This window comes from Varroa destructor, unplaced genomic scaffold (assembly GCF_002443255.2).
Source record: "Varroa destructor unplaced genomic scaffold, Vdes_3.0 BEIS01000005.1, whole genome shotgun sequence".
Taxonomy (NCBI): Eukaryota; Metazoa; Arthropoda; class Arachnida; order Mesostigmata; family Varroidae; genus Varroa; species Varroa destructor.
The window spans coordinates 28,467,990-28,540,078 of NW_019211458.1; the positions used below are offsets into that span (position 1 = coordinate 28,467,990).

A 72,089-nucleotide genomic window follows, 5' to 3' on the forward strand; every position below is an offset into this window, starting at 1 on the left:
CTGCCTTTATATATAACAACAGAGGACTAAAAGCGACAACAACAGCCGTATAGCAGTGACATTTTGTTTATAGCGGTGACAGCAACAGATAACTCATCCTTGTTGTATCATCCTCTGGCGTGGTTGGCGATATGAAATGTTCAAGAATTCGCGCCGTTCGCTCCGCCTAACTTCGCAACTGACGGACGCGCGACGTTCAAACAAATTGCAGACTACTACTGTATATAGCGCTGTGTATGGCAATGCAGATAGCGTTTGTTGCCGACAGCTGCAGGTGATGACAGCTACGGTCATGGGCTGTGGTTCACATACTGAGCTATGTGTGACTATGGGTGTGTGCGTGTATTTGATAAATCGATTTAAATACTGATTATGCTGATTGAGTGTATTTCGGTCAAGTCAAGCGGGTACTTAAGATGTGAAATATTACGTTCTGTACTACAGTACCGTAGTACAGTAAACAAACAGACATGAAAATTGCCGAGGACCCTCATAATACTCTCTTGCAATGGTGGTTGCTGATGTGGCCGTGACGCTTATGCTGTCTGTCTCTTACTAACAAAATGTTTACGTTCAATACTACTGTCATAGGTAAGCACCACTTGAAACGAGCTTTATGTGGCTTTACGCCCAGCTTCGAACTTCGGCCACCCCCATCAAGTGTTTGTAGGTTTCGCAGACAGGCAAACATGCCACTGCACTATTTCGAAAACCTCCCTAAGGCTTATCAGTAGACCATCCTCGCGACTGCAGTTCTGAAGCAGTTGAGCAACCTTAGCTTACTTAACTAGGCAAGTTAAAAATGAGGGTGTAACCTACTGGCCGATTCAGCAAACGGGTAGCCGGCTTCAACCAGGTCTCGCCGCTCTATTCTGGAACTACTTACGTTACATTGGCAGCACGTAATCTGAGTTGCTACTGCAAAATATGACAATGGCAGTGTTATCTTGTTGAAGTTGGTGTCTAATAAATAAACTTGGCCACAACAATTTCTACACAGTGTTGGCTTGTAGTGGTTTCATAAGTATTTTAACTTGGATCTTTCCCGTAGTTTCGGTACTAAAGAACAAGCGCATGAGACGCTGAATGAGGTGAATCGGAAAAGAGACGACAAGAAACTGGTAATACATCACATAGCAGCTGCTTAATACGCTGATTTATTCGAACGTACCAGGCAACGCTTTTGAATTTGTTTATCCAGTTATATATCCCGTCAGTCCGGTCTGACAGCTTAGGGATTCATTGGAACTGATCGAATATGACATTTATATCGGCTCAACAATTAAAGTCACGTACTTTTAAGTGTCTGTATTTTGTAACATGTCCCATTGTAAAAATCGTAGCCAGATCGCATTCAGCGGACTAAGGGACAATTTAAGGCTCTATTTGTAACGTGAGATAGTCAGCAGAGCAATGCAGATCCTAATGCATATAAAGAACACAAGGTTACGCCTAGCTCTATCTTTGAATACAGCGACAAGGATATATGCATTTATTAGAGATAAGTTGGTTAGCGCTCGAAGTTATTTAGTTAATTTTTTCCGTCGCTCTATATATGTACACATAGCACAAATTAGTCGTTCACCGAAGGTCACCTTTTGCTTGTTAAAAACGTACATTCGGATGGAACCAAAACAATCCTTCACCACTCGAAACACGTTCTAATAAAAAAATATGACCCCGCGCACCGTCTGCGTGCCTAAGCTGTTTTGCCTCGTATAATAGATATCTTGAGTCATGAGGTGCGCGTAACTTAACTTGGATTCGATTGGGATATTTTGGATAAATGGCTGTTAAATCTATCACCATTTATTTTTCGTAGCCATAAGTTGTGAATCAGACAAAAAATGTTGACAAGAGATATCATCCGGATTGTCTCGTTGAGCGCTGCAAGGGCACAACATGGTCTAATAAATTCTCCTCAGAAAGCCATCAACTGCTAACAGCTTCGAAAAAATATTACGAGATGCGCTACCCCAAATCCTTATTATAAGAATATATAGCTTCTGTTAATTAGCAATTAACCGTGATTTTCTATGTAATCAGGAATAACCTCTAATACAACGGTTAAATAATCGCACAAAAAAAGCCTAACAGAACCCACCGTATCGCTGCAATTCGTATTTGAACGTAAAGTTTGTCTCGAAGAAAATTAAAATTTCTTTGTGACTGAGCACTGTTTACTCGTTTATGGCTTTACTTAATGCAATTTAATTAATTGTATAAGAAAAACAAATCCTTCGAAAATAGTGCAATTCGACAAGATGTACTTATTGACCCTCCGCCACTCGGCATGCCTTCTAGAAAATGATTTGATCTTGTATCAATAGCCAATCAGCCCATAAGCATCAGCAGCAAAAAAACTGTGCTGAGTGTTTATATATGAGTTTACAGACACACCAGGAAAACCTGCCCAAAAGAAGTTCAGCTTTACATAAATATCGCCAATTGCCCCTATTCCCTGCAGGTTGAAACATTTGTCATTTGCTTTGAGCAGTGACTTTTCGTTATCGATAGAACTATGTCCATTAAGTATATAGACTAGACCAATATAAATTTCCGGCTTATAAAAAGTGCTTCATGAATAAACTTACCGATTTGTCACTCAATAAAACGCTCCGTTGCTCTGTAATTTTTGCAAAAATAAATACCGATGACAAGCGTCTACATATGTTCAATTCTGTTGCATCGGTACGATCTATTTGTATACGTCTTCGGGTGTGCACTTTGATAGTATCGATAAATATCGGGATGAAATAGGCTCATACGTTCACCTAAACTCATTAGGTTTTTATGTAATATCTACAGGTTAAGCATCATACCGCTTCCCTTTAATGTTAGTTAGACAACGCTCTACAAAAATGAAAGGTTAGTTGAATACATTCCTACCACAGCATCCGCGCATTGCCCTAAAATATATAGTTGGGTCAATGCCTTTGCCGCTCTAATGAGCGTCTCTTCAAAGGGCCCTATATCATTCAAGGCTATCTTTCACAAAGCATCGTGCCAATAGCAGAGAGAAAAGTATGGGAATACTCTGGAGCTGGCCAAACTTGTGGAATCCACTGGCTTACTAAGGATGGCAACAAAATAATCGTGAAAACATCGTCTGCTAGCTCTTCATTTCTGTAAAAGAAATAGAGATGGTTTTGTTTAGGAAGATAGCTTCTCAACAACTTTCCATAATGTCTACTTAATAGAGTTCAACTCCTACACGCGCTAACATATAATCGATATTAGTTAGTATCGATTATGAGTTAATCGATATATAAGTTATTATTACCTTCTGCATAATATCGATAAATCGAATTTTGTATTAAAAAAATGTTCGTATACCCCTGAAGTTTTCAGTGGTGCTAAGAGTTATTTATATATCACAATACAAACACGTGTTTATCGTATAGATTTTTGTAGTAGACAAGTTTCGTGGTAGCTTTCTTCCCCAAACTATGCTTCAGCGGCCGTTCAGTACGCAGAATACCCTATTTATTTTTAGCGGCTTCGGGCGGGTTCAGACCCCCATTTACCCCTCTCTATTCCGCGCATCCGCGACAGATTTTTACTCCCCAGGATTCGCTTATTCGTCATTTCAATTATTCGAACTTCTCTTTCCGATGCTTTTTTTAAAGTAGAATAAATAAATAAGGCGGCTGTCTGTACGTTCACTAGTCTACAGACGACCACGGACGCCAGGTCTATTAATGCGTGTAATTGAATCAAAGATGTACCGGTTATGACGCAGACTTCTCAAAAGCGCGCTTCTCTACGTCGTCAACGGGGCTAGGTTGTATAAACTCTGAATAAACTGAAATTAGAGAAGTAAATTACGACCTGTTAACAATGAGTCCCTAAACGATTTCATATTTGTTTAAGAGGCTCGTATATGTTAGATTTCAGGCAGCTTACGAAGATCTTTTCGTGACTACACTGCGCACTATTTCCTCAAATATGGCCATCTCTTCAAAGGTCTCTCATTTGTATGATCTGGGTAGGCGCAGGAGTATTAGCTCGAAGAACATGTCAAGTTTCAGGGACAGGCCTTGTAGCCTGCTACGGCTCGGACCGAATACGGTGCAACGAAAATTAGAAGTCGTAAGTAACCAAATGCTCGCGATTGTCCACATAATATTTACAATTGAGGATGCTTACTTCGTCGACATAGTAATGGACATCTGTTCAGCTATATAAACACGATTTTACATGTACGAATAAACCAGTATAATTTTCTATTTCAGTTTGTTAAATCACGCGTGTTATGCAAGGCACACTTATGGCTGGAACAACAAGCATATGAGATACTACTTTTTGCCCTACCAGAAAAAAGGCGCAAAATGTCCATACAGCTTGGGTCGATTGGACAGCAAGAAATACAGTAACAGGCAATACTGCTTGTTGCACCGATAATGTTTTCGTTACGATCTACGATAGGCAAGCCCTCAAAGTGTTTACCCCCTATAAACTAGATTATTATGAAAAAAAAAAAATAGAAATTGTAGATTTCCGCTTTCTACCGATTCATGTGGTCCGGCTTGGCTCCTTATTTAGGTTATTTATAACGTTAGCAAAGGTCTGACGTTTCTCTCGGTCTATCCTAGTCATTATCCCCGATGTCTGCTTGTAGAGTGTTTCCTTACATGTAATGAAAAACGCTGAAATGTAGGTGTTTCAGCATTACAGACGGGGCACATGGCCGTAAAAGCTGCGCTTTGCTAGCTAGCGGATACGCCAACAGGAACGGGGAATCTGTCACGCCGTTATGGGCATTAGACCACCCTGTACGTAGACTATCGCCACAGAGCCCAGCAAATAAGCCCGTCTGAGAAAGCCACAAAGATAAGGGCTAAAAGGAGCCCCCCATCCATAAGAACGACATCATTCGTTCGGTAGCGTCAACATTGCTCCGGGGCTTCTCACTCTTCAAACTGATGTTGAAGGAAAGTTAGCTTAGTTTAATGCCATGACGAGCCAACAGGAAGCAGTGCGAAGATGTGATAGCCCATTTGTAACGAAGAATAGAATCGTTGCTATGCCAATGGTCAAGAAAATTATCTGCAGAAAACCACTGATATATTAAAAGAAATACGTGTGTAATGAAGAAAGCACACTACATAGTGATTACTATTAACAAGATTCTGTTTTGCTTAAAAACCCTGCTAGCTCTATCAGTGGCTCGGCAGATTTCAAAATTATACATTTCTAGCGTAGTTTGACTGTAGCAGAAGCAAAAGTCTGCAGAAAAAATAAATCTTTCTTCATATATGTTTTGGTCCAAGAGTGTTAGAATCTTTCAGTAGCTCGGTAAAGGTTAGGGGAATGAACAAAAAATATCGTTGCAAAGAATCGTATTTTCCTGTGTCCCATCCATTTCGTATGCATTCATTTTACAGTACCCTATGCATATGTCTTCGTATGTACTAATCACTTAGCAATCACAAAATTGCTTAGAAACACTGCTAGTAAAGCCCCAGAGAATGGTTAAATTAATAGAACCACAATATAAATAACGGTACATTTTTTTACATAGAACATATTCGACAAGCTCGACAAGGAAATTTTTGTACCATATTCTAACGTTTTGTAGAATTTTGTAATCAATTTTGTTGTTCTGATGATTGCGACCGATGCTACATCGACAAGAAACGCTGAAACGGCGCGTATAAGCCACCAATTCTATATTGTATCTATGTGCAAAGGCTAAACACTGACCAATTCAATCTTTCTACACATATTTGTAGTACGCGATATAAACGAATTACATCACTCGAGACGTCACTTAATCCGCCAGACAGAGCACATAACCACTGCTCTGTTTTTGTCGAATCAGTTTTGGCCATCAAGTTAGCCCTAGATAAAGAAATAAAGATACCTTGCATAGATCTAACGTAAATATATATTTTTATTACAAAACACAATGGTCAAATGTTCTAGATAGACCGTGAAACACACTAGCGGGAGTTATCGAACGGATCTTTATATTTATTCAACTAAACACCTATTTGTTTTCTGCACTCGGACAGAATAAGGAATGCAAATGCAGGCCGAATCCGTTATTTGTTCATTGTCGTTCTCTCGCTCCCTTTACGCGTCCTAGGAAACATAAAAGGGCTTACTTGGAGTAGCATAGTAAAATTGTTCAACTGAGGCGCATACAGCGGGTACAAAGAATGCCTTAGTTAAGATTTTACTTTGAACTATCATTTGGGAAATTTTACGGCATCCAAGTTCTCCCTCTGTTGTTTCGTTCTTGTTCTTTGTGCCTGTTTACCAGGAAGAATGAATAACACCTCTTCGGGAGTAAATAAACGCGAGTTCCGTAAAAAAAGGTCGAATGTGTGATGTTTTAAGAACTATTGGTTTTCAGACGATGCTCACTACGACGAAGTACGCAAGTTGAAAACCTACATTGGACACAAGAACGGTTATTACTGATCAAGTCTTCCGATGTTTACAAAGTAGCCCCAAGCAGACATAATCTACTACGGTTATATATCCTCGTTGTACAATTTTAGTGGTTTTCGTAACGTACCAAAGCTGAACAGAATTTTCATATTTATTATAAACAAGCTACGTATGTGCATATAAAAAATTTTACGTGAAAGGAAAATGAATAAAGGTTTGAAAAATTTAATTATCACTATTATTTGTGCGAGCGCTTGCGCCGTGTATTTAGCAAATTCGAGATCCCTAAAAGATTTTGTTGACGATGCCCCCATGTGAGAGCATGCGATACACTTTTTTTTTTTGTACTCGCAAGAAACTATACTCAAAAGATGCTATTTTCTACTATCGCCAGAACCGTCAATCTTCTTAAGCAACTTAATTTTCAAATGAACGTTCGGCTAATTTGTGGTTAACTAGTAGTTTTGATAATTCACTATCTTGTTTGTACAATTAAGGAAAACAGCGTTTTTGATCTTCATTATGTTGCTTTGCAGCAAAGGTGCATTGTTTCGCTCGATGAGAAAAGTAAGGTACACATACTTCGTTAAATCTAGCCCCTTGATGCTCAGGGAATTCAAATGATCAAACACTGTAGATACAGAATTAGCTACCTAAAATTTAGCTTATTATTGAGAAAACTGTAAACATGACGTTTTAGTGACTCAGTCAACAAAAAATACCATCCTTTACAACTTCAACCAGTAGCAAAGGCAAATTCAATTAGTTTTTTTTTTAGCTAAAATAGATATCGACGGTTATTCATCTTCAGCTGGCCACTCAAAAAAGAAAGAACAACAAATTCGACCACGTAACGATAGATTTTCAGATGAAACCCCACGTCTGAAACTGCTACAGTGTCTAAAAATACAGTTTCTTGTTGCGTTGCGTTTAATAAACGGTTTTAGAAAGTAGAGCGGATCAGGGTGTCGATAACGTCTGCCGATGCAACGTTTTCTACTGAACATGGGATTCGGTGCCCAAGTGCGTCTCGTCGCCCGCACTGTTTTCGTAAGGAATTGGTTTGGGTAGCGTTGCTGGATTCCTTTCCAAACTCAGATGCCTACAGCCGGACCCACATTGCACACTATGAACAAGCCTCGTGATTGGGCTGGAGTTCCTGTCGCTAGATCATTGCATCCGAACAGATTCATGACGAAAACTCCGTCCAGTGGCAGGTCGTAATAGCCTGTAGGTCGTAATGCAGGAACGGTAGCTATTGATAAATTAAAATGCCGTCTGCACATTAACCGTAACGCACACACGTAATAGAATTGAATTGTATTATCAAGCGTAGCAAATGGAAGCTACCTTTAATCTCGATCACATTCTACTAAGATAAATAAGTAAAATCTTTTGATCAATATTTTCATAAACTTGGTTTCAGTAAGGCGCTATGGCTATTCAGCCGTTCGGCACATTGAAGATCAAATCAAAAGTGATATTTTCTACAGCCAAAGATATCTTCGCTGTTTTTGTATGAATTTGTTTCAGGAGCGCCAGATTGAGATGAATGTCATGTCTCACTCTATGATGAATGGTCTAAATTTCAATTACAACTGGGACAGTATGTGTAATTTTTTTGCGTGCCTCCGATCGGAAGAAAACCAGGGATTGCTCCCTCAGGTCTTGTCCGCGAGGCACACTTTTTAAACATAAAAAATAATATATATATATACATACATAAAAACGTTATCCTCTGCTTAGTAGCATAGTGATGACATGCCGTGTTAACTGAGACTGCGTAACCGATTTCTACACTTTCTTAGAAAATGCTGCGTCATATGCTTTTGCCAGCGAGAAGGTCTGTTGTTCTGATCATTTGGAGAATCCGACATCGTTTAGAGCCCTTCGGCACATTCTAAAATAGTTAGACAGGATTGAAAATTTAGACGGATCAGAAAACATAGGGTAGTGCCTGTCCCTCCTTACGTTGTTGAGGTGCCTATTATAGTTAGTTTCGATTATGTCGGTTAGCGATATCAGTGCCATCCATACATGACAAACAGAAGTAGATAAAGAAGCTATACAGGCGTAGGTATATGGTGCAACGTTACCATCCAGCGTAATTAGCAAAACCTTTCAAAAATCATCCGTAACTTGCTATCTGTTATTAACTCAACGAGTATATATATAGATATATATATTACGTTTCGATGAAATTCTTCTTCTAAAAAAGGCACTTCTTAAAGTAAGACGAGAAATTTCTTAATGTGTCATACTCTATACATTATAAACAATTAAATCGATAAGCTAGATAGGAAAGTGCCCATAAGTACCTTCACTGCACTTCCTTTATAATCGAAGATTTACTGTGCACCCATTAATTGTGCACGATTTGTTTTATATTTTTACATCATAATCAACGATTTTTTTTACCTTATCAGACAGGCGATAACTTCAATCATACACAAATTTTCTGTACTCAGACATTTATAGTATTGTATTATTATGCGTATTTCTAAATCGTGTAGACTTTTCTCTTACAAATCCTCACACCTTAGTAACGACATGGTCGAAAATAGGTTAATTTACCTTAGCGTTTGTGCCGTGTGCGTGCGTCCAGCCAAATTGGAACTGGAAAGCTTCCTGTTTTAGATTCCCGACGCTACCTTGTGGCCATCATGTCTCCATTAATGTCGTAACCATCATACACGCAAGCAAACGTCCCAAGTAGTGCCTATCTCTGAATTCAATTGAACGGTGACAGAGAGGCAATATTTCTTTAGAATGATTCGTTGCATTCTTGACTTTTCGCCATTTTTATACATCTTTTAGCATTTTTTTTAAAAATCTAATTCTATTGTAGATGTACTGGTTTGCCTTGTAAAAATCCTTTGCGGATTCTTGACACACCGCATAGGGACAGGAAGCAGGGAAGGATTGGCTCGAAGACATAGGACAACAAGTGATCATAGTCTAAAGGCTAGCATTTTCCCCTAGCATTCTCTATGATTCACGTTCCATTTGAAAATGGCTTTCAAACAATCCCAGTAACGTAATATGAACACATCTCGTAGAATGAGAGACATAGTGTAAAAAAAAAGTTACCGTATGTATATGAAACATATTTGTAAATATGTGTCATCCGTAACCGAAACTCACGAAGCTCCCATAGTTGCTTTCAACTCGTAAGAAGCCTCTCCTTTCTTTATATGCCACATTATGGAGTATTTGGTAACAAGTCAATAGGTGACGTGGACGTTTAACCTGACATCAAAAGTGCGTAACTTTCCAAAATTCATCTCGTAGTAAAACTATTACTGACTGCTTTGAGAAAGACTGGGCTTTACCCGAGATATTCTCTCATTAATTCTCCAGAAAAGTAATGAACATGTTTCGTAGGCTAAATTATGGACGACTGCAATGATATGCAATCTACTCTGATAGATGATGACACGCACTGCAGAGCCGAGGTTAAGTTGATTCCGCTTAGAAATGATTTAATATGTTTTTCAATGACAGGCCCGTTTTTATAAAAAAAAAAAAAAAAATGTATTTCAGCGTTGGTAGAAGAAAATAATAAATATATTATTTGACAAAATATTTATACTAAAGAAAGTTGAACTTTTCCGAAAACTTAGCTGATATAGGAACATCATCAGTTACGATACGACAATACGCAAGCTTCATTTTGCACATTACCTTAAATGCAGCAAAAAGGTAGCAGAAAAGGCTGGCAGGCCGAAGTATGAGTCAGGCCGTCGACTAGGCGCACGAAAAAGGGCACTGATAATCTACCAAGGAGTGAGTCAACCTGTGGCACGACATGGCATGGACTGCTGGTTTCTAACTCAGTTAGGTGCTGGGTTCATATTTTTTACGTAAAATACATTCTTTCTGCTGGGTCTTTCTTTTTGACAGTTGTTTTTTTGGTTGTTTATTCAAGCTGCACGTATTCAAAACTACTACGATTTCCGCTTGTACGTATTGTCGCAGCGTAGCACATCATCGTATTCGTATTATCTTTATGGGTATTGTTATTAGTATTATAGGACTGACGACTATATATGTTCTCTATAATCGTCATTCCGTGCATAATTTCAATGTTCGTTATCTAGCACTACGTTTATCTGTTTATTACTATTCGACGACCCTATTCGTATGTGTACTTGTTTCTCACGCAGCAACTTGTCTTGTTCATTGTTTCGGTTCCTTTCCGGACGAAACATTCGCTTCGGCCGCACTCGTTCCCTGTCCTGTGTCTTGCGCGCATCCTAAGGCTGTGATTTGCTCTTCATCCTGCTTCTAATAATTGTACGTCTGCATCGGCACACGCCAATTTCCAGCCACCGAATGGCGGCGCCGACCAGTACGCCGGAAGCAAAAAGAACCGACTGAGCAATATCGTAATGCTTGGATTTGGTTTAAAATCGTAACGCCAGCTCATTTGAAGCCATCACTAACGCCCATCACCGGAAGTGCTCCACCGTCAGAGGAACTCGGCTCGACCGATTTCGAGCCGGAGCAACAGCAGCGGCAAATGAGGGGCCAAGTATTTTCTGACACCGGTTCGGAGCGTCTACCACGACCGGAGCAAATGGCCGCAGTGAGTGAGTGAGCTTTACTTGCTGGCTTGTTTCGTTGGCGTATTACGGCCGCTTCAATACGAACGATAGCGGCTTCTAATAATAGCAGTTCATCAGACCCAATTCCACTCATTGCAAACCAGGAAGAGCAACGCTGTTTACCAAAACAATACAAACGGTAACGCTGACAACAACAGCAGCAGCAGCAGCAGCAGCAGCAGATGCAAAACCAACAACATAGCTCCGACCCCCCTAACATTAAGCTGAGTCTGCACTCTCGCTACTTTTTGCCTCGGGGCACTGCATTCAACGTTTAAGCACTATCCACAGCGTAAAAATAGCTATAGATTTATTACTATCATTGTTGTTAAAATGCCTTCTAAGTGGAGTGTTGCAACCGCGGAAATTCAAATATGTCAAAAATTATGGTAAGTATTGACTATAACTGGTATCGTTGGTAAATTGTGAAATGAATTAGTTCGTAATTTAGCTAAAGTAACGATGATAATATACAATAGTGCCTGAACGTGTTTACTATGTTCGGCCATTGACAAGTGATTTTGATCGCTTGTCGACCTAACGAACTTAGAGCATTTACATGGTACGGGCGAGCTCTGAATTCAGATTCGCAAGGAGGCACGCGGGTGAAAAGGTTGACATTTTTATTTGTAGTTAGCGACAGTTCAAGGACATAGGCTTATATAATAGTAAGGAACATATGGTAAGTTCAGCGAGGTGTCAGAATTACTCTGAATATACACGACCATGCAGAAAAACTCACGTAATTGCAGTAAACTTTCGGCTAAAAGAATATAGAAATTAAACAGCAGCAGGTGCTGAGAAATTCACTGGAAAGGAACATCGGTTTTTGTAAGCTTTTGTCCTTGCTTGCCGTTACCTGATTTAGGTGGCCACCCGGTCCGTCTCGTCTCAAGTGGGGGCAAGAGGAGAGGGATAACATATACGCTACTTGCAAAACGGCAAGGAACGCCCATTCGTTTCAATGTACAACGGGCGGACGGACGCAGCGTGTGGGAGAGAATAAGGTGAATCTTTCACCTCTCGGTGGAGGGGGACGAGTAATCGAAGAACTCAATCTTCGACTACTATTTTTACATTAAGGGCCGTGTCCAGCGCTGTTAAACGGGAGAAGAGCATGCTGGCGCTGAAAGTTAGGGACGTTACACATCGCTATACATTTCACTAATGGTAGTACTAGTATAATGTATCTCCTTTAGGAATACAACTCCCTACTTTCTCTGTTCGTTTCTGCACTGCCGTTATTACATTATGTTTACATAGGTAAAACATTTTAAAAAAAAAACATTTTTTTAAAAAAAAAAACTGTAAAAACATTTTTTACACGTCGCACGCCACGTGTTAACGTAGACGTAGTTTCGGTGGGAGTATAATATAACTTTGTTATTTTAGTTTAAGTGCGACTAGACATACGTATTGATTCGGAGCCGGGAAAAAATCGCAGATGTTTCACAGAAATACATGAATCACAATTCTTCTTGTACACTTCATTATTATTATTACTAATGTGTAATGATAATGTATATGAAGAAAAGTCTTAAGAAACAATTAGCTTTCTCCGGTAGCAGTTTCGAAATCCTTGTTACTGGTTCCGTCTGTATCGCGAATTATTTCCGTAACGCCCTCTGTCTTCTGGATCTCGATGGGTGGGTTTACCGTTTCGTGGCCTACCACGTCGCAGCGTCGTGAGTCTACCAAACTATCGACGAAATGAAAGGCGGTTCCGTGCGACGAGCTCTTAAGAAGTTGACGTTCCTATTCAAGTAACCGACAGATCTTGCTATAGCTGCTGCGTAACCAATCGCTCTGCATTTCCATTGCTTGTGGCGAGAGCGAGAGAGCGAGAGAGAGAGAGAGAGAGGTCCTTCATAAAACGAAGGAATCGCGTATCAGGCGACATCCTCTACTTGATAGATTCTACAACAAGGTATTATAGAGGAACACCTCTCGCACCTACTTCGACGTTGAATAATTGCTATTTTGAAAAATACTACAGGTACATTGTCCAAAATAACTCTAATAATATTAAAATCTTAAAGTGTCCTGCCAAGGAAATGAACACGGAGTAATAACGGTAACTAAATTACGGTGGTGACAGTTCCATTAAGTATACCTATGCAAACATATGATAGAGAACAACGAGTTCATTTGCAGTCTCCTACGTATGACCAAACATTGTTGTAATAGTAGCGACAAAAGTCGAGTGATTACGAAATAAGTTAGTGGTTAAGTGTAAGTATAAAATTCAGTTACTGATTTGGATTATATCATTTGAATCTTAAACATAAAAATGCTCTGTTTTGACAATACAAAGCTTTTACAAAATAAGCTAGTACAAAATCCTAGCAGGTAACGGTGATAAATGCTTTTGCACAAAGGGCATTTTATAGTTGATGAAATAGTTAGATTTTACGATAAGTTGTGCATATGTACTTCCACAGAATCTTCATGTAAAAATCAGTCGCAGTTACAAACAACACGGTTTCAACAATAAGTATATCTCATATTGTTGGTCATTCTTGTTTGTCCAGCATAACACCGTTTAGATCGTTAGTTGATATGCCGCCTTTGTCAGTTACTCGGTAAAATTTTAAAGCTTTTTCTATGTATACTGCCTCGTTTTAGTAAAGTATTAATTCACTACTAAGTTGGCTAGAGCTTTTTTTTTTTAGTAACTTAGAATTATCCTAATTGTAAATTGTATCTGTAAAGGTGAATGGTTCACAAGCTGAATGTAGGCAAGGTAAAGTCTAAGTTGAAAGACACGTGCTCCAATCTTTGCCGACCACAAATACGAAACATAAATTGCACATGTCATTCTACGTAAAAACTAAGAAACACAGCTGTTCCGTAAGGATCCTAAATACATTATGATACTGGACAAATCAAGTATGAAAGGTCTAAGCGTAAAAATAAAAAAAACTTAATTCGTTTTTACCATTGGTGTAAACAGCTGGGGAGTTCTGATGTTCTCGTATCCAGTGCAGAGAGGTATCTAGCCAGCAAAAACTTCCTGATGAAACACGTGCCTTGCCGATGTAGCGACGAGGCCCGATGCCATACTAGTTTTTCGGATAAAAAAGACAAAGCTGCTCCATTAGTGAATCGTATTGCCCCAATTGCAAGTGGCACAAAGTGGGGTGCTAACGATCATCGGTAGAACAATTGGTGTAGCCTTCTCTCAGGATTATAACATAAATCAAGTAACCACAGATGTGGAAGGAAGCGCAAGTATTTAAAAGCAAAACTTATTTCCACTACTATGGACTGAATAAACGAATCACAGAGCCACATACATATTAGCCTGTCTGAAGCTATCTAGCCGGTCGAAAAATTTTGATAATTTTTTAATTGCGCGCCACTAGCTGACGAAGTTTGGTAAACATATACAATATATATATATAATTAATAATATAATAATAACAAGACTATAGGCTGGTTGAGTTCTATTAGAAAATATTAAGTTTATAAGTAAATATATCGATTACTACTAAAAATCAACGCTAAGTTGAAGGTGCTGATGGAATTTATTGAAAATAGGTAACAGTGCTGAGTAATAAGGCCTTCAATAGAGCATTAATGCATTAGGGGGATATTTTTTTCAGAACGAAAGTTTGGAAGTTGAAGATGTTCAGTTCATAGTAACTTATGAGCAAAACTGAGCATGGACGGTCCGCAGTCTCTCAACTCAATATCGGGTTCCTCCAAGCGCGTGTGAAGAAACTGTAACGAAAATATTGAAGATAAAACAGAAAAAATACAGCGGATTCCTACGTGCACGGCAATGGAATCACATGTGGCGTGCTTTAGGGATAATTTGTTTTTATTACTGGCGAAAAATTCACGCGAAACATAAAAATAGAGTGTGTCACCACAGACATGATACTGACTGATATCCTATGTAGTTTCAAAGCGACCTGGGCATTCCGCCCCACTGAATAGCATCAACCGCTCAAACACGTCCTACAGTTTGTTAGACTACGACTTTACGCCTATCGCTGCGATAGAAAAAATATAAGCTACGTTCCTGTTACTAGACTGGGTTGTTTCCTGGCCATTGTCCTGACTCATTCCTGGCTATATCGCAAAGCATAGAAATCTCGAAAATGGTAAATGTCAACTGAAGGCACAAGGGGAAGCAAAATGCACCATTAAAAAAACGCATCATTGACACTTTCAACTGTGCCAACGTTATTTCAAGAGCTACCGCAAGATAACAGACACGCTAATGATGACGTGCAGTCTCGCCCAAACCTCAATCTATGCCGTCTGTAATGAGAATGAACATAGAGAAAGAAGAGGGATGGTTCATGTCATCTCTAATATCTATATAAGTACCGAATGGTCCTATTACACGTTCTTACCGAATATTACGGGGCAGCGGGGGAGTCGGAGGTTTTTTCCTTGTATATAACTTTCTCAATCCAGCTTAATAGAATCCTTAAGGACTAAGGATGTCGCAATGCGCTAACTTCCGTGGCACGGATGAAGCAGGTTCATAGCGTTAAAGTACTTCTGCAGGAAGTACGACAACACGGAGTCCGTAGCCGTTCCTTAAGAACGAAAAAAGACGATGCAAATGATGAAATTCGTAAGAGTCTTGAAGCAATTAATGCTACGTCGAGATTGCCCTCTAGGTATGTCTTAACTTCTAGAGGTAAGGTGACCATGCACTTTTGGACAGTGTCAATAATGAGGTCACATTTACTGTAATTCGTATCGAAAATAGCTCCAAACCCCAATTAAGTGAAGATCTACGATTGGACTACTGTTTCAAGAACATAGGCAATATCTACAAATGTTTTATATTTGCCCTGTGCCGAAAGCTTGGTCACGAAAGATATCAGAACGCTAAAAAGCAGTCTCCATCCATAGTGTGCTTAATTTCCAGTTAACTAAAAGGACCTCTGATACATCTAGTTTCAGGTTAATTTAAACGCTGTCGGTTAGACGTACGATATTGCTGCCAAAGTAGTCGAGAAAGTTGATAAATCGGATACCTGCATGTTTTGACTATTCGAATAGGCGGCTGGACATGTCAAAACGGGCAGTTGGCCAGCCTGAATAGATCACAACATGAAACGTATAAGTTGGTCTAACATGTCGTCCAATAAAACAAGGCCACATCGTGCGACTAGTCAAAATTGACCTGTCTCGGTTCTAAAACGCTTAGGTCAGATTCGCCTTTCGGATTATGGGATACATAAGGACGCTGCTGGCCTAATCCAGGGTGCGACTTGGACGACTGGCTTTGTTTACGCTTGTCCTGTTGCATGTAGCAACCGAACATTACCAAGTCATCTCTTCGCTTAATCGCATAATTTCTTACCGACATCCCAACGCAAAACATCACACAACAGATGTTGGCTAGCGCGTTACTTGAATGCTCTATTGGCCACAGTGAGAAACCATTATTACGGTCGCAATCTATGCCAACTTAGAAGGCACCCCGCTGCGAATATGGACGAGGCGAACGCTACTGAAGATGAAAATTCTGAATAAAAGAATGGTATTGAAGAACATGGCCGAAGCATGTCTTCGTATTTTTGAAGACTATTCGAAATTCATTCTCAGATAATTGATCATCTTCTTATATGGATTTTCTCAAGAAAACCGTTGAAGACAACAAATCAAGTGGACGATGATAATCAGCTTCATTTGTAATGCCACTTTCCATGATGAGATGATCTTCGTAATTATATTGTAAAGTGACTTCGTTAGATCAGCTAGAAAATTTTTCACGTGCCCTATTATATTGGTTATTTTTAATGGAGCGCCAAAAGTCATCATTGCTTTATTGTTTGCATACTGTTTCATTCAAAATCCGCTGGTATCATAGAATCGAGCGTGTTACAGAAGTAGTCAACTGGCCCATTAGTGTTTGTGACCTTGTAATCAATACAGACGTAAGCCAGATATTTAGCCGTACGAGATGATCTGCAAGACCATTGTAATAAACGCCGTTAATTACGTGACAGTGGTGTGACCTTTCGTATGTTATCTGCAACTAGTTGTAGAGTGATCGCGGGAGATGTCGGAAGTTGTGCGTACGGCACGTCGCCTGTACTTTCCGAGGCCGGGCAAATTATCCGACCCAGCTTTTGTAGTGCTCCTTCTATCTGATCCAACGCTTTTGGAGTTTGTTCAGCGTTGCAGGGTCGTTCCTTTTTTATTCGGCGGGAAATTACAATTTTTATTGCAGTGCACAGAATACACTGACATGCCGTAACTTGGATTGGTGAAGCGGTTCCATGTGTAACGGTAATCATGTGTACAGACTGCACGCTAAATTGAGAGTAAGATAATTGACAGAACAAAAAACATAATGTGTGTTTGTTTTATTGATGCATTATGTAGCTCGCTTCCAAAGCTTCTGCTGAAGCTGTGCTCAGATATAGTTGTGTCTGCTTGACGGACTCAAATCTAGTGCAGTTGTGTTCTACCAGGGAGCCTGATCCAGGTAGCCGGTGTCGCAAAAGCCTGAATGGCTCTACTAAACCTACGGTGACATGGCCTCTTGAAATGATCTTATGAAATGCACAGTAGACAGACCTAAGCCCGAACAACAGGCTTTTTTTTTTTGAGTGCGCAAGTACGACCCTTCTTCATTTAGAGGAGAGGGGCAAAACGGATATCAGCGTGTTAGACTCCTAATTTTAATCGCCACCATCGTTGGTGTTGTCGTCCCAGCCTATTAGACATGCCACGGCAGTTGCCGTTGGCCTTGGCAGACGAAGGCATCAACGAATGAAAGGCAGACGACACCGTTATGAAGAGAGTTAGAGCCAATATATGCGTGTGAAAAACATGCGGACATCGGAGTATGTCCGTCAAATATAATGATGATCGGCTCTGTTAATATATTGCAAATTTATATACAAGTAAATACATCTACAGTGTACCTTTTTTTTTAATATCGTTTTCTATTAACAAAAGCTGCCACCTTAGGCCATACGAGTAAGAATATAGCGTGCTCGGTTGTCCGTGATAGAACACATGTGTATAGACAACTGGCAAGCAACAGAATTACCTTTTCGCTTCGGTATCATACCGTTTCCACCGCAAAATGGTAGGCTCAAGTTAGAAATATCGGCAGTTCAGGCCGAAGCTAAGAACAGTTCGATCATTTTGGTTTTCAGTAATCATTACGAAAGCACTGTACCAAACGGCCCTTGTAGTCGTGATAATTATCTGCAAAAAGTAAATTTTTTGGGAGGATAGGTAGATGGACGTAAATGGAAACAAAGGACAGATTCGATAACTTGAAACCTTTAGCTAGCTTGACCTCCTTAAATGGCCATAACGTTACCATAAAGGCTAAACCATGGTTACTCGTTCGTCGCTTTAAATTTATCTCTCTGAACTCGCCATCAGAACTACAATTTAAACCGGGACTCGAATTGTTCTGCTCATTTACATATCCGGAGCCCCGGCAGTACACAGGGCTTCGCAATGGTGTTTGGGAATGGATCCCCAGTTCTCGCTGCATGCCTACAGAGGCTCTTGACTGCGGGTACTCAAGAGCTGTCTGCCTGTTCCACGAAACGATCGAAAATGTTCTGAGCTATTGGTCTTTTAAATGACTGTAAAACCATTTGTAAATTATTTCGCATTGCTTAGTAATGTCGTTTGTGTTGTTGACTAACGACATAGGTTATTGCGGATTAACATCCACATGCACGTTGCGTGATGCCGTGCGCGACTTCAATGAAAGAAGGCACCGAAAATATGCTCAACGGACTCGTGGTATTATGGTAAATGACCGCCCTTAAAAATTTCCATATTCAGCGACGCACAGGTTTACCCTCGAGAAGCAAAACCGTTAAAACTCTGCTGTATGGCCGTGTTTCAACTTCAAGAGAATATGAGACACACTTATGAAAGCGGAGATGATTTTTTATTATCTAATCTCATGTGGTCACATAAAATAGCCTACCGCGCTCGTCTACTGAAGCCTCAAAAATAAACCATTAACGGCCAGACAAGTCTTCAGGAGCTGCCAAAAGGTTCCTTTGTTTAGACTAATCTAAATAGGGCCACTGTATTCAAACAGGCGATGATGTGAGTACGATTAGACGCGCTTCTGTGTGTGATTTGCTATCTCGCTTTGAATGTTTTTATTGAAAGATCACACAAAAAATATACTTTGATTTGGTGACTGTTATTATTGCCTTTTTTTTTAGTAACAAAAATCTGTTAGCATAAATTACTCCGCGGTTAAGGTTGTTACTATTAGCGAAGGTCAATAGACAAATAGAAACAGTTATAAGCCGCGACGCCGTTATTTAAAAAAACGCGGTAAATTTTCCCCTTTAAGTACGTGGCTTACTTTTCGATGAACAAACATATCGCTATAGAACAGAGACGTGTGTCATTTAATTTTACTTTCTTATAATTCTCAAAGCATGTGCGTAATTACGCGCATGCTTTGAGACGCTTGTAAGAACATTAATTCAGAATAGTTTTTTTTCTTTTAAAAATGGACAATTCTAGCAAGATGCATAAAGCTACAACAGCACTTGGGCAATGATGACTTGATGATAAGTACTTCGGGGGCTCGAATAAAAATTTACAAACGTTCATACTGTTGAAGGGTTTTTCTGTTATTTCAATAGGCACTTTAATCTGTACCAGGATGTTTTTTTTTCTTTTTTCGTCATCCAGAGTTGCGCTATCACTTAAGATGTTTAACAAATCTGAAGTTCCTTTGCAGGATATTAAAGAAAATTTTTACTCAACTGTAACACTTCTCCCGGCATACAAGAAGCGGCGAAGCCGAATGGTATACCTTTTCACGAAACCCTCGGGCTTGAAAACCTGTGGAAATTCTGACAAACGAATTAATCTCAACGTCCAATTGACTTCGATAAAAGTTGCTTACTAAGTGAAAAGGTGCCGTGTTAGCACATTTTGCGATGGTCTGTCTTCGTTTGTTTGAACGTTACTATACTGGTTCAGTAAATCAATGGCGTTCCCCATCTACAATAAAGCGTTATGACGGCTGAAGAAAAACAATCTGGCTATCTTGCGATGTTGCATTTCCTTGTGATTGACTAACTATAATATTGCTGTCAATAAGACGATAACTTTCTTCATTTTACAAGCATTTTCTCTAGATCTTTAACATAGATCATAGTTCCTTTGAAGCTCACTCCAGTGCTGTTTTTCAGCTTAAATTAAGTGCCGAAGCCTTGCTCGAATTCACAATTGCAAGCTGCTACTTTATGTCATATATATCTATATCTATAAGACGTATAGTTAGCGTTCGTGCGAAAGGCGTAATTGTTAAATATCGAACCTAGGATTCGATATTCTGTTCCTATTCCCAAAGATGGGCATTTCTTCATCTCTGGGAAAGGATTTTCGAAGCTGAAGTTAAAATTGCCCGTTCTGAACCCTAGACCTATATATACTTTCGGACTTGCATGTGCGGCTTTGTATGTACATATCTATTTTCGAAGCGGCTATTGAGGGGCTGGATTATAAAACACCAGGTATACGAAGATAACATAGATCACTGTGTAAAAATTAGGAGCCATGCAAATTGTTTAATATAGAAAGCCATAAGCTGTTATTCTACGACCGAATTGAATACACTTGTCCGTTTCTCCGTCTGCGTAATGACGGCGCCTATTCGTTGCAATGGCTATGATACGTTATCTGGTTGTCATGCGTCCCGTAAGAATGTCATAAACGCCACCCAAACCATTACACACACGGAATATTATAAGTATACTTGGCTGTATAAATTCATTGTTGTACCTAAATGTACATATAATCTACCCGCTTATTAATATATTGTAGCCACTTTTTCGTTAAACAGGTGCAAGACGCATTTCCCTAACGTGGGGCACTGCAGGCATCTCAAGTGCATGACCCATAACCTCTCTCACGCCGTTTTAGATAAAGGAGCTCGCCATTGCATTATATAGAAATGTAGGCAACTGTTTTACCAGACGCTGTCATAGAACACTGTAGTCAATAGGTACCCTCAAACTGCGTGTGTTTTACATATGCCTAAAGCGCCATGTACAGCTTCTTTCCGATATTTGGCCTAGTCGTAAATAAACTTTAGAATCGCTAAAAAGATGATCATTACAACGATCGAAAGAGGCGGCGTAACTATGCATGACGTTAAGTTGGGGTCATTTCCGCGTCGACTTTCCAAACGTAACCTTTAACATTTGGAGGCCAGGGAGTTATCGGTTTAGTGTGTCGAGGTTTTTTTTTTTGTTGATATTCATAAGATTTGCCCCATCTGACTAAAGAAAGGTACTTTTTATATATAGAACTTTTTTCACCTTCTACTATGAAGCTTTATTGGTAACCACAACACGTCATCGTAACGTTATTCATCGATACTGTGTGGTGGCAAGACAAAATGTATGTTTCTACCAGTCGATATATGCCCGAAAAGGATGTGATTATTATCTTTGTCAGTCCACGGACATGGTTCCGAGTATATGTTGATCGCCTTGCCGGCTGTTTATGTAGCTTGCGAAATGGCTAAGTTATATTGCAAGACGGAACTGCGCCTAACTAGGTCACATTACCCCCCATTAATTTGCCGGAGCTGCCGTTTTCCCAAGATTCGCATCTTGCAAACATGGCCAAACATTCATTTCAATTTGCAAAACTCGTCCCGGTCCTATTTGAGGAAACAGCGTGATCTGGATGATTAGCACTGATCTCCAAGTTATTTTTGAGCACTATGCGTATACTGCATGCATATAACATATGGAATTAAAGTGAAATCTATGGCTTTTTTGCAATTAGGGTTGCTTCAATACGATGATTGCAGTAGCTTTATAAACGAGGTCAGATATACCCGTTTGCGCTAGTTTCTATTGCGTAACACGTTGGTGATTTATCAAGAAGCATCTGATTGCTCTGTGTGTTCTAGCGTCTGATCGTACTGATACTTTGCTCTGATAGATAATGATCTCTAAGGAAAACGCATCTAAGACTGTCGAGAAATATCGTGCATACGAGGCACTGCGTTTTGTTTTACTTTTTCTCTAGAGTAGACAACACATTTCTTCGCCGCTGCTTCAGCCCGGCCTACTTATAGCTATTTCGTGCCTAAAAGGCCCTATGACAGTATAATGCACAATTATAGAATACGACCCGGTCTTGCAACATATTATTGTGGCGCAATTACTAGTGTTATTTTGCTTATTCCCTAGTCAGACAACTATCCTTTGGTCCCGGTTGCTATTACGGCGATACTAACTTCGTTATGGGTCTGGCAGTAACGTAAAACGATGTTTTAAGCGGCCGTCTCTCTCTCGTCTAACTCAATTCAATTTCTTTTTTTTTTTATATCTATAACGTGATAAAAAATCGGGAAAAGATTTTTCTTATCATAACAATGAAGCCAGCACACTCTAGTCTGTATGTATAACTCTGGTTTGCGTAGCGCTTGCGAGACAGCAGTTATCAGCTTAAACGCCCTGATTTAACTAAAAATTTTGAGCTAGAAATTTATTTTGAAAATGCTGAAGTACTGAAATATTCATTTTTTATGCTTCACTAAAGTTTTGTTTAACATAAGCCCTAAGAAAATATCGATTGTATACTTTTGTCAGAGCTATCTATTGGTTCCAAAATCGACATAGATTTCTGCTGACAAACTAATAGCTAACTATGTCTATAACGCCCATCAACTAAGTAATCTTCATGGAGATACACAATTTTATATTAAGCACATTTTCGAGATATTGACTATTAAAGAAATATAAATCTCGATGACTATGTACTTCTAAAACGAACTTCAGAAACGATACTCTACTGCTAGTAAAAATATCAGGTGCCCAGAAGACACTAATTAGTCTAACCGGTAGCTTGTTGTTAACTAAAAATTCAGGTTGTTCTATTGGTGACTGGTGGAAAGTATATGACACTGAAAAGGTGTTTGTCAGCTTAATTTTACTGGTGCATCCTATTCGCCAAAGACAAAACGAATCAACGAAGCTGCTAACCAAGCAACAGATCAGTCGTCTTGCATTTTCAGTCGATTCCCACCCGTCTTCTGCCGTGGCTTTTTTTTTTATCATTTCGAAAAAATATAATCTATATCATTCAATTATTGCTCGCTCAACAGTGTAGAGGCGTGCAAAAGTGGGGCATCAGAGGCTTACTGCACTTTCTCTCTCCATTTTGCCCCTGCGCTTAAGATTTTTGCCCTTCTACAACGCGTTCAGTGTACGGCAATTGGATTGAACGATAAGACCATGGTAGGACTTCTTTGTTGTCCATATAGTTGGTATTCTGTGTTCTTCTTCTTTTTCCGGTTGTGACAAGGTACTTGGCTAGATATGAGCATGTATCGTAGGGACTGTGCCTCCCACCGCCTTTTTTCCGGTACGTTGGGCGCGGGGGCGGGGGGGGCTCGTCTCACTGGCTGCAAAAACAAATACAAAAGGGTGGCAACTGCGATTGTCTTTCTGGCGATGGTGAACGCAGTCGTCTGCGGCAAAGTCACCACACTGGATCCGCGCCTTTTTGCCTTCTGAAGGCTGCTCTTCCGATGCAGCAAACCGTGCCCCATTCATTGCCCGTGGTTATGCCGTGCATTGCCAAACGGATACACTACAAGTCCACTGTCTATTTAGCAACGCAAACGATCCGGAAACTATCTTGGTCTGCTTGCTAGCACAAAGGGGCATGAAATCGTATTGTCGGAACCTGCCACTTTTAGAATGTCGGACGCCGCCGCTCCTGGCTAAATCCGTCCGCCCGCAAGCGAATGCCCTAACGCACACTTTAGGCTTACCTATAGTACTTAAATATATAACTGTAATGGAACCGGTTACGTCTTACGTTACATGGGCACACAACGTAGTCGGCCGCTGAAGGCCACACCGTGTCTGATGGCCAGCCGCACGCATTTGGTAGCTTGTTCCGCGGCAGCACCGAGCAGTCGGGTCTCGCCCTTGTCCTACAGACCATAGGACTGCAAGTCCATTCGGGCAGTTATCTTAAAGTTGCGATCGGAGTTTTGGTGACATGTGACTAATTATCTGAGAACCAGCTTCTGCGCAGGTGTCAGAGCCCTAGGGACTGCTCTAACGCTAACTACGGCGTGTATAATATACGAACCAATCAAGAAAAGATCCACAAAAATTTGCTAGACCACGTGACAATAGATGGGCGGAACGAACGACGTCAGTTATAGGGTTGTAGAATATATAATCGCTAGGTAAGTATCAAACGTTCAGTCAGTCCAACTAAGCATTAATGAGATGAATGGGTTTCACGGTAGGAAATATTGCATATACGCTATTTATGGCAAGGCAACGGCTTGTTTTAGAGTAGATCCTTATTTTTCAATCGTCAATAGAATTATTGATTTTATTGTTAATGATTGAGGCAGTTTTCTCTTTTATGTGTCTTATTCATGCGCCTGATAAACTGGGTGATTTAATGAGTGTGTTTCATTCTTTTGAAGTTCTATCTTAGACACAAAAAAGCATTACGTCTTCTTTCCAGCGATTACAGTAGGCTAGTCAGCAGTCTAGGCATAACTTGGAATGGAACAAGGTATAACTTCAGAGTCAACAGCGCTAAATCGGAATGATACTTTTTTTCTTCGGCCAAGTTGCTGCTGAACTAAACGACAGCTTCGTCGTTCTGATCGATGGCTCATTGGGCACTTATGTCAATGTTTTCATACATCTATATTACGTATTAAAGAATCCTGACAAAACCAGCTATATCTTAGTTGCTCTTAAGCAGAAGGCAATACACCTATGGAGAACAAGCAAACTTACTTACTAATAATGTAAACTGATTATGCGACGTATTTGCCCATACGCCTTTTGTTCGAGAGGAAATCTTAACTAAGAGAGTTCACTAGTCCGAGTTCTGGTGCGTTCTGGGGTAAGTTTTCTGCTAAGAGTGGTGCTTTAAACTGCAGCTGATACACGTAAGGGCCAGCACGAAAAGGCCACGTTGCCACAAAATGCCCCTGTTTCCTTGGAACACGTATTTGGTCTGGCGAAGGTTTTATTCTTCACCGGAAAGCCTGTACTTATTCTAATCTACGACGGAATTTATTTTCAGTGGATATCGTACGGCAACATATCGCTATAATCACGAAGCCACAATAATTCAAGTATTTTGGACGCATTGCTTAATAATCTTGTTAGATAATCTATTGAACAAAAGGTTTAAATAGCCAAACCCGGCTGGACAACTGCATATGATCTTTTATGGTCCAGTATTTCTGCGCGATCTTTACGCTAATGAAAACCTTCTCCAAAAAGCTCTGCTGCTTAGACAAAGGTGTGGAGCAATATCCGTTGACGGTCTCTGCGGTCCCAGTGGATTTAAAGCTACTCTCAATCAGCTGCTTTTTCGCGATGATCTTCCCGAAATCTCAGCTTTGTAAATCCTATTTCAAATCTCGCGCAACGGTGTAGATTTTTCCAGCAATCTCTATCTGAATCACATTTACATAATCCACCCCAAATCTTATGGACTATCTACTGCTTATGCGGCAGATGACTGGGCGTTTAGCATTGCTCATGTAATGCTAACAAAAATATGCAGCAGCAGCCAAACAAATCCTATGCTAATTTTTGAAATAAAAACACATCGAAATAAAATTCACTACTCTTCTGCGAGGAAATATATATATATATATATATGTATTTTGTAAACTTAATAGCTGTTTTTTTGTTTATCTTTCCCCTTTTGATTTTTTCGTCGCCAAGATAATGGGGATCGAAGAACGGGGGGAGGGGTGAGAATGCTATTTTTGCCACCGGACATATTCATTTTTAAGGTTCTAAGTTAAAGTAAAATGTAGTGGCCTACGAAAAGACTTCACGAGCCAAAAATCTCGAAATTAGTTTTTGTTATTTACTAATAAATTTAATAGGGTACACGGCAAGAGGAAAAGAAATATTATAGCGAAGAAGCATCTAGCGCTTCAGACATGATTGTGAGACCTTCAGACAACAATCATGTACTAGTGTGCTATTGTTGTGAGGCGTGAAGCGGTGATACTTCCTCGATGCAAAACAACGTTACCGGAAGCAGTCTAATCTGAATGCTAACACAGAATAATTTCAAAAAAGTAGCGTAACGCGATTACGAAGGCCTAATCGGTTATCGGATACCGATGGGTGGGGGACTACAACGAGGTGATTGCACCGGAGCGCCGGGAGTTGCTGTTACGTATTTAAAGTCGAATTCAGGGCCGGATGGATCCGTTCTCTGCTTAATTCCGAACCGAAAATGTAGCCGACAATATGTCAAAGGAAATAAATAAGTAGATCTACATGTTGATAGCTCTTAGAAGTGTGATCGCCGTTATATGCTGCAATTCGTCATCACGCAGATCTAGTTACGAAAGCCACTCAATCTCGATAATACTAATTACTTATAACTAATTATACATTGGAACAAATACAAACACGGACAGATAAGAAATCACAAGGAGTGACAGGTAAATTACGGTCTACCGCCCCAACCTATTGTTTTCAAAGGCAGTGATAGAGCAGTGGTAACGTGTTCGCTTACCGAACGTAAGGACACGTCGTGATCTACCTTCAAAAGCGAGCATCGATATACGGCTCATTTCATACTGGCAGGAGCTGGTCGTCCAAGGCATAAATTAATTAGGCCAGTGTCGGCCAAAAATTAGTTAACGTTTATTTAGTTTTGTTTTCTAGGTAAACTGAAACAAAAGAATTTATTCCGAGCCAAACAGACCGTTAGTATTAGAAAACACTGCCACGATGGTAGCACAAAACGCTCGTACACACTTTTCGTATATTCCGTGTAATATTCTAACTGGTTCACTCTTGCTGTCCGCATTATGTGCTCTGTATTTTCGACGTCTCTAGACTCTACTAATGCTATGATTAAAGAAGAATTCAGCCAATAGCCGTCTGCCACGGAATGTCGATTGTGCCTTGCAGATATTTTTTTTTTTCGGTTATATAGCGAATTTACTAAATTATGAACGAGCCGACAAATTGTAAATAGTGACCGCGTAGCCGTACGAATTCGACAACGATAGACGTTATTTTCCGGAGGAGGTTCGCTTATATTTGTTAGAGCGTGTAAGGACAGACCTTGGTACGTGGTGGATTTATTTATTTAAAGCGATTAATCAGGATAACCGTTCTCGCGGGCGAAGGAAACGCTCCCCCATTTCTGGTCCTGTGGCTTGACAAGGCTTAAACTAATTAGTTTGAATAGAATCAATGTCTTTGGGTTATATAGCCCTAGAAAACGGGTTATGTTTTCTAGAAGTGTAACTACATGGATCAGTAATGATTTTATTTGAAAAGATCAATAATTCAACAAAGCAGAAGCGCGCTGGCTATAGAAAAATGCTTGTACTCCAAGGAAGTGTTGTGACCTAAGCTAGAGAGAACGATCATTTATTATTTTATCTAACACGAACTAAATCGAAACTCATGACTAGTTTACTATAGGTCCTCGTGAAATTTTACTGTATGATCTTGAATGGTTAAATTTATGTCCTTCGATACATAGTACGCTTAATGTGCTTTGTTTTAATTGAAATGGAGACACTTCGGATCGCCTTAGAGATGACAATGCTAATTGACCGTAGACCTTTCAGTCTTATTGATACGTAAACATGTACTTTACGATATTATTTCAAACGCCAACAAAACGTAAATACGGAAAGCAAGTTACAAATTGACAGTCTGAGATTTAATAAAAACCGTATCATTTCGTTGTTTTGCTTGGCTCTATGCAGAAGTTCGATTGTTGTCAAAATTTGTGGCTTGGATGGCCTGTAAGTTATTTTTTTATGTGAAACCGCGTGTGAAAGTATATGGAGAAAATTATTGTGAACGGTGAATTTGATTATATATATGAACTTTACAAAGACCACGCGTCCTCTCATACATTTCGAAGCTGCTCTCTTGAGAGGTTCTGTATTTGCAACAAGCGTACATGAACACGTGAACTTTATCTATATAAAAATATATATGTTTTATACTTATGTTCCTATCTATGTTTTACTCTGGGAAGTCGCAACCATAGATTGCTATTGAGTTGGCCAAAGATGGCAATGGTCTTTTTTATGTTCATCCCAACTAAACAGTCTACAGTGAATGTCTTTACCCCTTTCAATGAAGGCTGCCCATTGGGTTCTAGATCAGCCAATTTTCCCGGGATTAATGCCCTAACCAATAAACTATATTATTCGCACATTCGTAGTATATACATATATATATACACACACACACACACACACCTATTACTCTTTATCACATCTGCTCTGTCAACGCACCCCAGGCGTTAGCCACATGTTATAGCTTTAATGGTAAGCCATCTTAATATGTCTCCTCAGCAAGCTTCGCTGTGTGTACAGGCCCGATGCCCAATTAAGGATAACCTTCATATAAAGGGCGACCAATATAGATGAGGCCATAACACGTAAGAGCGCCAGGCAGTCGGATCTAGATACTCGCACCTACTGCACATGACATATACTGGACAAGCTGTCTGATTAAAAGCAGTTATTAGATTTGGACCCAATTTCACATAAACTTTACGGCTAGCTCACAAAGCAATAGGGATGCTCATGCCCGCTAGTTAGTTAAAACGCTATTTATTCAACTTATTAGTAGGGTCGCAACGCCTGCGTTGTTTCGTTCGAAGACGAAGTTCGGGAAGCGAACGTTGCTCATTGTTAAGGCATGCGTTGATCCAACCTGATAAGCTATCTTTTCGTTCGGCCAGGTATATGGGGGATTCGGAACCGTTCATGGTTCCGCCAACCGGAAGCGAGCGAAATGCCAATCGACTATTGACGGGACTAAGGTCGAACTGTATCAAGATTTTCGCCTCTTTTTGAAACTTTTCTATTGTGGTCTATAGGCTAACTAATAGGTCTTGTTGTATTTATCAAATGACTAGTCGCCAGTAAACACATAACAGTAATGGTGAAACTTGTGGCGTTTTTAGATACAATGGATCAGAAATAGGCTGATATCTAAAAAAAAAACATCAACCCGCTAGAACTATCGAAATATAGTAGTCGAACTCTGGAGAAACCTAGTTTGCACGCATGCATGCAGGTCTAGGGCCTGCATGAATTTACCAAAAGTCGTATCAACATGCGCTAAATGTTCCAGACAAAACCTTTTTAAAGTAGAGTAGGCGTTAGCCCGGTTAGATCGTACATAATAATCATACCAACTTTCGTAACTTGTGATGATAATTGGAATTCGATTAATCGATACGATGCCATAGTGGTCAATGATTACAGAGTATTCGAGTAGTTCTATTGAGGGTCAGACACACTCAAATCGCACGAGCGTAACTACCTTTCCTTAAAAGTCTAAGTAAGAATATATTTCTGCGGGCAAATGTCCCCTCTGACGGTAAAAGGGCATGCCGTTATGCTGCAAAATAGCCCATTGAATCGGAGGACGCCACAGCATGCATAAACGCACCTGTAACGTTTGGCAAGCTTACCTGTTTGTTGTTTTTTTCTATCTTTAATGAGTCTGGTTTGAGGGGTCACACGTCACGGCGATGAAATGGACTGAATTTCCGTCAAATCGTGCAACCCGATGCTGTTGGCATGTTGTGTTCCTAACTTGCTAACTAGATGAAAAACAGGTCATACTGACGTATTTTTCAACCTTACGAATTGCTATTAGTGCTGTAATAAAGTTAAGCGGAAGGTGACCCGCGACGTCATTTGTCGTAGTACAAGATCCGGTAGCAAGTAATCATGGCACGATACATTGCGGTAGTATTAGAACGGCAAATGGAACAGACGTCGTCTTGTTCAATCGAAATACCGAAAAACCGAGAAATATCGATCTTAATAAAGAGTGCATGATTAATATGCCGGCACGCCATTATCTATCATAGGAACTATCGTTTGTGCATAAAACATATAATAACATAATGTGGTCGTGCTAGAAGACGTGGATGTTCGTTGTTAGTGGCGTCCTGCTGACCCAGATCCTGAGCCACGTTAATCCAGTTCGAAGTATCTGTAGATTCAGTAAAGGTAAATTTTTTTTATTAAATAAACTAAAAATAACATAAAAAGAGGGACAGTTATCCAGACTTCAATTAAAACAAAACTGTGCACAAAAACTAATTCTGTTTTATCCAGTAAGCTGCTTGTTCCAATCGTCTTATTTTTCCCGATTTTACTTTGTAGATCTTAGTAAACAGCTTCAATTGACTAGAGATAATTGTCGCATTAAATGGTCAAACTGATCGATTTGAGCCGAACATAACACAAACTGGACGTTTCGAGGAGAGTTGAGCCTATTCGTCATAAAGAAAGCTCATGTCGGCATGCCTATCAAAGTTTTTCCCTTTACAGGCCAAGCCTGCCGTTGGTTAAATGACAAGGGCCATCGCTCACGGTTCGTGCAGCGAAGGCGCGGAAGAGACTTCGCTCATTATTTGCCCGCTTGTTTCACATTGCAATTAGTGCGATCGCAGACCGTTTCCGAAACCGAAGCAATAATCGACAAAATGTATTATTACTACCCGCCTTCTTATATGGTATTCACCGGTGCCCCAGCGTCCGGCCGTTCAAGCCTGGCCACATCCACGGTTTGTCTGCCCATGACTGCGTTTGTGATCAGCGACTTCATAATCTCGTGATTGATTAACGGACCTGCTAGCGCTGTTGCGTCGTTCACCTGAAAGCCAGTTGCAGACTGCTTTCAAGCGACCTGGACGCTAACTAGGAAAAAATTTGGTGATTACCGAGCATACCACCTTCCTCCAGGTCACATTACAGGGTGCCGCACCTCAACCTGGCAAGCAAAACAATTCCTTGGAAAAAGACTGGTAGCAAAGCGATAAAAAACAGACTACCTCACCTAATTATGGCTAAATAGCCTGCATAGTGTTTGAATAGAACTCGCGAGAGTTAGGAAATATAGATTCAGAGAAAATTTCGCTTTAGATAAAAGTGCACTTCTGTAATCTGCAGATGAAATTAACAATGTGTAGTTCTCGATTGTTCTTTATATAGCGTTGTATTTACTACAAACACACACACAATTGTGGAACGTAACTCAGCAACTATTCGAATATGAGTGAGTATATACTCGCCTTTGTACGCCCAATCCCCTGGACCTCGTTGCCAACCGAAGCTGAAACAAACTCTAATCAAGAAAAGGTCATGCAACCTACAATTAATTTTCTTCGGTAATAGCAGGGAAATACTGTACAGCTAGAGCTATTCAGGTGCGTCTCTCACCTTCAAGCTTCTCTAGATGAATTCCTGAAGCCAAAAATATTTCTCAACGGTTACAATATCTGGGCAGCAAAAATGGGTAAGAGCGGACTTATTTACTTGTTTAGGGCCCGCTCATCCCGCTGGTGAAACATTCTCGCGGTATGCGTCCTTTGAACTTCCGTGCTAAGAATCACAGTAATAGGAATCTAATAATCCTGTAGCAATGGCGGAGAGCAACAGGTATCCTCTGTCTCGAGACTTTGTGACAGCTACACCCAGGCGGAAATAGCACATCGTTTGGCGCACTTTGCCATACACACTCAACAGTGTCTTGTATCGTTATACCGAAAGTATGCAATATTACGTATAATAGTACTATTTAGATGGAAACAGTATCAGATATTATCAAATAGAAATGCGTAAGGTACATATGTACTTGATACATCGGGGCTGGAATTACCGGTGTGTACTACAGTGAGTACCCTTAAATTATGGTGGTAGACCGTATATTGTGCCAGTGGACAGTGCCCTAACTATTTTCGGCAGAAACGCGAGTTTTAGGAGGCGTTCCTAAGAGGATCAACCAGAATCAGCTTGAACAATAATCAGGTACAAGGTGTATAGGGTGGCCAATAGGTTTTTGGCATGTACTTTACAAGAGGTGAAGTTTATGAAAAATGTGTAGGCACATCATTTATCTGCAGATCCAAAGCGTGTTTATTATTAACATAGTTCAAATTTGTGTGAATATGACTATTTTCGTGATTTCAACAATTCTTTCTCTTACAAAAACGGGTTCTATAACCTATGTCCTTCACTAACTCTTTGAATTTTGGAGCTTAGCTTAGCTTAGATTGGAATTAATACTTTCACACATTTCGATCTTATTTCGATATTTTTTTCGAAGTTATTCTTAGGATCTTCAGCTGATTTTTTGTAGCATTTGCTTTTGGGCCACTTTGCATGTTAAATAAGCTTGTCGTTGCATGATCACGCTTTTTATATTCTCTATAATAATTTAAAACCCTTTGAGAAAATCTTTTCCCTAAAATGTTGGAATTTTTGGAACTTGTTTTAGGCAAAGTTCAACAATTCCTGGTTGAATTGAGGGAATTCATGGGATGCCCAAGCTCCAAATCTCCGTGTAAACTCAAGGGAGTTGAGATGGTTAATGACGTCTTGTGGCTGAGCAGCGACAGCGCTAATACTGTACACAAGACAAATGTCTCCGGCTCTTTCCGAAGTGTTTTAGCCTTGACGAAATGTGTTTATTTGAAACCGTCATATTTCAGGAGTTTTTGTGGGTCGACATTACACACAATACCGTCACAGTATGGTCACAGAGCAGAAAAGGCGTTTTTTATGTATATCAAAAGTAACATAAACAACAATAAATGAGGAAAAGTAGGAAAGGAAAAAAAAATACAAGAAATTACATACGTATGTAATCGAATAAAATAAATCGAGGGAATTTGCAACGTAAGCACTCCAACCGAAGATATGATAACGACTTTCTCTACAGGAGGATTGGGTCAATTTTTATAGCTTTCTCCCGCAGAAACAATACAGCTGACATTTGCCCACCTGAGCTTACGAGGTCGACTGTGTGTGCTTATCTATTATATGACTTCGTATGACCGCTTGTTAACTTCTATGGGCCGCACACTAACCAATGCAATCGTTCGCTACACCCTTCTCGATGAAGAGTTACCTTAAGAAAAGCGTGCATTTCAATTTATCGCCCATCGATTTGCTCTTTCTTGTGCTGCTGCTGTTGTTGTAGTCGTTCAACAAAACCCATATGTACACAACCGCGACAGCGCACTATGTCACGGACATTGAGAGAACGCTCGAACGAACGCGGAGCCCCGTTTTGTAAAATTATGGCATCCGTTCTCATCACCCGATGTCTTTTGTACACCATATGATACTGCTATTGTAGCACAGAACGAACCGAGGCCATCAGTATGTATCTATCGTGAACTCTTCGGAGTATCCTCCATGGATGTAGTCATGACGAGTGACAACTACAATGATTTCAATACAAGCAAAGGTAACACTAAGTTCAGCGATTGCAATGTATTTTCTAGCCGTCGGACGCAAGTTATCAATGGCCTTTCCGAATATTTCAGGTTCCTTTTCTTCTTCGGATTAAAACGCGTCTCTCTAACAAAGTTTTAGCTCAGCAGGGGAGCCTAATATCCATAGACCATATAATAATTCCCATATGCAACCACTGTTTAGCGACAAAAATATTTTGATGTAATGATTTAGTGAATACGATATATATATATATATATATATATATATATATATATATATATATATATATATATATTCATTAAAGTTTATTTAAAATGATGCATTTTCGAAAATGCAAACTATTTAATTCGGACAGTCATTAACTTTGGTAATGGCCCTTGCCTCTAGAAGTTCTTAATAAACGTATGTGCATGCCTCATTATAATTATGGGCAAAGTAAAAAGGCAAAACCATATTTTCTCGCAAATGTGACGCAACTCGCAAGAGAGTTTCCAAGTTTAATTCGTATTCCTCAGAATTATATTTCTGTTTAGTACTGAGATTAATAAAAAGAGGTTAGAACCTGCGCGGAGAGCTTCAGTTTATACGAGCAAAATATTGCGGCGGGCTCACCCTTGCTGACCAAGAAATACACTGTCCGTGGGCCACTTGGACTATAAGCGAATTGCTCCATTTAAAATATATGTTGGGCTTGGCCAGCTGTCGTTGCTGGGTCGAGCCGTGGCCTTACGTGTTTGTTGAATCACTAACTGCTCACTACTGGCCGTACAATAGGCGCGTCCTGGCATCTGCTTTCATATCTATTTTTGCTTTTCGCGGATTCGAACTTGAATCGCCAGACTGGAGGTAAACTTTAATTTTTCAGATATTAGTGCTAAAATACTTATGCGTGCCTTTCTCGCCGATGCGCCATGTTACATAACGGGTTTGCACCCGATTTAACATTAGCCTATCATGTTTATAATCGATTCGACGGCGAACCTGAGACCGTATCTGTCTACGACTAGGCACAAATCAGATCTAGCTGTTTTTTTCGTTCATTAATTTGTCAATGTCTCAGTCTGCCTGTTCCATCGTAGTTATCTGTCGTCGCTCTGAAGTTTCATCATTACAGTTTATCTCCTATAATCAACAACAGTACTGTTCCTCTACTCTCGACTACGTCGTTTCCGTAGTTCTTTCTTTGTCCAGACTGTTATAATACATATACATGTATGTGCAAACTTAGTAAAACAGGTTACTAGGCAGAGATAATATATGGGATCAGCATTCAATAAAGCGATTCGTTGTATGTATTACGTGTCAGTTAAACAATAGGCCAAAGGCATCCGTAATTTGAAAGGGCGTACATATTTGCGTATCTTGCCGGATAAATCAAAGTCTCACTATCATTTAGTCCGTGGAAGCGAGGGCTCAGATATACGTCTGGCGTCTATTAGTCATAGTAAGGCGCGTGACAAATGAGCGGGTTACTAGTTTGGGTTATTTTTATTTGATGAGTCCGTTTATTGCCTCTAAAAACCTCGCGCAAAAAGTATGTGAAAAATGAAGTAAATAGAAATTAGCTAATGATAAAGTTCTTATGGGAGCAAACTGGCTCAAAGCAATGCATTTCTTAGATAAAATCGACCTTTAAAAGGCCCATCATTTCCGGTATGATTTTTTTCTTTAATCGTGCTACATTAAGATGTGAGGGGCAAAATGAGTGGAAGACAGAAGATTTAGTTGTTGAGTGCGGAGCGTATGTATGCGATTTGTTTACGCAGAGAAGATGTTACCAAACAGGGCCACGATTGGTCAAGCTGCTACGAATGCCACAATTGTTAGCGTACAATAATTTACGTTCTGGACTTGAAGCAAAACAATTACGACGGCATGATCCATAATTTATAAGCCACTAGCTGGAATCCCCCTTTTTCCGTGCCATGAACATGCTGTACAAACATCTATTAAGATTATTACGTTTTCAACGGGAAAAAGCTCTTTATTTCAACACAAATTGTCAAGACAAGGCCAAAGTCAGAAGAACCACAATAAACGTCGTATCCGTTGGCCGAACTAATTTTTAGTTGATTATGTCGGTCTCAATTAGGTCCACTGCAAACGGCTGTAGCTGAAACCTACTTATACGTAGAACGGCCTCTTGAAGTAGAAACTAAGCAATATTTTATTAGAAGCGGGTGGCACGGGGGCAACCGATAATTCAAAAAACAAAAGCACGCACTTATCAGGCACTCGTATCGAGTGGCTGTGACCATCCGTTATTGTGGTCTGAGTAACGAGTAGAAGAATCATGTCACAAATGTATGCGATGATGATGCTTTCCAGCCGAGAATTCAAACACGTAGAATATCTCACCTACAATCTAAGCTAACCTTTTTTTCCTTCGCATAGACTTTTTCTACCTTTTTTTGAACGCAATGTTCGAAGCAGAGCTCGGATTCGAGCAGGTATCTATTAGATACACGCATAAACTAACCAATCGCCTCTCCTTAATTGCCATCGGTCTGTTCTTCACGAGTAAGTCGGATCAACGAAAAAAAATTGATACAGATCCATGGGTTTGCCCAACGAATAACAATAGTTATTGTGCTATTCTTTAGGAGTTCGGATCGTAGTTATGATTAACTTCATCGCAGGCTTTTTTATCGCTTAGCGAATTGTGTTGCGGACAAGCAGGCGTACAAAGCACGTAAAGAACGTATATACGTTTCAATAAGGCTTTCTGAGCCTTATTGAAAACGTAAAATTAAGGTCACAATCGGACATTTAATACTTTAATTAACGGCTTTTTGCGTATAAGTGGATGGCAATCAGAACAGTCTCTGTATTTAAGTAAGTTTCGATCGACTCGTAAGGTATTATAAATGGGGTGGTTATAAGTCCATTGAAGCTTGAACCGGACCCGGACCATCAATCGGCCTTCGAGATTTAATTTCCTATATAGATTACATATATGCTCTGAAGAGTCAAACAATTAGCGAAAGTGGGTCTTGTATGCTGACGTCACAGCGAAGTATATTCCTGTATTCGATAAGCACTAGTGATTCTTTGCCGTATCACGGATTATTTTTTCATTCTCAACTAGTTTTTATTGCAGATTGCAAAAAAAAAAAAGTAAAATGCAACATATGACAGGATATTACGACGTTCACAATACCTAAAACTTGAACTATATTCTTTCAAACAACTAAGATGCAATCGTTACTACAAAGTGGACTCTAATCTGAAAATATTTTAAAAATTCAGTCTAGCAAAAAAAATTCATTTAAGAGCATTGCTGAAAAATCCATTGAAGGTCCACATATAGATATCATAGTTTGCTGAAAATTGCTTAGCCTAAATTTACATGCACTTACGCAAGTGTTACCCAGACCCAGCGCTACGTGGAGCACTTCAATACACAATTTGTGTTCCTATTGACACGTAGCCAGCAAAAATCGGGTAACTAGAAAAGGGCTGATCCGATTGATGCCTAAGGTCACCAACTACGAAAGGTTTTACACTTAAGCCATTTTCTGTGCTATGTATTTATTGACAAAGATTCCGCGACCAGGAAAACTTGTTGCAAAAACTACGCCCTTCACTAATTTTCAAAAAATTCTTTTCTTTTTTTGTGAAATAAATTTTCTGTGCTAGATCGTATCCTGTAATAAACATACACCCAGATGGATCGCACTGGAAATTCTAGAACAGATTTCAAGGAACGTTTTGAAGTAACTTAGTGTAAATCTTACCTCAGACAAGTGAGTATTTGACTCCTGTACGTTTTGTTTCAACTTGGCTCTCTCTACAGTAGGTCTAATTTATCGAGTGGAAAATCTAATTGCATTCATTCACTAGCACGTCTCGATCCCTATCTAATTTAGGATATCCGTTCATTAGGGTACGAAATTTACACAGGAAATGCAACAGTCCGAAGCTTACAGTGTCTCAATATTTCTATCAGGAAAGCATTTGAGTGGAGCTTAAAGAAGCTCATCCTCCTGCGTAAGAAGCATATCCTCACATAATAACAGGAAACTTTTTATGGATTAACGTTACTAGTACAGAGGGAGCAGTGACTGAAAGGGATTAAGCTATCGTAAATTGCGCATTGCACCGTCATCAGTAATAATTGACATTGTACGCATGGTAGGCCTACAAGACATTATCTAGTAGTCGAAGTCACTGGTAATCACAGTCACACAGTACGACGAAAGAGGAAACTTCTATACGGGTAGTATTCCCTAACTAACATTGTATTGTGCAAACTAGCAGGCCCCCGTTATAAGCAGGCCTGACTTCGGCTCGGCTTACGAGCGTGCACAGTACGTGAAGTAGAAATACGCTGTTACCTAAAGAAGCATTGAGTAACGTGGGCACTGCATAGGTGAATGCACACTCGTCACGTTTTTATTAATGTGCGTTCTGGAGGCATTGTTTTCATTAACTCGTATTTAGTCGTTCCGCCAACGATATATCCTATACAATTCATGTGAACTAAATAAGTTATCGATTCATGTGTGAGTGGTTACTCTGTCTTTATATCCCCTGGGTAGAAGATAGTGGCATGTGCAAGGTCACGGTATGTGGTATTTTCGTGCAGTCGGCCGTTGATACGCAGGCTCATGGCCCAATAGCACGTTGAGCAATGCTACTTTGCCTACTAATAGTGGCTCTAGAAATAGGTGCAAAAAATGTAGTTCCCAAATTCAGAAGGTGTCATGCCTTGGTAAAAGGGTTATTTTCATTAGGTTATAGTATATCTAAGCTTTGTAATATAAGCCGTTCAACTGCTTTCGAGGTTAGTTTGTATCTTGTAACTAGTATGTGTTTGTACATTATTCTGTGAATGAATGTTTGCAATTTGTTTTTAAATCTACGTATTTCCTTGGCATGATCAGTTAATTAGAAAAGAGCTAAAGGCTCTAAAAAAGTGGCACACCGTACGAGTACGCCCATGTTATGTCTTAGACGCTCGGTGTGTATTATTTTTGTATATATTACCTAGTAACTGTTGTTTTTGTTTTACTTTTGTATTTTCTAACACTGCTTCGAAAGCACTCAACGCATTAAATACAAGAATAAGACAAAAATCAATTTCAACGCTAAATCGTGAATAACGTTTGAAAAGAATGGAGTGCCACTTTCAAACAAGTATTATTCTATAAAACCAGTGGCCATTAAGGATAAGACGTAGTTGATGAAACGGGCTGCGTTTATTAGAAAGCATATGCGCTAACCCCTTTGTGTGCCCGTCGAAGGGCGGCAATTTTATGTTGACGTGATAACCATGATCAATTGGTCTATGGCGGCAGGTTTAAACTCTGCTTTTCAGCATCGAAAATCCCCTTCCGACAGGTTTTATCTAAATATTTTTTCAAACACTCTGATTGCAGTCTTCCCCTGTTGAAACATACCCAAACTCGAAGAAGCGCTGCCTAGCGCATAAGTCAGGGTCCTTCCATGTGAGTCGTAGCGAACTGGCGAACGTTTCAACAAAACTACGCCGAGAAAGCCGCCAGACTCCCAGTTGCTATTGTTATATCTGATGGAAAAATGGCTACAGTAGAAAATACGCTATCTTTATAATATTCCTTACAAGGTTTCTTCCCTTTACACACACACACACACACATATATATATATATATATATATATATAGAGAATGAAACACTCGTAATTTTAAACACGTATTCACTAAAAGTCATGTCCACGTCATAGTGGGTTACATCTGCAAAAAAGTCTGGGTATTTTGAGTTGAACCAGATAGTGGTTACGTATTTGACGGACTCCGTTTAAGGTTTGTCTATACACCTATATTGTTTTCAACCAAAAGTTAATCTGGAGAAAGGCTAAATGCATCTTACTTGTTTTGATTCTGTTACTCGGATACCCATCTGAGAGTATGTATCTTGAAATCCTATCGGCTTTAGGCCACTCTTTTTTGTTTCTATCTATCATACGATATCATGTTTTTTACTTCACGCAAAGCTAAAGAATTACAAATAAAGTGACGCAGCTAAACTTGACAAACAAAATACTCGCTCAGGCCGAGAGAATTCTTACACAACGTACCCCTTTATTATCACCTATTTCCGTTTCGAATCCCAAAGCATTCATGGAGACAAGGTCAGCTCATGATGGATAAACCATACCGAAGTTCTTTGAGTCCCAAAGTTCTAATTAATTTTACAAAATTCAATTCACCTGTTATATACTGAATAAACGATTTCTACCTAAGCGACAATTTGTGTGCGACAAACATGTGATTGTATACTCGTTCTTCCTTGAACAAAAAGCCATTGGATCGTGCACTGCACAGCTGTAACGTAGTTAAAAATGCACGACTACGTTTTTTTAAATCTTCTGTTCGGCAATATATATATATATATATATATATATATAGCACGACAGACAGGTTCAATTCAGTGAAATTCATCAATGAGCCCCTATTGTTCCATTTTATGGGCCTCAAGCAACCTATATATCCGTCTATAACAGTGACAAGTGAGATGCCGGCCGAAACTCGAGGAAATGTTTAAAATACAGAAGTTCGATTAGTTAATGATAGCTAAACTAGAAACACGAAAAAGCTGATCAAAACAAGCACCGGTAGGGTAAACAAGTGTACATTCAGCACGTTCTTGTGAAGCAGCTAGTCCAGCACATCACTACTTCAACGTGAAGCCTCGCATACGCAAGTGCATGAACGTCTTGACGAAGAAAACGCTAGAAATCTTGTGGCACCGTCGAATAGACTTGGAAGAGAGCTGTTTAGGAATTGGCGAATATGTCCGCTTAGAGTTGCCTGTTAAATGCTAGTTATTTCTAATGGTATCTAACTCTGACTCAGCTAATCTTTGGCTAAAACACAGCCTGACTAGAATTGTTACAATTTTTATTCGGTAATCGTTATTGTATTATGACGTCATTGTACATTTAGCTTTTACGGTATATACGACGTTCATACCACTAACACCCACTGAGTAAAAAATCTCCCACACATTTCCTCCTTTAATATGGTGCATCGTTTAATCTAAATTGAATATTATGTGTAGTAGACGATCTGACATTATTCCAAGGTTTTCCTGTATAGGTGTTCCGTACTTTATTTTTAGTTAAACTTACAATAAGCTCTTACTAGGCCCAAATGTATCTTCGTCTACAGATGTGTTCAAATCGCAGCAGTAGGGCATAATACGGCTGATTTTCATAATCGCAAAATAGAATCGAGTTCTTTTTACCTGCTCAATCTAACCTCAGGCTTTATCTGAACCTGAACGAGAATTAAATGGCTTGAATGTTACCTTAATTCACGTAGACGATTTACCTAAAGCACACAATAAATCAGGTCTTTCTTCCCTTCATGTCATTCCCTTTTCACGGTCTAGATGTAAAGTAAACATTTCTTCGCTGTGCCTTTTTTTACAAATCTGTCTATATTTTCTTATAGCATTTCACTAAATATCCGGTCTTATTGGCAGTTGATTAACCCTACTGTTTTGATTTTCAGCTGCACCATTTCAGAAGACGGAATGGAAAAATTCTCGGAAATCCATTGCGGTTTTAAGCTAATAACATTTTTTCCTGATGCAGCAAATATAGCGTTTCTCCTTTCTACTTGGGTTTCCTTCAGACTCGTTATTCCACCTCCCTCTGACGGCTGTCCTTTCCACGCTGTTTGCCATCTGAACGACGAGAAATACCTCCTTCTCACGGGATGCAGACATCTACTACGAAAGTACATAGATTCATCTGTACAGCACGTAACAGTGTTTCTTCGGCCGTGAGTAAAGCATGCTTTCCGTTCTTGATGCGACTTCGTCTAAAATGATCATCATCATTATCATCATCATCATTAATGCTTTTTCCCTCATAAACGTAAATCTTAAGTCGGATATGCAATATTCTGAACGCTGGACTGGGTGGCGGTCAGTACCTGTACCCCTCCTTATATGTGTAAACATTTATCAGCAGACGAGATACACGTCAGCTTCCACTCGTAACGTCGTTTAACACCTCTATCTAACATTTCCACGTGCCGTCATAAATACAGTCATTGTACCGCCGCCGACTAGCGTCATCAGCCATCACTATCATTATTAGTATATATATATATATATATGATCACATTTATGTACAAAACATCTCAAAGCAGTTATTTTTATGCATTTGTTGCGTTGGTTGAAATTAAGCTTAAGTTGAAACTGTGTGTGTCATCATTCGTGCGTTTGGCCGCGTGTGTACGTAGTTTGCACGCCGGTAAAGGCGTCTCTGTCCTTTCAACTCAAAAGCTAGTCGTCATAGTTGGTATTCTTTGTGGACATTTTGATCTGACCGACTGTGAAGATAAAACAGGTCAATAGGCTCCCTGAATTCAGGATGAGGATCAGAGACAGCGTTCCTGCTTATCCGGTCTGTATCCCACGTTGTACCGTTGCCAATAGACTAAACGATAGAATTCAAACGTACGATCCGAGCAACAAATGTAAAACTGCTTGCATTGCAACGCATACGGCGACAAAACTATTGTACAGGAATGGTAAGTTCCATGCCATTGTCGTCGCACAATTCGCTGAGTCTGTAACACCAACGTCCTAATTAGCAAGCCGTACACCAGTCGAATATACGAAAAACATGAATAGTAATTGTACTATTAAGGATACTATGGAAAAAAGACAAGCGGCCTGCACATTGCCTGTTACCTATTTGTCTAACTAATAATGAACGGGCCAGACCAAGGATCCATTTATTTTACGGTGTATATTATCACAACACTACTATATATATATATATATATACATGCTGAGCATCGCTGAATGCGGAACGGGTAGAATTTTGCACACAAGAATCAAGTATATTTTAACTTTGTGAATTTCTACTACTGATAGTAAACTAAATGTAACGCTATGAAATGTTCCTATAGACAATGGAGACATCTTTTCTATAGTTAAATAAAAACTTCTGTTTTGTTATGTTTTTTCAGCGTAATTCGAAAGCGTCGCCATGTTGGCGTAATGGGTAGCGTGTTCGTCTGCTAAACTTGAAGGATAAGCTGGTCTGGGTCCTGATTCGCCGATAAAATACAGTTTGAACTAATTTGACTATTTAAACGCAAAAGTTGCTTCATGACCAAAATATAAAAATACTTATCAGTTTGCTTATATTACTCACATTGTTGACTGAGGTTGTTGTGATCGAAGACGGACAATGGGGGCGTGATCTGATGATGACCATTGTTAACGTTCCTTTGTCCGTGGCCATTTTGTGATCCGTGTGGCCTGTGGCCTTGAAAGTCTATTGGATGTATAACTCCCGGGATGGCACTGTGATGCACAGCATGTGGCCTCTCCGGGCCTTCTACCTCCACGATGCACTTCAGCTGTAGCTGGTCATGCCGGAAATGTGCTGAACGAACTTTATATGAAGACGAATTAATAGCGAATTTTATGATCCGAAAAGGAGCAAAGAAATATGCCCCAAAAAATAGCCAGCGGAAAGAGCGTAAGTTGAGAACCGATGGCTCGAACGTTAACATCTATTAAAGAAGTGATTACTAATCAAGATAATTATTATGATGACGAGTTATTCCTGCCAATAATAATTTAGGTGGCAAAACTTAGAAATTGCTAAGTAATTTTATTTAGTAATTTATAAATAACAAAAACTCCATATTATTATTACGCTTTAGCATTATGCGGTGTTACACCTATCCTACCAGATACCTAAAAATATGCGATTGTTTTCGATACCAACTTGATGTGAGGCTAAAAATCAGACTAAGGAGGATGAGCTTACCGGTAAACCTAAGACCGAGCGCGGTCCGATATCTGCCTAATTCGTCTTTTTCTGGTTGATAGTGTACAAGGTACTTGTGATGAACCTCTTCGTCGTTGAGTAACCAGGTCATTGAAACCGGCTTGCCTTGACGTGCATATATGCACGTTACATTCATTGTATCTCCAACGTGGTAATGCGTTTGACCCCCGTATATAACCGGACCGTCATCTGGAACTTCTGGGACGATCGTATTGGGTGACGTTGCAAAAGAAAAATCAAAAGGCGTATTGATCGCATAACTATTCGAAGTAGACTTTTCCGCTTGAAATTGCGCCACACTGCATAATGTGTTACTTATAACTAAGAGCTATTTTACCTTCTCGATACGATTTCGTATCGGTTCCAATGACAATCTTCTCGCTGCTTTGAGAGAATGTTTCGGAAACCGTAACCATACATTTAAGCTTCATGACCCCGTTATGGTCGAAATGTCTCCGGGCAACACGAAAGGTCAGGCCCAGCTTTGACTTCATCAGGCCGTGTTCACGGGCTACGGGATAGGTTACCTGTGCGGCGTCGTCTTCTTCCGATGGCTGAAATTTATTAACAACGTATAATAAAGGATAACGCAGCGAATATCCGTACAAACACAAGCTTTAAATAACTATTACACAGCCACAGACACTGTCGTTAATGTTAGTGCACCAAATGCCAACCTCGAGGTGGGCGTTTTCTGAAGCGTACAATGCCAGACCGCTTATCGGTTTTTAATCCTCAAGTTTCTTTGGATTCCCTTAAGTTTCTTAGACGATGCCCAAATAAGTGAAACAAAAATGATAAAGCCAGGGTACGCATTCACCAGAATTCGTACTGGTGCCGCTACAATCCCTAGTTTCGGTAACAAAACACACGCGTTGCACAAGGTCAAGGAATATTTTCAACAGTATACTCAACTGCACAATAATAGGAACGGACCCCTGACAACATCCGACATACGTCAGAGTTCTTATTTAATATCGAAGACATAGTAATCAACAGGGGCCTTTACCTTCCAGACTCAATTTAATTAGGAATTCGCTCCCGTAACAATTACTCTGTGCTGAATCGGCACACAGTCGTCGCCATCGCTTACTATACAACAACTTCCTATAGCGAGAAATGTTTTGTGCGGTGCTTCTCATAGCGGGTTGTTTCTTGGGCGTGACCTAGTATAACAAATAAGCGTTTCGAGCTTTACCTCTAGAGCTGCACTAGGATTGCACCAGATGCGCGTTAAAATCACTAGCGCGTCTCAATTCCTATTCAACAACCCACCTGAAAGGGTGGAATGGTCGTCCGAGTTCCTACAAAGGCCTAATCTTAAAATGATAATGGGTCTGAGATATATGGATAATAAGAGTGGTATGCAAATAAGCGACAATAGTATAATAACAGCGAACGTCGCTTAGTCTTCGATTCCGAATGAGTATTGAAGTTTACAGAGAGTGGGTTAATTATATGCTTCGAGAAGCTCGAGAGCCTGAGGAAGCAATTTGTACATTGATTCTTAATTAAGCTTGATGAACGCATTTGGCCCTGGCATCTCTTAGCAGTATATAGCTATTCCCCTAGTTGGCGAGGCAGCGATTTTAGGTGGTGGCAGCTGTCGACAAAGTCGTATATTTCAAATCTTTCCTGGAATACACTCTATTGCTTACGGTGTCAACTAACCTAGCCGTTCTGAAGTTTTTCTGAACTTTTATGCGCCGTGCTCCTACTATAAAAACTGTAACTTTGTTTGTAGCTACATGGTTGAGATCAATGAGCTCTGCAGTATACTTACTGGCAAATGACGCATTTGTGGACGAACGGAGCGAAATGAACAGTGATGCAGAGCGGTAACTTATTCGGGAGGGTGCCACCAGCTTGAACGACTTGGTCATATTTCATAGTGGAATCTTACATCTTTTGTCGTGTAAATGGACGGTATACTCCGTTGCGAAGGCCTTTGGTCGGGTCAATGTTGACAATAAGTATTGAACAATAGATATTCCACGATCCATAGAGTATTGAAAATTTCCGAAAGCAGTCATCATTCGAGTATCCGTGTGTCTGCTTGCTGATCAGCATAAATGTAGCGCAAAGATGTTGGAAATGGATAAATTGTATTGTGATACTATTTTTAAAAGCCATCATCACGTTTGGGGATGAACATGTTACTCTAATCTTATTGTGTTTAATTAGTTGACTCAGTAAAGGATCCTCTTCCATTAGCCCCTCTGGTCTGAAACAGACTCTTCTATACAAAGCACGTCCTTACGTATTGTGGAAAATCGAATCGTTTTCAAGTAAAAAGAGATGTTAGACTGCCATTACTATGTTTCAGAATACGTATTCACTGGTACGAAACTTCAGATCGGCTATTGACTGTCGTCTATTATACTGACCGAGATAGTTCGCATTCCCTCTTCCGTTTCGTAAGCGCCAGATCTTTGCCGTTGCAATGGCTAGTTTAAGCCGATTAGTAGATATCCCTAGTAACATTTTCAGACGTTCGAACGCAAGAATTGGTTTCCTTTTAAATTTTGATGCTGTAATGGGTAAATGCGTCATCGAAGAGGAGAAAAGATTATGTCAAGTTCCGATTTCACACTTTCGTCCGATGTATATGGCTCAAGACGTCGGTCTGTCCCTTTACCCACTAAACCGCTAACCATGGGCTTTTTGTACAAGTTCACAGAATATCACGTGCTTATGATCATGTAAACTTTGTCTCTGTTTCACCCGAACTTTTCGTTTACTTGTGACATTACATCAAAGGCTCGAGCGACGTACCGCGCCTCTCCTTGTGTACGTGGCTAATTTTTTCATGTCTGTCTTTACTTCTTGCTCTAACTATACATCTTATCCAAGGACTACAATTTATCCTGTTCACCTGTTCGATTTCCCCGCTTCAGGTTTCCTTTGAGCTATGCGATTCTCTTAAGGTATCTTAGTCCCCGTCGCCAAATATCTTTTGATATCAGCATCTTCTCTGCAATCGGCTTAACTAACGTAGTTTTGGTAATCTGTGTCCGTTCAGCCGAATCTTCCGAACACTTTGGCCCGTCTGCTTTTCTAGAGTCGCACTGAACGCTGATCTGAACTGAGGTTTCGCTCTGTGCCGCTCTGTAGCTTGGGCTGCATTGGCCACCCCATACGCAATAGCATAGACACCCTATATATACCCGAACAGAGGCCGAGAAATGTACGCCCTCGGCTTCGTAATCACACAACTTCCATTTATGTACTTTTGACTATGTCAGAATGTTGACAACTTATTTTTACACCTCCACTTATGAGCAATAACCATTCGTATAATATCCATAAGTGTAGTTGTCCTTAAATTAGTGCTTTAACGATACTTTGATACTTGTCGCTACATAAATATACCCAAATGTTTTGAGCGCAACTTATATTCACAAGATAGAATTTTTTTATAAGATGAAATATGACATCAAGTTTTCGCATGCTTTTTTTGTCATATGCGTAAGGCTAGACGCAGCCTCCAGACATTAGGCGCAGCGGGTATATATAAATATGCGATACTTTGTCTGTAGCATCGAAACATCCTTACCCGGTTCATCTTTACGCCTCATCTTACCCAATATGACAAAGACTAACAACGTTTATACCATTACATTGTTATATTATGTGTCTGCTCGCCTTGGGGTATGTCCTCCACCTTAGTCTGTAAAGCAGGTTTAGTCTAGCCGTTTTTGATCCAACGCCTCTGTGCACGTACGACGTTTTTTTCGCTTTTGGCAAGACCTAGGGTAAAAATTTAAAACGGTAAGCTCTCCTGAAAAACTTCGAAGACCATATGATCTGGTAGTGCAGGCTCACGCGATACGTCGCTGCTGACAGGAGCAAGGTTTCTCGATATACTGCTCAGAAGACGAGAGCGAACGGTGACAGCCTTTGTTGAGGCCTTTAAAGGGCCAGCAGCCGGAGAACTGCGTCTATAATCACAGCAGTCTGTCATAAAGGGCATATGAGATGTATGCAAAGATAGGAGGAACTAGGAACATAGTCACGCTGCAACAACGAAAATTCTAGCGCCTTAATAGAAAGAAGCAAAATGTATAATTTTGTCACTTATTCAGTGTAGTAAAATGTCCAGTGAAAAGTTAAATAACAAGTATGTCAGGGAGTTTTTTTTTCTTATATTATTTCGTATTATGCCAATCATGCATAGTCAGCACAGGACGGTTCTTTTTGTCTATCTATTACATTATGCTACATTACACTGCAGCTCAGCGTGAAGAGTGCCTTGTCAAGATAAAAAAAAGACACATTTTTAAACAATAAATACGTTTACTAGTGATGCCATTAATATGGGACCACTAAGCGCTATATCAATCGCTTTGTTTTGAATGATTCCAGAATTCAACCGAAGCTCCTCAAGGAATTTTCGCTCGCTAAGATATCAATATTGATATAGAACATCGTGCATGCTGAAGACACTTTGTTACTGGTGTGTCGTTGAAGTTCGTCGCAGAGTAGATACGATTCGAGTGGCCAAAACGCGTACGGAACCCTCGAGTCGACGCCTTGATATTTCCGTTTAAGTCTGAAGTGAGGGGCTGGAGCAGAAAACGATCCGCGTGGTAAAATAGGTGCACTGTCATCGATGGGCTTGGAAAGCAACCACTGTAATTAGCTTTCACTGAACAAAACAAACGCGGAACTAATCGATTTGGCCTGTTTTCTATCAATGCACCCCAGAGTGGCTGTATTTCTCACAGCGGCTGCATGGTAGTAGCCTGGGTTGACTAAATTGTACCTTAAAGTCTTTGTCAGCCAAAATTAACAGGACGAAAGGAAAAAAGCGTAACACGGTCCTGTAAAGTATAATGGCTGAATAGAGCATCGCCTTCGCGAGGACACCTCGTTAGCAAAAGATACCGATGGGTACGGCGACATGCATAAGCATCAATAATAGAAGAGAGATTGCTGCTTTAGGGGCTGCGTAAGCTCATGATAAAGATATATATAATTAGAACATGTACGATGCATAACGAAATGGGTTACAATGTACATACCATTCGAGGTAATGATAGAGAAATATCTCGAGGAAAGTGATAGAACCGTATTGGTTTGTATTACCATTATTTAACAACAGAACTAATAAGAAGAAATAATGTCAGTAACTGATCAAATGCCCATTACGAGAGTCTTTTTGTCGAAAAGCTTCACTGCGTACATTTTCGAAAGATCTTCGTTCGGCCGTACGCCGTGACTATACATAGAATTACTGCGGGGACTCTATCCCTTCTAGTATAGGATCTGATACCGGTAGTACATCATATTATCTTGCCTATAGGGAGCTTTAGCATGAGATAACGAGTGAGCAATTGATGTGTTCAGAGGGAATCTAACAAAATTGAAATTTGTTAAGATGATAATTGAGTGCTACAACTTGCTAGCCGGTCGGAATACCACTCGCCGGCGCCATCATTTAGGGCTGTCAGAGTTCAACAATGAGTATGCATTGAAAATAATGATATCTGGCGGTAATTGTATTGCCAATTATTCGGAAGTTTGTTTCACTACATATCCGTTTCAGTTTATCTAAACGGCTTTAGGTGGCTTGAAGGCTAGGAAGTTATTAACACGGGAATTAGATGACCCTTTACATGTTTACAGTGTCCATCAAAGTACCATCGAAGGAAAGGGGGTTGATCATAGTATTCATAAAACGTCTCACCGAAAGGAAAAAACAAATGACTTCAGATTGAAATTTCTTCCTCATGTTAGGCGAGTCTAACTTTGAAGCTGAACAGACTCCGGAGTAGGCGGTATGAACGAACTAACTTAGCTCTAAAAAGATGAGAGCCGCAGAGACTCCAAAGTAGCGTCGCAAAGAATTTCTTACGGTGGACTGCTGATTGTAAGTCGACTAGCTAACCAGCCGCTTTGTAGACAAAAATGTTCTCAAAAAAGCTCCCTCGTCACACCAAGCTCTATCTAGACACGTGTAGGACCTCCATACGTTTTTATATATACGCATTCGTGTTTTAAAGGGCACACACTGTACATACTGTTACAAGCAAAAGAGCGCAATAGAATTTCTGGGAATAACTACGTGTAACTAACTGGCTATAGAACTCGTGCGGTCTTAGAGCTTTGGTTCTTACCTGCCGATAAAAAACTATGTCGGCCTACTTCATTCTACTGACAGTGTTGAAGTCTCCCGTTATTTGGCCGATATAGGCAAACTAATAACGAGCAAGCTTGTCTTCGAAAAACGTGGCCTAGTATGTAGTAACCACTGTACGCTATATTTGTAGGGGAACAGAAGAGACGTGCGTAACCCCGATAGCGTGGCAAATAAAGAATGTTCGATGTTGACAAAATCCAAAAGTCAAATTGTATGGGTTGATTCTCGATATCGTATAGTAGCTAAAAGTGCTTGATTTAACAGCGCGCAAGTCCATTTCATGCCAACTAAGATTTACTCTAAATATCTTACTTGAGGCTGGATTTGGAAGCTGGACGAAATATTTTGCTTGCCTTCAAACCCCAACGTCAAACAAGAAACTTTCTAATAAATAGCATTTAATTAATATCAACTTTAGGTTAGCCAAAGAACTTGATTCGACCAAACGTTGTATATACGTACGTGGTCTCCATTGATCAACCATTCGACCACTCCAGCTGGTCTTGAAGGTCCCGCATGACATGTGACGTTCACGACATCCCCGACATCATATTGAGGACGCACTCCTACAATTTCTGGACCTTTTTTCGGTAAAACTGAAATGAAGATATTGAAAAACTCGACGTAATGCCTCACTTAGTTATTCTATTCACCTTCAACTAAATGTTTTTTGTCCTTCGTGTGGAACGGTAAACAGAATTTTTTATTGAGAACACAGACTGACGGCAGTTAATTTCGTAGAGACTGGTATTCTCTCAAACGCAGAGTCACACTATCCAGGGGAATAGCTGCGTGTGGCCCAGACAGCCCGTAAGTGCTTCCCCACACCTCCTTGATAAATAATGCAATCTACAGCAGCGACGATACCCTACAATTCAAATATTGAAGGTTTTGGGTAGACAATCAATTGAACAACAAACAAATTTACATACAGTATATATATAGAAATGCTTGTCAATTTGCATCAGTCTACTCATATGTACTGTATACGACAAGTACAAAGTACCCCGATGTTATCGTATAACGGAGATTTTTTTGACAATTTTCCTTTTCTCGTATAGTGCGTTCGTACTGATATATTTATATTACCGTATATTTTGAGATCCTTTTCTGCGCGGATTGTCTGGAATGAAGGAGCGTCCGCGCTCACCTCACATTTATATCTGTCCTCACTAGATATATCTGTTTTCGCCAGAACTAGTACGTTCATGTTTGATTGCTTCTTCTGTAATAAATAATAAATTCACGCAAACATACAGTGAAAATAATATATTATCTACTATACAATATTGGGCAACTACAATCTTCTCTTCATACAATGACGGGCAACTAGCGACTAGTAGAGAGAGAGAGAGAGAGAGAGAGAGAGAGAGAGAGAGAGAGAGGTAAATTAAAATTCCCAAACTTTCATCACTAAAGATACACTTACGTCTACATGGACCCCAGGCAGATAGTAAGTTTGTGAAGGAGGTGTGTCCGACGGAATATATCTGCAAAAAAGGCCAAAAAAAGCAGCTAAGAGGATGTCCAGCGGAGTACACATTGGCTACGAGCTCTTAACGTCAAACTTGAACATTTGTGTCCTGAACTTGTGTCTGAAGGAGATATTTCAAGACGGGACTTCAAGATGGGTCAGTTGGTTAGGTATAGCAGCAAAGCGGCCTAAACGCCGTTCGGTAAAATGTCTATCTAATAACTTTTGTCCAATTTGTAGAACTCGTCGCGATTTGGTTAGTCATTAGTGATCAGTCCTGTTAGACCACAGCTCACTTTAGTGGCAGGACATTTTATCTAACGCTAGTGATCAGCTTGCACAGATAGTATTTAAGTGCCTCTAGTTTTGCGACACATAATGTTATAATGGCATCATTTATAGCTAAATACAAAGCTTCTCTCAAGTGTTTACCGGATATATGTTTGTTCGCAATCGCGGAATAAATAACTATTTTCTTATTAGAACGTTTATTTCGAGGATGCAACACACTGAAAAATGTATTTTGGTCTATATAATAATATAATATTTTATCAACTCATAGGTGTGCTTTCTGGATTTCATAGAGTTTTAAGCAGGGCAAACATTTTCTGCCTTCATCGTCCAAAAGAACCACACATGCTCTCAGTAGAATCGAATAAATACTTTTAAGGAAACTTTTTTTAATTAAGACAACAAAAATATAAATTAATAAATGTCCTTCAGGTTAATATCAGATTGAAGAACACCCATAATCTTCCATCTGTGTATATATATATATATATAGACTAAGTCCAATTGCCTTCTTTTCACATAAGCTTTGTTAAAACGTGACACGTAAATTATTGCGAAAAAAAAAACGGAGTATATCATTTCTATATTCTTATTACATGAAGTCATAAGTATAGTGTAAGATGCTGTGATATTACTCCATAAAACGATACTTCAGTAATCATTATTTTAGGCGCTGTTGAACACTATAGCGTTATAACGTAGTAATATAGGAATATAAAAATAGTATTAGTGCGTCCCTTAACAGATAAAAAACGAAAAGTTTCAAATTATTCTTCCAAGTCTTCCCTTCCAAATTCCTCCGTGACTTTTGGTTCTTTATATATATATATATATATATATATATCGGATCTAAAACAGTAACTTTGTCTATCTGCACCACCAAGAAACAACAGCTTACTAACAAGCGAAGCTCAATTACTTTCATATATACAATGGGTATAATAACACCATATCGACTACTTGATTTCTAGTAATTACGGAGTTTTGCTTGATTTGGTCGATCTTATTGATTACAAATCATAACTTTCATGCTAAATCTACGCTTAAATAAAACCAAGTTTCATAACATGTCCTGCGATGTATTTATTTGACGGTCCACCTGAACCTGGGGACTGTAGAGTATCGGAAGGGCACGTCTTACATATATTATATATTCGTAGAATTAACCGCGGACCTTATTTGTAGTTTTTACGTCCTTTACGTCCTCAAGCCGCTTGTTAGATATCGTTGGATTTTTCTTTAACAAACTTAAGAAGAAGAGTGGGAGCAATATGCGATAGTATCGATTTGGCCGGGCTTAAATTTGAGCCAGCGATGGCCAGGTGATGCTCGTAGTTACCATAGCAAAGGACTCGAGGACAGACATATTAGCCACCCAGATAATGCTGCCCCCTAAAGTTTGTACGTTAATTATAGATAATCGAGCCACCACTGATATAACCGTTAATGTCAATATATTACTGCTTTTGTACCGTGGTGCTGATAGAATTTTTCTGCATGAATGAATTGTTGTGGGCAAAATGAGAGCTGGCGAAACACAAACTAGGATAGTGTTCTGAAGTACACATTATCCACATGATATCATGGGACAGCCTATCGAGTACCATTCAAGTACCCGGGATGATTTATTAGAACGCCTATGTCGCTCTTGACGTGTATCTTGCTGCACGGACAGAAATTGGTCATCCTGTTCAGGTCGACAAATATACATACATTTTACTTTATCTTCTTACATAGGTGCTTATTTTTGTTTCTACATATACTATGCTTTTTTGCTTACGTTTTCATTACCTGAAAAACTCTCTGTTACCCTTGTACCATTTAACGGAATACAGTTGGTCGTTTTCGAGATCAAACGAACAGTTTAATCTAGCCGAGTCTCCCAGAATAACCCCACTGGGGAGGTCAACTCGAACCAGCCGCAATCCCTGCACGCAAGCTGAAACAGCACCAAAGCAGGAAAAACCATCAAACATTGTTAGATTAACAAAATGATACATTATCATATTTGTTTTCGAAGACAAAAGGGGCCATTGTCTTACTCAACGGATCCAAGTGTACGTACATGATAAACGATTATTCTTACTAAAACTACGTGTGTGTAAACTTATGATGTTCTATGGCACAAGGCTGCGCGCTGTTAGTGTTAACTTCCAGCAAAAAAAGTAAGTGTCAATTTGCTTTCAGTAAGGTGATTCTCGTGGATAGGCTGTAAATTCTGTGAATCGTGTCCGCTTAAATCAGTCAAGGGTCATATGTCCATTAAGAGAAGATGCGCTACTTTTCAGGTGGTGCTATATGCGCACTGAATTAAAGTTACAATCATATGGACTATTTTTATATATATATATAGATAGGAATTGTTTCGTTATTGTAAAGAAAGTTCTACCTTTGTCGAGAGCTACAAAGAGCTATCGTTCCAAGCTAACATCAGGGAATACTCGAAGGAATATCATAGTGTTCTTACAGTAGACTGTTCGATTCAGTTTTACCGTATGTTGACGAATATCAATACGTGCCTTTTGACGCATTTTTCTAATATTCGCTAAAGCTTCACGTATTTCCTGGATACAATCATCCCATTCCATGCCAACTACTTACGCAATTGCAATTGCTTGAAATAGCTCTTCAGCATTACGATTAGCTACGAATAAAAGGTCAGTTGCGCCCCGTACCGCTCACTAGCTTCCCCATCAAACCCACCGTTTCGCTAGCCCATAGACAAACCGGCTGGTTCCTCATCCAATACGTGTATATCCATACATCTAATCTGTGTCGCACCTATACATTGCAGGACCCCATACAGGTGACCATGGAATGCCCAGCGTATCCAGTTTCTAAATAAATTGCGCGTATATTTCTTGAATATCTTTGAATCTCCGTTTCCCTTTGTTCTGTGGGTAATTCTTTCACGATCACCAAGCCGGTCCTACCACACAGGGTTTGCTCCGTTATCTAAAGACCTCTCTGTACGCTCACTGCGGCCTCGACGCTCAGTTTCATGATTGTCGCCAGCGGCATAGGCTGCCAAGCAGTGGCTGTCATATTTCGAACAATGGGTATTTCCTCCCGAAGCATGTCGTACCCCGCAAAGTTTTTCAGTGCTCTGTATATGTATTTTGCGCCATAACTATCTTCGCGGCGTTAGCAGCACTACCGGCACAACCATGCGGACAGCCACTGCCCGCGATCGCTGACAACTTCCATTGCATTGGTTGGCGAATTTAGTCGTAGGATAGGCCTGTGCTCGAGCATTTGGCAGGCCTCGCTCTACTCCTAGTGAGGCTTACTACCTTTTATATTCTTAGGTAGATGCCGGTCGTCGGTCGTAGGACGCCTTTGCCGGCGAGTAAAATGGCTCGATGGATGGAACGACGGGATGGGTAAGGCAGGATTCCTTCAGTGGAATCGATAACAAAGGTGTGTGTGCCGACGAACGGCCGGTATACGCCTTCACTAGTAGTGTAGACTAGGAAGAGGAGTATGGACTACGTCACGATCTAGCGATGGCAAGAGGTTCGTAGCGAGCTATGGTCGTTCTAGGTAGATGCCTGGCGAAGGAAGGCAACAGGCTACACAAGGTTCGTGCATGCATGCAACCAACCAACCAACCAACCAACGAATTATACCTCTATAGTGCCTCAAAGCGCGCTCCACCTCAGTAGATAATCATCTATATCGGCCGCGGCTAGGGTGTAGACAGGCCGTCTAGTGATGTGTATTGGTGAGTCTTTGCAGGAGTTTCTTTGAGGACTTGGAGCTCTCGGCTTCTGAAGCATGAGATAAGCCTGAAGAGAAAGGAAAAGGTAGGTAGGATCGGTGAGTTGTTAAGTCAGTTTGTTAGTCGTTCGGCGAGGTCCCTTTCTGTACTCGTCATCGTATGCGGCTAGATTGATCAAAGCACACGGCAAAATGCTCAGGCAAAGCGTGCTGTTGGCAAAATATTGTGGCGGGTTCGATCTCACGCTCCAATTCGAGTCTTATACAAGCAGATAGAGAACGGCAAGCATACTTCGCAGCGCAGCCCATAGGGCTCCACCTACTGCGCCCCCGAGATCTGTGTTTACCTCGCTTCGATGGAAGGATCACCAAGAGACGACTATATGACGCGCGTAGTAGAAATGGCGATTGAATTCGTTTTACGGTAATTATACATCCTGCTATATTTGGAATCAGGCAATAAATATTCGAAATATAAACGCACTGTATTCTGTGTATTTTATAATTCCTAATACAAAATCAACATTACGATTTAATTCTAACCGTCTCAAATATGCCAATGTTTTTCATACACCACACGAAATCCTTTATGTTCTATTTCTAGTGCTGTTTAATTATGGCGTATATCTGCTACAGTTGAAGAGTTGCCCAACTTCTTTAAGTGCAGTTATGTGTAAGCATTAAATATGTGTCACGTGTTAAGTTGCAAACTGGTAAAGTTAATAGCAATATTGTCACGAATTATAGGCTAACTGAAAGAGCGTGATCCCCAAGATTCATAGTCAAACAAACCGTCTCCTATGCTCTAGTTTTTATATCTATAAGGTATGAATAAACTTATTATTATATAATAATAAAAATGGTGGTAATAATAAAAAAATATTATGAACTAATTATAGGGTGTATTCAGTTTCGCAAAATTACAAAAACAAGCGACAGTTCCTCCCCTTAATCCCACTGCATCGTTTCATATTAATAATTTCATTATCTTCAGTCGTTGAGCATTTCGTCCTCATGTAGCACAACTATGCAATGCCCACTAACTATTTTCTGTTACGCGACCATATTTTCAGCGTTAATCTCCTTTCACCCGTTCTACCCACCTACCATCTTTATGTTCCTTTGTACCTTCACATCGTCACGTTATATTGATTTTTCCCGTTATACTCACACTCGCAGACGCACTACTAGGTTAATGGATACAAGAACATATGCGGGAGAACTTTTCTGTTTGTCCTAACACGTAAGTGTTCACATTCGCGTTCCCCCGGAGCCTCTTAGCGTAGTGGTGACAATATGCATTCGCGAGCAGCGCAGAAACGCATCATTAGGACTTTGGTCCGGCAGCTAGCATGGACGCAGGCTGTGGCTGTCTAATTATGCTAGGGTCAAAAACTATAATTGGACTTATTAGACCTATATCTATGACTTACGACCAAACAGTTCAGTAATGCTGACCTCCTCGACTAACGCATCTCACTTCCGACCTATCGAAACACGTATCCGCGAGATCACGCATCACCAAATGTCCAACGGCTTGCGGTATCCAGGCCTGCTAGGTAACTCAGATTTAGACGACTGAGCGGCCAATTAGTCCGACAACTGTGATATCGCGATACTCTCCTCCGATACCATCACCGAGCTGCGTGATCGAAGTGCAGAAGATAGACTGAGACTAGGGAGCAGTTGATTCATATGGCGTGAGACGCTTGATAGCTAAGCCATGAAGGTTCTATCATGATAGCGGCAGCGCGGAGCTGTCGCCCCTTTTAACTTCATGGGCTGCATGGCATATCCATATAGAATCAAGGTGACTGGGATCGTCGCACGCTGAGGTACACATAGGGTGTCCACGGATCGTTAAATGTCACAAATACGTCGGACATGCCACGGGAACTACAAAGCGTCAACTGCGGTAGCGAGCAGAGATCTTTCCATAAGCTGATTTGGGCACCTTGATAGTTATTTTATGGACATAATTGATATTGGTGCTATTACGAAAATTGTGGCCGTGTCGACTGCTGGCAATGCTAATGAAGATGTTTCATTTGGGCCCTATATGTTATTTGGAAAGCGCTCTCTTTGAATAATATAAGCAGATAGCGTGCCTGGCGGTTGCTTTGGTGGTGCCCGCTATATAGCGCACATAATTGATTGACATAATTGAATAGCGTGAATCTAATGAGCCACATATATGTAGTTAAGAAATATTAGCATAGCTAACTAAAGGACACATGGCTTCAACAATACTATGTGTTGAAAAATGTATGTCTTTGATTTCACCCTTTAGGTCATCAGCTAATAACCACAGACCCAACTCTATTTTCAGGTAAAGACCTGATCGAAGTAGGGATAACATCGATCGGAAATATTACTTTATGCTCTGGCGTATATTATAAAACTCGCCTTTGAGTGACAGGTTGCTCCTAAGTGAACTTTAAACAATGATCAGCATTCATGTGTTGTCCACCATACCTAGTAGATTTCTACTCTACAAATCTAGGTTTCTAGGCCGTCTATACGCTTCTGTTTTCGTTAGAACCTCACTCGGGCGCTGACTATTCTAAACCTATATATAGACTCGAATTATTTACGTCTGTCGTTGCTCGGAAACATCCGCCGCCATCTGCGCAGCATAACACGACGTACAGCATCATTCAAGAGTATAAACATGCATACGACGAATTGGTTAATAACAGAATTTGAAAATCTTTCCCTCCTCTAAGCATCTCGTCTCGATCATCTCCCGATCGCACTTTGGGGTGTCTCGTCAACGACGGCCCGAGCAAGCCCTATAACACATTTTCACAGGCGCCCCCTATGATTCTAATTTCTATCACCCTGTCGTTGCGTGCACGAAGCACGTCGACAAGTTTTTAATGACAACAGCAACGATGCTGAAAAGCACCCACTTAGCACCCAGCGTAGCTTTCATTTCGTCAAGTGCGGTACGCGGCTGCTTTGCGCTTCTCCTGTCACCTCGTGTATAAATGCGCGTCGCGGGAACGACAGGATGATCGTTTCTATACGGATCGGACGGAGTGCTAGTAGCGGAGTTAGAGTTTTGTGTAACGGATTTCCAAGCCGAGCGCTTCAAGCACAAGTTAACTTTTGGCGCCGTTCGCCGTTAAGAGCGTCGATGATAAATATCGTCGATGATGGGAGTTAGGCTTGCGGGTGCTGGTAACCGAATTGGATGAGAACTGCTTTCGATGTTCGTACAACGTTTCGCTCGGCTGGCGTTGCTGAAACTAACGCCACATTACTGCTCAATACTTAGTACAGATACAGGAAGTATCGGCAAGGCAGGCACAACCTGTTTACCTAAAAACATATTTATAATCCACAGAGCGTTGGTACAAGACACAAGCTCTCAAACGTGTTAGGCTTCATGGCGCTTTCTAGGGTCGGTTGCCGCCTTACGAGGTTCGGGCAACTCGGGGGGCGAGGGAAGCGCAAACGATATTGAAAATGCGATCAAAAAAAGAGGTCTCAATAGAGACGTTTTACAACTCTCAATGCTATATTTCGGACCAGAGTAGCTGGCTGGCTGGAAGAAGAGCAAACCTCCTAGCCAAGCTGCTAAAGGTACCCCATGCTAGTCAATTGAGCTTTACACTGTTGATTCTATTTAACCTCTCTGGGCCAGTAGCTGGAGCGTAACATCGAACTTTCACTACTTCCACTACTGTCAGCGCTCGCAGCCTTCTGGGTCCTGGGTCCTGACTTCGTTCCCGTATGGATAGGTGGCGAAGTAAAGGCGATACGGCCTGCTGCTAACTTTCGAGCGTCCTTTTAGCTATAGCTTTCGCCGCTATTGCTGGTGCCTGCCTTTAAATCGTCTTGCTGTCATCACTTTTGATCCTGGAGATCATATACGGTCGAACAGCTCCCCCGGAAATACTTGAAGATACGAACAGGAGTGAGGAAACCAGACTTATGAACGGAGAAAGTTAGTCTAGGATCCTAGGCGAGGAAGCAAAAAAGTTAAGGCAGTTTTGCGTAGAAAAGACAACAAACTGCTCTGAAGTGTGAAACGACAACTTGTACTATTTGATTTCGCCACGGGAGTTAAGGGCTCGATTTTTAAACGTTGCGGCCATCGTTATACTTGAATGTTTATGCTGGGGCTGTATTACTAAAATCGATGGGCAGAAATGGGTAGAGCGGAGCGAGGGGGTGTAAATAGCTGGAATCAGATAAGGATAGCTTTGGAGTAACTGGTTCAATTTTCGCCTGTACTGAAAGGTCTGACTAGCGCGTGAACGCGGACCTGAAGACATGAGCAGACAAAATGTGTTGAAGGGTAAGCGTTATTTAATAATAAATAAACATTTGCTACAAAAAGTCTCATTTCATTTGCCCATTTGTTTGCAGCCGGAGTAGGCTGATTTTCTGTAGATCGCTCATATTTTATCCTGGGACTTTTTCCGCACAAGCCATTTACCCACTTAATAGCTGCTCCTGTTTCCCAAGATGAAATTTACTTTGGCGCCTAAAACTTTCGATTAACTAAGTGAATCGTAAACCGATGACGACAATTTCTCATTTTCCATACTTAAAAACAAAACGGCAAAATCCAGAGATCAGCATCGTCCACACTGATATATAATTAAGTAGACGAATGTATATACTTAAGTGCAAACTGTGTGGCGCGAACGAGTGCGCTTAATGTGTATTTAATGATAAAATCGACGGCGGGACGAAGCCCAAGAGTTGCCCTCTAGAATGCCCTAGGCCGATGCTGACAGCGGTCATTGAAAATTTACTGTAGTGGTTGATTGCTCATGTGAGTACGAGTTATTCATTAAATATCGTTTTTATTTTTAGCACATTTTATTATTAGCATTTTAAAGTATATATAGCTATTCTTATTATTCCTGAAGCTATTCTTGATAGCAAAATTACTAAGGTTATAACGATTTGGTTTTGAAAATAAACTTGTATATAACGCAGCCTTTTCCTTGTAGGTTTTCTTTGAGTGATGAAAAATCGAGCTTAGCTCATAATCTTCAGATATTAGGCAAATACTAGTTTGACACAAAACACACATATAATAAATAAATATATCTATATATATATACACTTAAGCAGCCAGACACGAACGTATATATAGTCTTGCCTAGCATGACCGTGTCGACACTGATTATTTTTTACTTGGAATTTATGAGCCAGTTTATGCTGTCACTGTGTTTTAAAACAACGGATCACGAAAGGCTATGAACAAACTAAGTGATTTATCTGCTTATTTCTAATTCTGTAGTAGAATAGTATACCCGCACAAATCGACTGGCAGTAAATTTTGGGGTATAGCTAAATTGACATGGGTTCGTTGAACACAGGATTTAACATGTCTATATAGGCATCGACGACCCGTTCTTTTGAACTTCATCATCATCCCTTCAGACTCGTTTAAAGGTAAACAAATGGGGTGAGCCCTCGTTATAAATAAAGTCAAACGAACATATTTAGCCCGGTGCAACTTTTTTATCCAACATGAATTTCTTGACAATGATAGCGTCCATGTCTTCGCTTTTCCCTCATCATCCAACTGAGCAATCTCTTCTGTCTAAGGTAACTGCTAATATCCACCAAATCAACTATAAATAGTTAGTGTTTATGATCTATGATACAGTTTTGTTTCTGCGGCAAATGGCAAAAATATCATAGGTAATGATGTTATAGCTGACATCTACTAATCTGTTGTACGTTATTTGTAGTGCAAAAATCTGACTTGTCACAAGAAGCCCGATTTTACTTTTTCTCCCTCATAAGGTACGCCTGTGATTGCGAATTGCGTTAAGGGGTCATGCACGTTATTGAGGTTTTTTGAGCTTCCTCAGTAACTAGACACGTGTTCGTTATTAATTTACGATCACTCGATGTAAATAGGGGCAGACATTACTCCTTCGAGGTATAGAAGATACTGACCGTTATCCCCCTGGCTTTTCAAGCGTTGAATCAGAAGGGAAGGACATGATATCCGTTTGCAAGCAATCTGTTTCCCTACCGTTAGCTCAGATAGCGAGAATTACGTGTGACATTGACAGGTGGCATCGTGTAGTTTTCCTAATAGCTGCTTTGGAATTGCAGAGCTCGATTTGAACAACTGACCACATTCTAGAAAACGTTCCATTAGCAAGAAAGGCACCATGGTCAAAAAAACCTTGTAGAAGTTCTGCCTACTTTTAAAAGTTGCCAGAGTTCAAAGTTACCCGGAAAATGAAGTTACTAGGCCTTCTAACGAATATTATTGTGTATTATTTATTTAAACTTAGATATGAGATGGTTTGTAAGCTCGGATCGTTTCAATTGCATACCTTTAACAGCACAAACGAAACAGGCAAACGGTACTTTTACTTCACTTTCCATTTTTCTAAAACACCTATATAATTCAATGTTATGGGCCTGGATTGCAACATGAAGCAAAATTAATAAATAAAGCAACTTTCTAATAAAATACACTACGTTTTGTAAATGAGATATTGGATCACGCATTTCTATAGAATTTTCGGAAGCGCATTACCTATGTTTAAGTACTAAGATAACACTGTCAATAGAGATAAACTGTGATCATCAATTTGAATTGAATTTGAATGAATCACAATTGAAATTCCCTATCACCAAAAATTCCACTGGATAGTGTTATCTCTGTTAAACAAACGTTCGTCAAAAAATTTTACGCTACAAATTAGATATATCCGTCTTGTGATCAAATTGCTTTTGACATTCATTTTAATAACAATAGCTGAATGATAACTTTTCTTACTTTTGACGGCATTTATGCCAAAATAGCGTATTTTTAATTAATAATTAAATTTTAGTTAAAAATTTGACCTAGGAAGCTTATAATTTCGGACTAGATATGTGACCTTTGGACCCTAAGAGACTCGTGTCCTATCGAGTTTAGATAAGTTAAAATTAACGCGATAGGTCGTACTTAGAGTAGAATAAATTAGCACAACACCCTTTTTTTTGCAGTAAATATATATATATATATATAAATAATCTAATGACCCCCCCCACACTGAAACACTCAAGCGATCAATCCGTATTGCACCATTCTTTGTACGTTTATCCAAATCAAGGCATTGCCTAACTACGGACACATGTTACCCGCGTTAGACACTCCTCCATAATATATAAGTAAAGCTGCTATTATTTTTCCTAGGGCAAAAATAGAAATTGAGCAATGTCCAACCAATCAACCAACGCATACTCCTGTTCTCGACAGAAATGACCACACAATGAATAGAGCTAATGGGGTCACTAGATGCGGCTTGCTGTCATGAATTACTCGTAGCCAATGTTTTACTTAAACTACTGTGCCAATAGGAATAACAGGGACAACGCCAATGCCCGCTCACTAGTCTACGAAAGGCCATCGGTGACTGCCTACAAAGATCGTTAGCGGGCTCATTCTGAACTATCTCCGACGCTATTCTCTTTTCTCTGAGCACACTATTGGTTCGAACAATATTCTGACCCGTTTTCTGCCCGCGGCCAGTAGCTGTTGACAAAACGTCAGTCGCCGATCAGACGCGTTTGGTGGACGTATCTTGTGCGACAGTCGTGTTGTTGCCTCTCCATCACCGTACGCGGTAACACTGTCCCCTAACCGTCGGTATAAGACCGGGCGAGAGCTGGGTTATTTAGCAGTGATACGAACACGCTTGCGTAACCTATAGAATCAACGGAGCGCGTTTTGTCCATCGAATCTAATCGGCAGAGCCTAAGCCCTTCTCCGTTTGGCTGCCCAATGGCTTCATTTTTTTGCGGGTAGCGCAAACAGACACGGCAACCGCAAATAGCCGATGCGCGTTGAAAGATCTGCCGCCGCTGCTGCTGCGAAACAGGACGTTATTAATCTTTCGTTCGCTAAAGACATATGGACAAATTTAAAAGCAACAAATAGTCTGTAGTTCGTGTCCGAGAGTCCGGGAGTCAATACTGGGAACAATGATATAGAAATTGCTCTCTTTAATCATCTCATTGATATAAATCGTAACAAACGTATGTGCCGTTGCAATTCGAATGTCGGACTCAGCAATTGGCGGGATTTTTTTTTTGGTAGGTGGAAAAAAGTATCTTCAGGTGGAAAATAATGTTAGATTATTCTAATTCATCCATCCGACACGAATATATAGTTATGATATCGTTTTCAGATAATCTTTTTGCGTCGGCAGGCTCTTCTAATACACGGTTGGCATTCTAGTAAATAAGGACAAAAACAACGCGAGGTTAAGGAATAATCGTGTAACAGGCGGGTTACGCGTACTACTGGATAGAGCGTGCCAGCCATCGTCATAAACTTTACCAGTTCCATAACACCGAAACGAAAGCGATGACATACGATGATAAAGAGTCATTTCATTATTTAACGACCCGATACTAAAAGCCATCAATTTATTAGTGGAAATCTATCCCTGCCCGCTAGCGTTATATCGACCAGATTAATGAAGAGTTATGGTAAAGGCACGAATCACGTTAATTTCTATATGAACCCATTTGACAGGCTCAATGGCCTTCATGGAAACAGGTGAAGAACCATAGACCGAAATGCACGAACGCTTTCGTGATTTCTGCATAACTTAATGCAAATGCAATTGTACTCATCAATGATATTATTATAACTGAATGTTTACTACAAACTCCACACACATTACAGAAAAAAATCTTATCTTGCTATATAATCTTTCATGATAACCTTCATCTTTGCACTTATCTTCAATTTCCTTTGAGATTTTCTGTCTCGCTTTATCACTTTGAACCTACTTAAATAATTAAGAAAACACTGCACATTATTAGATTGGAAAGCCAAACTCCGGTCGATGTTAGATTTTTATTGCTTTTTTTTTTTTTGTAACTGTTGGTTTCGTAGCATTTTTCTGGGCGTGCCTATTACTCAGATATCTTTGCTGTCGGTCTTGTGAAAGCGAAAAACCAGTCTGTGTAAGTATCTTTCATTTTTACCGTTCTTTTTTTTTTGTTTAATTTTATAATACACAGGGATAGAAAACAAATGTCTATAGCTCTCTCTGTTGATTATCTCTTCTCTGTTGTTTTCACTCCTCGTTATCCGGAAATATTCAACTATTTAAGGGTAATTAGTGCTAGAGCTTCTGGAGTTCTACGATAGAACAGCGAAAAAATATAAGAATAAGTAATTTATTATGGGCTACTATCGCAGTTTTTTTGCATTGTCCAGCTAGGCTCGGGAACCTGAACAGTCTATCCAAGAGAAACGACCTGGTTAGGGCAACCTGTAGAGAGTGGCAAAAACCTCATGACCCAATAGGCAGTCATGGCTCTCGTTTCTTCATACCTCACCAGAATGTCGAGTTACGTGTCGCGTGAGACCGTACGCCTGCTTCATTGTCTCCCATCCCTATACCCATGACAGACTCATAACAGGGGCTACGGCCCCTGTTATGAGTCTGTCATCCTTGTTCCTGGCCCTAGACATCAGATTCTGCCTTCCTACATTATACAGGCGGTACTGAACTTCCAGTATAATTACAAAAAGGGGCAAACATGGAACATTACTAATCCGATAGTACAGGCCCTAGACTCATGTTCACGTGAAAGATTTTGATGTAAAATGGCCTAAGTTAGTTTTTGTCCTGTTTGGGTATTAGGGATACATTTTTTTTTCATGCCTTTCGAAGCCCCCCACAATCTGAGAAAATCTATTCGCAGTATAATTATTCTAGAATTTGGCTAAAACGTCAAAGAAAGAAAAAGCTTTTCTAGGCGTAGTACTTTCCTAGATTTAAGTCCGTTTGAATAAATCCTGCTGCGGCGGTAAGTCTACAGGTAAAATTTTTCAAACTTGGCGTATAGGTGCGCTTCGGGTCAATTTTTAGCAGGTCAACTCCTGACACAAAAAACTTGAGTAGAAGTTAGAGACAAAGGTTGATTTTTACCATTTTAAGCTATGTCGACTTAGACTTCTTTGCACGACCCCCCCCCCCTCCCTTGTGTGTTCAATGTCAGTAACTGCAGTTGTGTATTAGCTGACATGTCAGCTGAAATATTGTTACAGCTGAGAAACTATTGCTATCGTTTTGTTCTCCATACTTGGGATAAACGCTATGGCGTCGCTCTTACTTCCATTGTTTTGAACAGGGCAGCAACTCGTAAACTATGGGAAGAAACATATCCAATATGTCCATATAGGACATAAAAAGCAAGGGTATGCCATTCGAAACGGTTCCAATAGTGTTATAGTCGTAGAAAAATACGAGCCACAACTTCCGATTAAGATAAAACGGAGAGCCACAGAGAGACATAACGCGAGCGATCCAAATGTCTGTTACCGCCCGACATTTTTCCGCAATGTACTCTTATCCTTTACATGAAGTTGTTGCCTGTTCAAATGGTTATCTCAGGCCCAGCTCCGGCGGCCACGGCAGTCTACGAGTGCATACAGTCACACTGTTCTATTGATTAGAATAATGTATTTTTTTATTCGAAAATATCCTACTCGTTGTGCCACACTGTCTAAGTGGTTCATTGGTACGTAGCCGGGAATTAGCTACTAATTAAAATTATACCGGTCACCAACTAGGACTGACTATATGATATGATTTTCTCAACAGAATAACAATAACAGAGGACAACGGATTTGTTTACTTTTCTTAAAATGCCGGACCGCCATTAATAGCTGCAGTAACGAAAAACCGACGAAATGAGAAAGAAAGAAGCAAAGGTCGTGGCAAGGGAGTCTACGACTGGGCCAAATGGTGGGGTTGTTCAGTTAGTGAACCGGCTGCCCTTAAACAAACGGACGGCGTGCGGAAGTTAGCAACTGTACAATTCCGAAGTTCACTTCGCGAGAAGATAAAGAAAAACTAATTATTAAGACCGTTAGTGTGAAACTTATCTTATACGTTAAGCAGGGTCAGAGATTGTATCGTAGACTGGAGAATCCGATGGGAATCCGGTAGGCAAATGTGGTGTTTATTCAATTAACGCTTAGACGACAAAAACTGTGCTACGAAGATAGCTTCTTAGCTTAGATTTCATCAAGGGAATACCTAATTGGGTCGACAGGAACTGAAAAAACATATATATATATCAAAATTACTTTTCTTATAAAAATTGATTTTAGAAGAGAAAAGGCAGTGTGTTTTCCAACGTAGCCCCTAGTTGTTTTTAGCTAGCAGCTAAACAAATAGGCATCTCATCTAGCAAATCACGGAGTACCGTTTCCTTTTTTCCATATCAATGATTTTTCCCTAGTCAAAATAGCAGCGATTCCTGCTTCATCAAGCTCAATCTGATATGAGTTATTTTTTCCTAATACGCTGAAATTTCGTAAAATGAACACATGACTCTGTCACCACTGTATATCTGTTTCACACAACGAACAAACTAGCGAAGCGTGCAAAGTTTTCGTAACAGGGTCTTTCGCTTTGTATCAGCAATGTGTAGTATGATACGAAACTTTGTGTCGTTATCGCCGGAAAGGATTTGTGAAGTCTCTGTCCCTGTTGCTACATGCATTGACGTTGGAAAAACAGCCATGTCCCATAAGTTTTAGCAGAAATCCAATGATAACGGCCAGATGTATCTACTATGCCGGAGGCACTCTTTCCTTTCCCCTAGCGTCCCACTCTTCGCAAATATTATTGCTGAAAATGTCCTGGAAAGCTGGCTGGAGTCGGAAGGGTCGACTAACTGGGTATTCAATACTTCATATTTCAAAGTTTGTTTCGGACCCTTCATACACACACACACACACACACACACACACACACACACACACACACACACACACATACCATGAAGAAAAGCAGTATCTTTGATGATCGTATAGTCTAGGCTGCTTCGTCTGACAGAGGCAAAACCTTATACAATAAATTGTATTGTGCAAGTGCATCTCACGAGACGCAGTCGTACAATAAGGTTTATTATATCGTATTGTAAAACGAGACGTCTTTGCGGCTGTGCGGTGGAAAAGGCCCACGTTCCCTACATTCGCTTAAGCGTTTGAGCAGCTGAAAGGTAACTTTATGGTAACAAATTTTTGAAACACAACATACTGATAGCAGTAGATTCCAAAGCTTTCCATTTATATATATTTTTATATAAGAACAAATCTGTTCCTACGAGCTTAAGGATTTTGTGCTGTTATTGACAGTAACAGTGGAATAAAGTCGTCAAGCCTTGCTTAAGTTAACCAATTCAACTAGATTAATCTCCAATGCAAGCAGGTATTTTTCTACCCTTCAGAATTAACACTCTAAATCGGGACGCGATTAGTCATAATGTATGCAAAATGAAAATATCAAGGCACGTCTCTTCGGTTTACGCAGAGCACGATGCTCGTGCGATCGTGCATGATCAAGCTGCAAAGAAGCTCTACGATGCAGCCGTCATACTAGAGATAACGGGGAAAGTGACCGGGAGAAATCGAATGGGAAAACAAAATAGGTAGCAAAATCATTTCTGTGTGCTAAGGGGTACTCCGTAAAACGTGTGGACAGGATGATTCTCCGTCTTCGGTTTTGATCACTAATTTATCCTTAGTTGTTAAATCAACTATTGAACCACTAGATTTTACGATCTGTATTGTGCAATACTTAGTGTCAAAACGGTACAATCAGCAATTATAACAAATGCATTTACATCAACGTTTCTGCCTTAATTGAAGACAAGGTCGAGGTACGTCCACGTTCAGTATTGGGTAACGAGTGGCACAACTTCGGCAGTGGTTGAAGTTGGAACGAACTGTGCTCATAAAAAATACTGCTCATATCTCATATTCTGTACGCAATATTTGCGGGTAAAATTGCACATGTTCACAGTTGTTATATACCATCATGTCACTGACAAATAATATTTATCTAATTAAAAGTTGATTCGGATCACTAGATGTTCATTGCTCTCATAGTAACTAAACTAGAAATTGTTAGGTGCGTTTACTCGGCAAAATGCGAGAAAAAAGTCAAATAAAAAATTTTTTAGAGGCTATTTTGCAAAGACGGGATTGTAGTTATTACCTTCACACCCTACCATTGCTAATGGGGCATCAAAAACTTTAGCAGTTGTACTCAGTAGCGCAATTGATACTCCCATTCGTTTCTGCTGTTTTTTTGCAGCTGGTCACAGTATCGTGGCGTAATTCGCTTGAATCTTATTCAGTCCTAAAGTAACGACTATCACTTCCAGTTGTGTACGAACGTATTTGGCCTGAACCACAATAGATAATGGTGCCAAGAAGTAATCAAACCACCGAAAAACATCACGTCAGCCGCGTTCAGCCCCTATTCGGTACGCAGTCGCGTAGAACTCAACGGCAGCAACTATATCGAAAGAATAAGTGACACAAAGGAAATAAATCTGACGCTAGGCAACACGAGGATTCGGATGCTTCCTTCTTATTCATAACGCCGGCTTTGTCCCGCAAGAAAAGTAAGCGGGATTTCGTTCTCCCTTCTTTTCCTATAAACATATTTCATCCGCTCATCCACAAGCGGCTGCCTGATCCGGTTTGAAAGGGAAAATATCTATAAAACGCGAAAAATCGCTGGATCACGTGAAAATAGATATATCTTAGGAAAATGCTGGCACTTACAACAACATTATATATATATATATATATATAGCTGTATGTGTGTATATGCGTAGCGCGTACGTTTCGCGCGTGCCATGTTTGCAAAAAGACCGTAACAAAAATTAGCCTTTGGATAACGCCGTAAACAGAAACAAGTAATTTCGCGTCAATAGCATCAAACGTATTTGTTTTGATCATGAACGTCCATTAGCCTCTACGCGTAAAGGAGAAATTAATAGCACTTTTTGTCTCCGTCCAATTAGGTAACGATGGGGCATTTGACAAGCGCCGCTATTGACACCACAGCGTACCGGTTTCTATGCACACATATCACTTAACGCACATGTAGGATATAATGACTTCCTTATGAAGAAATAAGCATATACGCATTCTGAACCGCTATCAATCAAGATAAATTTGATAACAATTGACTGTGGCGTTGTTCTATTTGCTACCGTTTTTATCTTAGGTGTGCATATGTATGAGTGACCTCGTCACATAGTGATCGAAGGAAGTTCGATTGAAGTTTGGGTGCGAACTGATTACAGCTTAAGGCACTGTGCCCAGGTCGATGTGCGGTGATCTCATATGCCGAAAAAAAGGCGTGGGTCCTGCTCTATTTCAATTACACCCTCGCATATTAGACGCCTGTACTAATTATAGTATACTAACATGGATATGCTGCATGTGCCTGACGCAACGTTTATTATGTCAGTTCAATGGAAATTTGTCAAGGTTCTTTTCACCTTAGTTGGGTATTAACATAATAATAGTAATGTCAGATGCAAGATGAATTCGATTAAACCGGGTCAATTTAAGTCAATGCAAAGAGTTGTGTTCCGAAAGCTGCAAGTAATCTAAACGATGTACCTGTTACCCCATTTTTTTACGATAAGTTGATTATTTATGCATAGAAGTTTGACGTTGCACCTTGCAGGGGGCATTCTGTAATATATCTCTTAAAATGACATTAACGTCATCATTAGCGTTACCGGCTATTGAAAGCCTTATAGATTCGTAAAATAACGAACCTATCAATCCAATCCTCAACGCTCAAGATATAACTACACAGGGAAGGAATACCTGCCACAGCGGAACAGCATATAACGTGGGCGAAAAGGATCAGCGGCGAGCATCAATAAGCGATTTAAATCTGCCCACTTTAGTCCAAAAGAATGAATGTGAATATAGTATGATGCCTGTTGGGTAATGGCATAACTACGATTATATAGCTCGTAACGAGGCAATGCTTATACGTTAAATTTCTGTACATGAACTCAACTAAATAGCCTTAAGGACAGAAAGTTAGTAGTGTCAAAAATAATGGCCTAGGTTTGTCTACAAGAGCGCTTACCTCTGTTGAGTGAAATGCCAACTAATAGGACCAACGCACAATATTTTCCGAGCACCACAATATTCATCATGTCTGTGTTAACTGCCTTTATATGATCTACTTTTATAGAAATTTTTCCGTTTCACCCTTGCACTAGCACGTTACTCGCGGCTTTTTCATTTGTCTCCAGTCAGTCCGTAGTAAAAAAAAGGCTAGTTTCTCCACGATTCAACATGAAGTCTTTCGGAAGAGAGATCCTACTTCCATTCGTAGAAGGGCAGAATTGTCTCTGCTGTCGTTTTCCCACCTTCTACTTCATTAATGTCAAAAACGAAACTCCATGACAATGATACTGATAATTCACTGATTGATTCGTGTGTATTACTTCAATTGCTATATAATCAACAAGCAGTGTCCTTTTCCTCAATAACGGCACGCATAATTGCCACTGACTAGAAATGACGAACAAAAATCCTAGTTTTTCCGAATCGGGTTTCCACGGCGCGCCAAGACGCGTGTCTCGTCCAAAGAACGAGATCCTAAACACTGCGCGCCCTATGTCCTGACCCGGCGGTCCACGCCGTCCTGTTGTGGTTGTCCTGCTGCAGTCCCTCACCCTCCGCTCTCAACGATATATCCTCTCTCGAAATCCTTTCCACATTTTCTCCAGGGGTGTTACTGCTTAGTGTACTATTTGTGGGGCCCTGTGAATTGAGCTCGAGCTTGATGTGCACTGCGACCCTTATTACTACGAAATAACTGATACGAATAGGCGCATTGAAAATATTCTTTCGGCGCAGACTACACTCACAAACTAGTTGCGTTTTTATTGAAAAAATACAAACGGTAGATGTACAAAGAGGAATCGAGTTCTCTTTTTCTGGCAATGTACGAATGCAAAACATATATATCCCAAAGTTGAAACACTCAAAATTAAATAACATTTTCTAGCGGGAAAACCATGTTATTAGATGAAGAGCGGGTTTTAAGGTTACACAATGCCAACACCATATAATAGATGTGTTTCTTTAGGTCTGAAGTTTTATCGCAGCCTTAAATAGGGCATTTAAGACCAGAAAACGTAGGTTTTAGATGATTAAACGATAACAAGAGCTATTTAATTGAATTAGTTATTGCATATTTACAGTCGGTAAACGTAAGAGGAGCATCAGGTACATCGTGTATTGGAATGCCGTGTTGATGGCGTGCTTCCCATATACTCATAATGAATACTACTCGGTATCCATTTAAAGGTACAATTTTTGTATTTCTATAGGCACTAAGTAAAATACCTGGTACTAAGTTAACGTTTTTCTTTATTATTACACTTATTGTAGTAAATAAAGGCTGTCAACCGACTTTAGCTGAGTCTTTATTTTATTAAAGTTGACGTTCATAAAGTGCGCGGGTTAGAATAATTCGACTGAAATTCCTTTGTCAAGAGTGAGGAAATTGAATAACTTGACTTTATAAATCCAAACACGAAGCGATAACGTCGGCATGTGGATCGCTTGTCAAGCTGTTAATGTTCCCGTTACCCAATAGACGCCTCATGGTTTTCTCATGCATTCATGGTGGATACTACCAGGTTCATCGCACGTTTTCGAGCCAAAATTTAAACGCTACTTCAGACTTTGTTTAATCTAAGCTAAAGTTGTTTTTTTTTTAAAGTAAGTAATGAATGTTATAATATGCCGCCCTTGTCTACTGAGAGACGCCCTAATAATTTCGCCGTATGTGTTGTCTGCTGTCTATTAATTCGTATGCAGGCAGCGGGCTCCCATCTATTGCTTCTAGGGAAGCATCAACACCTTTTCTTTCGTAAGCGGGTTTTGTCTCTACAGATCAAGTAGGATCGGCTCGACGTCCGGATATATTGGTGGAATATATATAACACGTGTTAAACACACACGAATCGATGCCCATAAAGGCATATTTGACAACAATAACTAATACGTTTTCATGAACTACACGAAAAGGCCCTGTATACACATGCCCCCACTAGATATAGGCACATTAAAGGCACACTATCGTCTCAGACAAACACGTTTACCATGGCCGTTCGTAGGCGGCATAAATGCATAGGCCCATTGGGCGTAAAGAGACAGGACAGGGAATCAGACAAACAGAGCCGCTCACTACCGCACTACAAGCAATTTCTTTGCATTGCGTATTATTATTTTCCTAATGTATTTGCTATGGATGAAACTGCAATAAAAAAGTAACTGGTATCACTAATGTGTCGCTTTTGGTAAAACCGTCACGCTCAATATTGTATATGTGTTTGAAAAGACCGCTGGCACGCGGCCCGGCGAGACCCGATTTTGTCATTCGGGCACAACTATTTACGCTTAATTTTCTCAGTCGCTTCTCACGAAAAGGATAGATTGGCCTATTCGTTGAAAATTATCGTGCGGAAAGCAGGTACTCTACTGGAATGAGCTAAGCTTCAATAGATTCCACTGGGCATCTAGACACTCACTCATCCTGCCATTGGCCTAGTG

General features: G+C 40.1%; 1 protein-coding gene and 2 long non-coding RNA genes across 4 annotated transcripts; 1 reads left to right on the forward strand and 2 right to left on the reverse strand.

Annotated features, from left to right (window-relative positions):
• Positions 1-273: 273 nt before the first annotated feature.
• Positions 274-6,589, forward strand: LOC111251973 (uncharacterized). Its single transcript, XR_002674054.2, has 3 exons — positions 274-591; positions 3,891-4,092; positions 4,236-6,589. It is a non-coding gene; the product is annotated as an uncharacterized LOC111251973 (long non-coding RNA).
• A 7-nt stretch (positions 6,590-6,596) lies between these two features.
• Positions 6,597-37,253, reverse strand: LOC111251974 (uncharacterized). The gene is made up of 10 exons (XR_002674056.2): positions 36,999-37,253; positions 31,092-31,144; positions 30,523-30,790; positions 29,478-30,007; positions 15,371-15,559; positions 14,653-14,729; positions 13,945-14,068; positions 8,974-9,124; positions 8,122-8,299; positions 6,597-7,627 (listed from the first exon to the last, which is right to left on the reverse strand). It is a non-coding gene; the product is annotated as an uncharacterized LOC111251974 (long non-coding RNA).
• Positions 37,254-40,126: 2,873 nt separating this feature from the next.
• Positions 40,127-70,146, reverse strand: LOC111251597 (uncharacterized). Of its 2 annotated transcripts, none has more exons than XM_022808286.2 (9): positions 69,607-70,146; positions 52,763-52,910; positions 50,636-50,696; positions 50,296-50,431; positions 49,669-49,802; positions 43,402-43,618; positions 43,044-43,259; positions 42,420-42,662; positions 40,127-41,826 (listed from the first exon to the last, which is right to left on the reverse strand). In XM_022808286.2, exons 1-9 carry the CDS (start codon positions 69,674-69,676, stop codon positions 41,708-41,710), a joined length of 1,344 nt encoding a protein of 447 aa, XP_022664021.1. In that variant the 5' UTR covers positions 69,677-70,146; the 3' UTR covers positions 40,127-41,707. The 2 variants fall into 2 exon arrangements, with proteins under 2 accessions (XP_022664021.1, XP_022664020.1); XM_022808285.2 differs by having other exon boundaries at positions 43,044-43,262; positions 69,607-70,144.
• Between the last annotated feature and the right edge of the window lie 1,943 nt (positions 70,147-72,089).

Excerpts from the sequence above, each read along its gene's own strand:
- LOC111251597 (XM_022808285.2), bottom strand. The coding sequence starts at position 69,676 with ATGATGAATATTGTGGTGCTCGGAAAATATTGTGCGTTGGTCCTATTA. Across the intron at positions 49,803-50,295 it reads AAAGGATCTCAAAATATACG|TTTTACCGAAAAAAGGTCCA; the intron begins GTAATATAAATA and ends TCTTCATTTCAG. Across the intron at positions 41,827-42,419 it reads CAACAACCTCAGTCAACAAT|ACTCAGCGAATTGTGCGACG; the intron begins GTGAGTAATATA and ends TTGGTGTTACAG.